Source organism: Neopsephotus bourkii, unplaced genomic scaffold (assembly GCF_033783945.1).
Source record: "Neopsephotus bourkii isolate Nb327-2 ecotype Australia unplaced genomic scaffold, CSIRO-AGI_Nbou_v1 NB_42, whole genome shotgun sequence".
In the NCBI taxonomy this organism is placed as follows: domain Eukaryota; kingdom Metazoa; phylum Chordata; class Aves; order Psittaciformes; family Psittacidae; genus Neopsephotus; species Neopsephotus bourkii.
Genome location: NW_026900559.1, coordinates 1,367,048 through 1,438,084, shown reverse-complemented (window position 1 = coordinate 1,438,084; position 71,037 = coordinate 1,367,048). Strand labels below are relative to the sequence as shown.

Genomic DNA, 71,037 nt, shown 5'->3' with positions numbered 1-71,037 from the left:
TACAATGCCTGCATTTTTGCACGATCTTTTGCTCAGATTGACAGGTCATAAACCATGGTAAGAAGGACAGGCCTAAAAATATCTTGCTGGCAAGGTGGTGGAGACATGTGAAGAAGACATGGCATGAGCACTGTCTAGATTTACTAACTACAAGCAATAACAATCCAATGGCCACGTTTCAAAGAGATTAATGAGTGGCTCAACAATGCTGTTCAACATACATCTTGGTTTGGAGTCCCAGTCAGTCATTAAACTCTAGAAAGTGGCTTGCATATTGTTGTTGCTCTTATAAACTGAAAATGGAATGGGAGATGGAGTTGTTAATTACAGGTTATTCCTGTAGATGATACAATTTGATCTGGTATGTTGGTTTGTATCATCTTGACATTCCGTTCAGTTTATAATATTTACACTAGTATCTGCCTAACTTCTTCAGTGGTGAAAATGACATAGTTCTGTTAAATAGGCTAAATGAAGTTATGTAGAAGGAATATAAGATGTCACTTCGATTTGTTTCGTATTTGCCAAGCCATATGATCATAACTCATTACATACGTTTTCAAAGTATTTGTCTTCAGAATCTATAAAAATCTTCACTCTGGTGACACTGTATTAACACAAGTGAGTATTCATTCACTGTCCTGTAGTTCAGGTCAGTTTTACAAGGAAGGTAAAAGTTCTCTAAGAGGCTTGGCAGTAGATCAGTAGAAGGAAGCCATGTAAGTGGTTTGTAGGAGAAAAACTTCTCAAAGTGCTTGTTGTTCCAGTCCTACACATAGTGTCATACAGCGACAGTAATGGCAGGAGACTGTGCTAGGAGGCTGTGGGAAGATTAGGATATGTTCAAAAGATGTAAGCTTTTCAGATCAAAAGAAGGTTTTGAATGTACAAGTTCCTAGCTTTTAGGTTCTTTTGAAATTTAAAGTTATTCTTAATAAAAAAATGATAGAAATTGTGACAGATGTAAAGACTGTCAGTCACTAAAAACAGTTACAATATAAATGCCAACCCTCCTGACTTTCAAATGGTTAGGAAGTAGAGCTTCCAGAATCTTGTAAATCTTTAAAAGGTATTCAGTCTTTTAAGTATTTGACTAGTAGGAGTAAAACAAGCTGAGAATAATCATGTTGTTCAGAATGCTGTTAGCAGTGGGCATGTTGAGTCTTGTTTTTGCTTTTGCTGGAGCTCTATCCTGATGTCCAGAGATGGAATTTAGGACTTTATCAGTACTAGTACAATTGGTGACATTAAATATGTATTTTCTAGCCTATGAATTATTACTGTTAAGGTTATTTCAAATTAGTTTAATGTAACAGTGGGTGGGTGAGTTTCCTATCATGCACAAGATTTCCAGTTTGGAGGAAATGTGCGAGATTTGACTAAAGCAAGCTGTTATTCATTCACAAAGGTTACTCAAATGCACTTGAAGGAAAAGCTTTTAAGTTTGATACCCAACCCACTTACAGGAATGTACCTTTCATTATTACTTTCTTTTTCTTTCAAGCATTTAGAAAATGGGAGCCTGCAATAAAAGCAGCAGAAGAAAATACATAGACACAAGCAGGACATAGGCACAAGCAGTGTTAAACCTTAGTGGACTTTAAAGCTGCTTTAATTGATGGATTGAAGACAGTCATGGTATAAGGATGTCCCACTGTTGCTGTGGTCATTCTGTCTGATTGGCATAATGGTTTTAATTGCCAGGTAGCATGTACTGGGAAACTTCTAAAGACTTAGAAATGCTAGTGGCAATTCTTAAACTCAGTATAATGCTGTTCTGAGTGAAAAAGGGCTAGCGTAATCTAAAATATGATGTTTTCCATCACTATTTAGCAGAAAAACTTGAGCAGTATAGTAAAAATGTAAAATTAGCCAAATTTCATAGTCTAACTTGACATTATGTGGTCAGTGGCCTGCCCTCTCTGTGCTGAGTCAGAATACACTTCTGAGGTGTTTGTGTGCCATGTAGGAAAACCTCTTAAGTAATGCAATTACTGAGTAGGTTTAACTGCACTGCTGTCATACTGTCATGATACTGTGCTGCAACTGAATAAGAAATTTTTAACAAATAGAAGAAATATGTTGGGCCTATGACTCTTTAGGACTCAAGGCTCATAATCAGAAAGTCTTCCTGTTCAGGGTTTTTTGGAAACATTCTGTCAACTTTCTGCAATATGAAATCGTTTTTTTGCACATTACTTGTGGAAGTGATGTTTTTAGTGAGGTTGAAAAAGTTTGCCTTTTTTTTTTTTATTAATCTTATTTAAGTTCCTTAAATTTAACAATTTTGTGACAGGAAGAACTAATGAATATAATCTGAAATTTATAGAAAAACCAGGTACAATAAGGATTGTCATAATGAAGAGTTAATATTTTGTACTGAATACTGTTATAGCATTGTGCAGTTACAGAAATAGTGGTGATAATCCTTAACATCCACGTTTAAGGATAATATTGTCAGTTGCTTGCCATGCATATACATAATTGCATAGCAAAGCTTGCTGGTTTTCTGATTACCTTTAATATTAGGCATAGATCTTGCTTGTAACTTTGCATAGAGCTTAGCACAACCAAACCATGTTACTTAAAACTAATCCCAAATATTTGAAATCTAAAGACCTCTAAATATACTCCCAATGGTGGGGTGTATTTACTGGAAGAACAGAATGTGGCATGAAATATTTAAATTTGTAGTTCAGTGATTTCTTCAACAATTCATGTTCTGTTACTCTTTCTTAAAAAGCAAAAGGAAAGGTGTGGTTCATGTATGTAGAGTGAGGTAAAGGCTGTAATTTCTTCTCTGTCATTTCAATTTAAAACTGCTTAAAACTTAATATAAAGCATCTTTCATTGTTTCAAATCTTCAGGTTTTGACGTAAAGTTTGGTTACGTGTATTCATGCTCTTAGTTGTGTGTATTCCCATGTGCAGGAGGAATATGGTGCCATTGAAGTTTATAAAGTTTAGTCTGCCAGAGCTGTATGACTGTCCACTAAATGACGCTCAGTGCTGATAATTCTGAAATAAGTCTGTCACCTTACTATTTATAAAAAAAAAGTATAGTTTCATGTTGATTTAGTGCAGATAACAAGCTGTCACCAAGAAAGTCAGCCCTCTTCTGCCAACTCTGTAATTGATTTAGCAGTTAAGAGAATGTGGAGACGTGACTCTTTTGGCTCATATATCAGCCTCATGGAGAGGGGAAAAAATAAATAAAATTTGACTGAATTTGATCAGCAGTTCTGTGGCCAGTCATTAAATCCACTTTGAGTTGGAGGGGGAAGAGAAACCTGCAGCTGAGGTAGAAGGACTCCTTTTAGCCACTAGATGCTTAAAAAATTTATTTCTTAATTGGCTTAGCTATGCTCTAAAACTGTATCCATAAACAGGGACAGCAAGATTCCTAGCAGAGATTAGTCTTTATATTAGTTCAAATTAAGTTCAGTTTTTCTTTATAGAAGAGAGCTAAAATGAATGTCAGTGGCCAGGAGGAAGCTCAAAATCAACATTTGTCTGATCAGATACTAATTTTCACCATTTAGTGTTTTGCTGGGGCACAAGTTTTCCTCAACTGTAGCAGTCTAAAACTTATTGCTCTTCCAGCTTACCATAAGAACAGAAATTGAGCAGGTACAAGTTAAGTCAACAGCTAAGTTGAATAAGACTGTCAGTGGACAGACCTCTGCAAAAAGTCTAAGCACTTAACCACTGTGTCCTGTTTGGCCTGTCACTCGGGCCATTCTGCTGTAAGGTTTTTGTGGCTTGTTGTGACCAGTGAAACCTTTGCTTTCCAAGTTTTGAGTTCTTTTCCGAATTTTTTTACCTGAATAATGAGACAGTGTTTTCAGTTTCAGTTTAGTCTTGTTAGTGCAGGATGTGTTTTGTATGTACAGTCTATATTCCTGATTATTTTTTGGTTGGAGGGACTGTGGTTCAGTTTGGCTTCAGCTCTTGCCACCTTGCCCAACTGGTGAAACTAAGAACAGGCATTTGAAAGCATCTGGGAACATCTACTAATAAAATTAGCTGGTGGTCTAAAATCATAATACAACTATGAATAGATAGGTTCCTTTGGGGTTTAATGAAAACCATTTGTGCTTTAGCTGTACTTTACTTTTTCAGTTGCCTCGGCAACTTCTATTACTCCATTTCATGAGAAGAGGCATTTTTGATATTCCTTTAGATACTGAGATGCCAGCCATTAGTGACAGTAGGGGACACTAATGTGATACGTAAATACTTCCTTTAGACTAGAGTTTCTGGGACAATGTGCTATATCACTTCTGCAAGTATGAACGCACCAAGGCAGCTTTCAGAGAAAAATCGGTGGTTTGCATTTCTTCTGTGACTCTCGCTGAACAAAACTTACCTTCGGAAAGCCATTTCTTGTTAGTGCTGGGTTATTCTGCTTTCCTTGTTTCCCCCAAATGACCAGTGTGTCCTGCTGTAAGGATCAAATTGGAAGCAGATCTGTGAGGTGGAACTACCTCGAGCACCCAAAGCAGGAATGTAATAGCATTAGGTTATGTGATGGTAACTTGGTACTTAATAAAGTTGAGTGTCCATTTCTAGCACTGTAACACCTGAAACAATTTTCTTGTCATAAATGTGGGGCTTTGCATCTACCTGAGCAGATGGATGACTCGTGTTTTTTGGGTGCACTTCAGATAAGTTTGTTTGATCAGACTGCCCAGATTGATCCTTACAACATAATTTTTCTGTACTCCAGGTGATGATTTTTAAAGAGTTGCTTCCTATGTGTAATTAAGGATGATGGAAGGTATTTCTGCATATTTTGAAGTAGCATAGAACAGATCACCTAACTGTTAGGAGCTGCTATTGTTTATCTGTGCTCTTAAGTATTTTCTTGCACTTTGCTGAAGAAGCAGAGGGCCAAGAGCCTAAGCTGTATTTCTGGTGGTTTTAAGCCTTTATCTCTTAGTGACCTTAATTAACCAATTTTGGTTTGTTAGCGATCTGGTTTTGCATAGTGTTCAAAATGATCAGGGAAACTTAATTCTTTGCTTAAAGTTAGTTATGTATGTATTTTCTGCACTGTGCAGTTTAACTCTTGTCAAGTCAAATTGTTCAGTACAGTCATATTGTTCAGTACCAGATATTCCAGTATGCTGAAGGGAAAAGTGTGTGTGTGCAGAACTAGGAGTTACCAATGGAAAACAATGGTTTTCTTTCCTTAAAAAAAAAAAAAAAGGGGGGGGGGGGGAAGAGATGGTGACTTACTATTGCAGTGTGAAGTAGGATTAAGAAAAAAGGCTTTTCCTATAATTTCTGATTCTGTATAAAGATTGGACAGCCAAGATCCATTTCAGTAATATGCAGAAATACCTTCTTGATGGAATATAACATGCTTTGGGTACAGAGCAAGACGGGGTGTGTTAACATAGGGATGTGGGGTTGGAGGGTAAAAAAAATTAAAATCTTACTGTCTGTTGTTCTTGTTTGAACTAATTTTTACTACCATGTAACCTGTACATCTGTGCCTTGGACTGTAGGATGATGAAAACAATAACACGTCTTCATAAGGCCATGATGTTGTTAGAATACTTTACAAGCAATTCTTGGATTTGGAATACTGAAAATATGACTATGCTAATGAACCAGCTGAGCCCTGAAGACAAAAAGGCAAGTAGCTGTGTGATCTGGGCATGGAGACTGAAAGTGAAATATAAGCTCATTTATTCAAGATTGAAAAAGGACATCTGTTGGGACTGCTGCTTTACTGTACCGTGGAGCTATCACTAGTACTAACTCAGCACTGGAGATTCCTGTTGCATTCTTTCTGTTGTGCCAAGACTGTGTTACGTGCTAGATCAGTGATGTGATCATCCTGGAGGATGTTGAGGAAGAAGGAAAACGGAGTGCAGGGTCTGAGTAAGAGGGAATGAAATATCTTGAATGAGAAAACCTTAGTCTTCCCTCTGTGTGTGGTTGATTATGATAGTCTCTGTTTTTGTACTGTATTTATCAAACACCTGTGTGGTGGGTTGACCTTAAAGCTGTAGTAGCATTCTCCCTCTTTGGCATGACAGGGGAGAGTAAATATAACAAAAAAAAAAAGTCAGACATAGCAATGTATTCACTGTGGTCTCCAAAAATCAGTTAATTTTATTTGATTTATATCTCCTGAGGAAGGTGGGGTTTTTTTGGTTGTTTTTTTTTTTAATACAGCTGTATAACTATAAGCACATCTAAAAATCCTCTTTTATCACACAATCACAGAATCCCAAGGGTTGGAAGAGACCTCAAAAGATCATCTAGTCAGTGAGCTTGGCAGAGAGCAGTCTTTATTCTATAGCATGTTAGAACTGTCTTGCTTAAAAGGAAACAAGAATAGAAATAGTTATTTCTAGAGTGGAATTCCTTACAGACAGATGAAATGGGAAAGCAGTGCATTTTGAAGTGCAGGGAAGACTATTACCACTGAGGAGGAAAAATAAGACATGAAATAATTGAAGTTTGGAAGAGAATATGTACGAATCTGGCGGTTGAGTCAGAAATGGGATCTAAATCTTGTGATTAAGTAAATGATAACTTTCTTGCTTCAAAGACAAATTTGAGTTATCTGGTAAAAGCATTTTTTCTTCTCCTTTAAACTACTATATGTAACAACTGAATTTTTAGGCAGCTAACAGTGAAAGCTGTTATTTTATGCAGGTGTTTAATTTTGATGTTCGACAACTACATTGGGCAGAATACATGGAAAATTACTGCATGGGAACGAAGAAATATGTGCTGAATGAAGAAATGTCTGGCCTCCCCGCAGCTAGGAAACATCTGAACAAGTAAGTATAAATTTATATTTTGCTGCATTTGTATTTTGTGTTTTCCAGCTCTTGTCAAGCCCTAGTTTTCCATGTTACAGCTTAATTGTTCTTTGTAACACCTGCTCAGGTCTTTTAGAATGTTTCTGTTCCACTGCAGTGGCCTGAAGCGTTTTCTGAAGCCAGATACAATCTTTCTTGTTCTATTTGCCACTCCTGAGTCGCTCTCAGTACTAACAGGTACAATATTAGTCTGGTGTTAGGGTTATAGCTCCAACTAGTGTATGCTGCAATCCAGACTTCTGATTTTACCCAAGTATGTTTTGGAAGTTACAAAGATACGCAGTAACTCAAGGTCAGAATGGCTTGTTCAGTTAGGAAGGCTTAATAGAACAATGGTTATTTCTTCTGGGAATGAGATCTTTTGGAGCAGGCAAGTAAACAGTCGTGGACTCTCCACCTCTGAGCTGAAAAATTTGATTTTGGTGCTCTAAGATGACTTCTCTTACCACTTCCTCAGTAGCTGCTAGTGTCCAGAGTTTTACTGGCACAGTTGTCCCTGGTTTATTTTTGGCTGATTTATAAAGATGGTTGTAGACATTTTATTTTTGCCTCACATCTGCTATCCTGACCGCACAAAGAGAAGCGGTCATTACTTGTGTTATTCTTCTAAAGACAACGGTTTGCAGTTGTAGATTGAATTGGCATGGTATGTTACAATCTCAAATACACTTTTGGAAGATGGTAATCTTTGGTAATGGTGGGAATAGCTGAGGAGGTGTCCCCTCCTGGTTTTGCTTTAACTTTATTCAGATGCTGTTAAAAAAAGCATGGGACTTAGTTTACATTCTCCGTACAAAGGAGTGTACCAAAAATAACATGAGAAATAGCCTTGTGTTTGAGCAGTATCTGGTTCTCCTCTGTGCTCAGTTTATAAGTGGATTATTTTTGCAAGAGGTTTAGGTTCTCACTTATATTCACTCTGAGGTATTTGGTCTCTTCTGTTAGCATCTAGCTTTTAACTCTTTAACTAATTTGAACTTGAGTCTGCTGATTCAACATTAGCCAGATGTGGTAGGCAGGGGGATTGGACTAGATGATCTTTTGAGGTCCCTTCCAATCTCTTAACATACTGTGATACTGTGTGATACTGTGATACTGTGGTAGGCTAGGGGATGCGGCTTCTCTAGGAAGCTACTGGGTGAAATTTTTTCTCAAATAGAAAAATGAGCTTTACTATTGTAATACAGAAATTTAGACTGTTTTTTTTTTTTCTTTTTTTTTTTTTTCTGCAAATAAGGTATGTAGATGAAGGTCTTGCTATAATAACAGCAAGCCTACCTGTAAAACAAGGGCAGTGAGTATTTCCTTAAATAGAGTTGTCTCTAAAGTACAAATGGTCATAATCTACTGAACCAAAGAGATTGCTCCGGTTCTAAGAAATCTGTGTAAATTCTGGTTGTGCTTTGTCTTGAAGCTTCCGCCTTTTCCCGTGAGATTATTACTAAAAGTCAGAGTTGCCATGAAAGGACACTTGGTTTTTCCTAATCTTTTAAATATAGTTCCCTGAGAAAGAATTAGTTTAAAATTGCAGGGAAGACTTTGGGCTCCGTGGCTAGAAAATCCTATGAAGTTTTTGTGTGTTGTCAACAGCAGTTGGAGTTACTTCTACATATATATCAAGTTTTACAGTCTGGAGGGGAGGAGGGGATTTCATAGTGTTAAATATTTCCTTGGTTTTGGGGTGGATGGCAGCCTACTATAGCTAAGTAACTGTGTGTGTGACCTTGTCTGTAAGAGGCTTTATCAAACGGCTTTAAAGCAGAAATACCTGTGGTTAGCTACAGGGCTGGCTCTGTTCTTGAGTTATCATGTGTTTCATTTTTCAGCAGTGAACTATGGAAAAATCTTCTCTGATGCTTCGCTTACCAGCTTACTTCGATCATTCAGTTAATACCACTCATAATATATTTTGAGATGAACAGATGTACAAATTAAATTAGCCATTAGAAGTTAATTTTTGAATATTCTTTTTTTTTTGCTGTAAGTCTTGGTATCTTGGCTTTTAATTTTATTTTATTTTTTCTCTTAGGTTGAGAAATATACGTTATGGCTTCAATACAATTCTTGTGATCCTGATCTGGCGTATCTTTATTGCAAGATCACAAATGGCAAGAAATATCTGGTACTTTGTGGTTAGTCTGTGTTACAAGTTCCTCTCGTACTTCAGAGCCTCCAGTACTATGAGATACTGAAGAAGAGAATTTAGCATTAGGACATCTATGCATATGGTGGTCTAACTGCACAAAGCCTGTAACATGTAGTCATCTCACATTTTGTAAAAGCGTAATTTCATCTTACATTGGAGTGCAAAATATACGGTATGGTATATGTAATGTTAGTTGTATATCTTCCTGGAAACAGCAAATAAAATGGTCAAGTGCCAGGATGAATTGGCATTAGGCAAACATTTAAATAACTTTAACTCCTTGACCTGGGGAAACATTTTAGACCGCTGACCAACGTAACTGTGCAATTTGGAATGTGTTTGTTTGAAATCTGCCTTAACATTATTTCTTTTTAAGTTTCACTCCACATTGAGCAAGATAAATATTGTGACTTAGTAGTTGTTAGTTGCTGTAAACCTGTTTATTTGAAATTCTTCTAAATTACAAAGGGATTTGGAAGTTGCAAAATCATATAAATGATGGTAGATCTCCTGGGGAAAAAAAATCTGAGGACTTCTGTGATTTGCCTTTTTGCCGCTTCTTCCCTTCTTATCAAAGTAGGGATGCAACAATGGTGCCTACTTTGCTTTAGAAAAAAAAAGAAGACACAAAACAGAAACAAAATAAAACAAACAAACAAAAAACAACCCCCAAAACCAAAACACTCAACCTTCCTTAATTACTGAAAGGCCTTTTGTCCAGTCTGGTTTTCAGAATACGCTTGGTGATTCAGTTCTGTGCTTGAAATTGTCTGTGTCTAACTTACATTTATGTCAGCATGAGCAGTTTGCTTCTCTGAAATCAGAATTGATCGTACCATAGAGTAGATAAAAGGAAACATAACCCCAGGGGGATGGGATACAGAAGATGTAAGGGGGGTGGGGGATAAGACCGAAGTTACTGACCATCCTTTTGGGTTTTGGTGGTTTTTTTTTGTGGGTTGGGTTTTTTTTTTTTTTTTTTTTTTAATGATTCTTATTGGCAACACAGAGCCAGCATTTAATTGTTACACTTCTGACTTCAGGAGTTACTTGAAAGGAATTTATTATGCTTAGTTGCTATTTATATTACTGGTAATAGTAGTTGGACAAACTATAGGCTTTCATTGAGTATACCTGTTTTTAAATTCTAAGCAATGTAAGTGAGTACTTCATGAATTAATAATTTTTTTAAATCTCTGACCTATGATATTTGATATATGGAAAACACCAATGCATAAGCACACTCTCTTATCCCTGCCCCAATAAAAACTCATTTCACTGGGCATGCAGAGCAAGATGCACCTTGCTTCAAAATGAAACTTTTAACTGAAACTACTAGGTTCAATTATGAAGAAACCTGGGTTTTTTTTTTCTGCATGTTACTTTGTTTCAGTAGGGAAGATAGTTAAAAAAACTAGCAAGTTGTAAGAACAGATTGAATCCTTGTTTAAGGCAATATATGACGATCCCTTTAAATTTTGATTGCACAGAATTCTGAGAATACTGTAATGTTCCTCTTAACTGATGCACTGACCGGCACCCTTGCCCAGTGCTTGTTCATTAAAATCAGTTTATACTGATGAATATATCTTGAATCTGCTTGGAAAAGCAAATAAAGACTTAATTACACAAGAGCTATGTTATACTTGCCCTTGTTAGTTTTTTGGGTTTTGGTTTTTGTTTTTTTTTTGTCCTATTTGAATTATGTAAAGAACTTATTTTGCTATTCCTGTGAAAACTCTTACTTTAAAAACAACACCTTTTGTTAAGATGTATATCTCTTTTTGAAAAGATAAATGGCTTCCTTGTTGAAGCGAAATATTCTGTAGTAAGTAGTTAAATTGTAATTCCTTTTTAAAATCACCTGTGTATATATAAAGGTAGTGTTGAAAACCCCAAGTGGTCTAGGACCACACCTTGTGTGAGAGACCTCTGACTGTGGCTGAAAATAAATTATGGCTTCTGTGATTGAAGATGTTACGCTTTCATGAATACATTAGGTGTATTACATTTTTAGTTGCCTGCCCAAATATCTTACTAGACCTGAAAGTATGCTTAAGCATTCCTGAATTGTAGACTCTTTTTCCAGAGGTGCCTACTATCCAGTGACACCCTTTGTCCTGTGTTGGCATGTGGCTGAAGTTTGCAAAAAACAAATACATCATATTCTGAAAATGATTCTGTGATGCAATTCACTTAGGGATTTTGGTTGTTTATTAAACATGATATTCTTAACGTTGATTTGTTAATAGTGAGAACTATGAAGCCAATGAACTGATTCTGGTCCAAAGCACTGCTTAGAAATCTATTCTTTTGAATAAATAACGAAGAAAAGGATTGCTTTAAACATACGGATATTTAGCCTTTACTCTTTAAACATTTGCCAATTTAAAACCCCAATATTTTCCCTCCTTAGAGACCATGGTTCTGTGCACTGTTGGTATCTTGCACAAATTCATCAGTCATCTATTCAACTAACAATAGATTCAGTGTCACATTTATACATTAGTTGTGTCACTTCCTGTGGTCAGCCTATGAAGTTCTATCTGAAACTACTGGGGTTTTTTTTCCATATCAGAACCCTGTGCTCTTGCAGTTCTTCATACCAGTGTTTGCACATAATGGATGTTGATCAAAAATGTATGGGAACTGTATTTTGATACAGTAAGCTAGACTCTGCTGACTAGCAAGTTACAGGAGATAGTCCAGTTGGTTAAATAGGGGGAAGAGCAGTCTGAAACAACAGGATCTCTTAACAGTAACTGGTATTTAAATTTGGGACCAGGAAAAAAAACACGTTTTCCTGTAATGTCTTTCTCTTCTGTAGGAACAAATGTTTGGAAACAAATGCTAAATCCGTGAGCTTTTATAAGACAAACAGAAATATTGGGTGCCTTTGTTTGTAAACCAAAAATAAACAAATCCCTTGAAAGTGGTGTTAGTGTTTTGTATTTTTATGTTTTCAATCAGATTTGTGCAAGAAATTGTGTAGTGTAAATGCCATCTCAGTATTCACAAACATTCTCTTTCCTTTGTGAAAGACTTTGAAAATCAAGTTGACTGGTGCTGCATTTTGAAAAGCAAAACAAGAAACTTCACAATCACAGAACAGAAAACAAGCCCAACAAACAAAACTGTCACAATCTTGAGGTCTGTGGAGTGATGTCAGAACACATGCTTCATCATGGTGCCTTTCTTGTATGTCAGCTAGTTTACTCCTTGCTGTCATTTCCTGTTCATTCCTAGCATTAGTTTCAAATTTACTTAAATAGCTGGTTGCTTGCTGTCATTTCCTGTTCATTCCTAGTATTAGTTTCAAATTTACTTAAATAGCCGGGTGCTTTTTTGTATGGTTTAAAAGGGTAATGTGGATTTGCAGTTGCTTTTGGAATGATTTCAAGGAATTGCAAGCAGCTTTAAAGTTATTGTTATCACCTACATTTTGTGGTGAGAGAGGAAAAGGTAACATTCAGTTAGTGCATCAACAGAAAGGCTTGGTTTTGTTGTTTGTGGGGTTTTTGCTTGTTAGTTTTTTGGGGTTTGTTTTTTTTTTTTTTTTTTTTTGTTGGTTTGGTTATTTTTGTTGGTTTTTGTTTGGCAGAAAGGTGATTCTTTTTAACCATAATTTCCTGGAATCTTCAGATTGTTTCTTTCATCAAGAGCACAGTGCTAGAGATCATGCATGATCTGTTAAGCTGTGGTTTGGGGTCTGTCAGCTTTAAAGCATAAATTGTCTTTTACTTGACTTTAAGGCTTAAACTACTAAATACAGATGTTTTGTTGGCCTCTTTAGTTGATTCAAAACCAGAAGGAACACAAAAAAGGTTTTTAAGATGTTATATCCCTTATATATCTTGTGCTGTTAAACATTTTGCACTTTCTTCATAGTACATTATTATGTTATAACCTGTTCAAAAACAAAGAACAGATTTCTAGAGGTAGCTTGGATCTGAGAAGATCCAAGAGACCTGAGAAGTATATCCACAGACCTGAGAAGTATAACTTTGTCATAGTATTTTTACATTTCACAATCTGCTGAGCAGACTTTAAAATGGAAATGATGAACAGTCAACACAGGATGGCTACTCTGGAGAAATGTGAGTTGATTGCTTTAAAATATACTCTTGCTGTTTGTCAGTCTTTTTTGTGCTGAAATATGTGCCATTTATTTTGTTTAGCCTGGTGATATACACTGTGTGAGTAAATCTCTAGAAATTGTAAAATAGCTTCAGTGAATTTGAGACAAAATATTTTCTCTTGCTTTTAATGAGCCGTACCATCATAAATTTAGAAAGCAAAAGTTGAATTGTCTTGCTTATTATCACTTTAAATTCTAGGTTTTCTTGCTCTCTTCTAGAGTGTTCTCCAGAGCTTCTTCAGACAATACTGTCCTGCTTTCTGTCTGCAGATGACTGCAAGTTAAAGGTTACATAATGAAACTGTGAGCTGCTTCTTTTCCATCTCAAACTAAATTTAACCTTGCTTCCACTTTCAGGATATTTATAAATGCTTTCCTCCTTAATGTTATCTTAGTACTTTTCTTCACTGTAGAGTTGACGTTCATTTTGGCTTTCCCTGCTCTGCAACAAATGACTCACTACTGATAATCAGCAATTATGCAACTGTTCTGGAGTACGGAACAGTGACAGCTTTGAGCGGCTTTTATTCTTATTATGAGAAGCAAGAGAAACTGTGACTAATTGGTGAAAGCAAAAATTTCCAGCACGTTAATGCACTGAATAAAATTGGAATGCTTAGAGCCACGGGCTCGAGGTAGGGTGAATGGGACTATTTTTATTCTTTATTCAGTTATATGCATTAACTACAAGTGTAGTGACTATGATCAGAAGCTTTAATTCCATTCTAATTGAATTGCTGTACCTTTTAGGATGGTAACTGTAGCCGCTATCACTTCTGAAAAATTAATATCTTGTCATGAAGAAAGAAGGTGTCTTTTGTTTCTTTATGAGCATAGGAAAAAACTAAGAATTTATGGTAAGATGCTTTGAAATAAGAGAATTAAAACCACCACTTGGCTAAATCTTCCTGGGATGTAGAATGAACATTAAATCTGAAATGACCCCTGTCTGAGGTGGTTAGAATTTCTTCTGCATCCTTTGTGTATGCCCCGTCTCTATTGTGGAAACATCAATTCTGTCTACCACAAGTGTGGAAAAGTAGTATTCATATTTTAATCAACATATATCTGATTTACTATTTAATAGTGGCTAAGTACCAAAATATTTTCACTGTTATGTCAGCCTGAATCTTGATTCTAGACAGCATCATATGGGTGAATATCTTTATGAAACAAAACAGCTCATTCTCTCTGTGGTTACTGATGGAATTATTCCAGAACTAGATGTCTAAGGACACAAATCACATTTACTGCTTTAGTCACTTCATTGGAGTTCAAGAATCTAAACTCAGGCTTGATTTCCTCTCTACAGTTTTCTCAGTATGATTCAGAATCATAAGGCAAATGCTTAAAATAAGCAGGGACTTCTCAGAAACAGTCACATTGTGGAGTGGGGAGAGAAAGACCTGTGGAAATGATAGGTAATGGTTAAAGTGTAAGAAGAGACTTCGTATTGTTAATACTTGTTTTTATCTTGGTATGTAGGCAGGATTGGGGCTGTATTGACACTGTATTGTGTCACGTGGCTCATGATCTGCATTGTATATAAAGCTTGTGGTCCATATAAATGAGACAGGAACTTTAAGTGAGCAAGTCTGTCATCCAGAGCTTCTCACTTAATGTACTCTCCTAGGGCAGTGTTTACTCAAAGATTCGGATTCAGTTTGGATCAGGACAGCAGTTGAAGAGATGCTTGAGTTGTGCTTGACAGTATATGAAAGTTCATGGAGTCCATGGAAGATGAGATTTTCTTTGCAATTTACAGGATAGAAATCTTGGGAGTTAAGTTATTTACATGATGTGAAGTGCAGCTGTGTCCCACCAACACACATTAATCATTCCCATGATTAGATTTCCATGAACAGACTTTAAAAAAATTCTTGTACTTAGAATTATAGAATCATAGAATGGTTAGGGTTGGAAAGGACCTTAAGATCATAAAGTTCCAACCCCACTGCCATGGGCAGGGACACCTCGCTCTAAACCATATCACCCAAGGCCTCGTGCTACCTGGCCTCGAACACTGCCAGGAATGGAGCATTCACAACCTCCCTGGGCAACCTATTCCAGTGCCTCACCACCCTAACAGGAAAGAATTTCCTCCTTATATCCAATCTGAACTTCCCCTGTTTAAGTTTGAACCCATTGCCCTTTGTCCTATCACTACAGTCCCTAATGAAGAGTCCATCCCCAGCATCCCTATAGGCCCCCTTCAGATACTGGAAGGCTGCTATGAGGTCTCCTCTTACTTCAAGGAGGTAACTAATTTTACACAAATTTCATAGGCTTGAAAGAGAGGGCTTGATAGAAACTGTAAGGCCTTAGGAGGAAGAATGGAAATTTCCTGGTCCACTTGCTGTGCTGTAAGATTTCTTGCTTCATGTACCTTCAAGGACTCTTTATTTGATATGCTTAGCTTTCAAGTTGTACTTACTAGTGGGATTCTCCAGTTGTATGAAGTTACTTTTACTTTTTGAGACTAGTTGGTTTTTGCTTGCTTGTATGTTTCAAGTCAATCTTACCTTTCCTATTTCATAAAGGCTGTCCCAATTTAGGTCAGATACCTGCTATTTATTGCATAAAGCAGATGGCAAATACTGTCAAAATCTTGTGCCTAGTAACTAGGGTAAGGATTGGAGTCTTACTTCAGGCCAGAGCAGCACAATTCTGAAGCTGCTGAGCTTTGACTGAATAACTGTGAATTAACAGCATAGGCTGTTGTGACTGTTAATGCAACCTTCAGGCCTGCAAATGAGAGGGCTGTCTTCCAACTACAACATTGGAGGCCGCATAAATGGATTTCCCTCTGGCATTCTGTTTGCTGGCAGAGCACTTGTCTATAATCACATACTTAACCCAATCTAATAAAGCTGCATAACAATCTCTTTCCTCTGCATCGTGTTGCAAGAGCGATGCTCCCTTTTGTATTTGGGTCTTAGGTTTAATCTCCCTTTGCTGAAGGGACTTTTTTTTCCTCCTTATTGAAGACCAGAGCTCTGGATTTAACTGTCACTATGATTTAACTATGATTCAGTAAGATCTGGTATCTTTGGAGTATTTTATGGCAGGTTAGTTTGCACTGAGCAAACAGACTCTTAAAAACTGTTGGCTCCTTTGTTTGCCTCCTCCACCTGGGTGCTACCATTGGTTCCCCTGCTCTTGCCACCCACTCAGCTCACTGTAGTTAGAGCTAAGCTTCTTGAGATGAAAAGATTGTACACTCTGGGTTGTAAGCACTTTATTAATGCCAGGTACTGCAGATACCAAGGAAACAGCAGCTTTGCTTTTTAAGAATACTATATTCTGATTCTTGGAAGCAAATGAAAGGCTTCTGATTCTTCTATAACAGTGTCCTGGGTTCAGCAGTAGCAGTCATTTTTCTCCTTCTTAGTAGCTGGTGCAGTGTTGTGGTTTTGACTTTTGGCCTGGGAACAGCACTGATAACACCGATGTTTTTAGTTATTGCTCAAATGTTTAGGCTGACCAAGGACTTTCTGAGCCTCGTGCTCTGCCAGGGAGGGGGGAAGCTGGGAGGAAGCAGAGACAGGACACCTGACCCAAACTGACCAAAGAGGTATTCCATACCACAGCACGTCATGCCCATGATGTAACTGGGAGTTACCTGGAAGGGCTAGGGACTGCAGGGCTGGACTGGGTATCGGTTGGTGCTCGGTCTGGCTGGGTGGGGTGAGTTACTGGTCAGCGGGTGGTGAGGTCTTGTGTTCTCTTGTTATTTCCTTTATCATTATTATTATTAGTGGTAGCAGGAATGATTTGTGTTATACCTTGGCTACTAAACTGTTATCTCAACCTGTGGGGGAGTTGCATTCTTCTGATTCTCCTTCCACATCCCTCTGGGAGTAGGGGGAGGGCAAAAAGGGGGTGAGTGAGAGAGCGACTGCTTGATTTATGGCTGACTTTGTTTAAACCATGACAAACAATATGTTACCAGTCTAAGTATTGCACTTGAAAGATTTCTTGGTGAGCAGAGCATGTCTTGCTATTCTTCAATCCATATGTGTGGGTTTAAGCCACAACCAATCTTTCCTTGTCTGTGACAGCTATGGTTTTCCTCTGTTAAATATTTGATCTGGAAAGAAAAACATGCAAGGTAACTTCCACTCTTTGTGACTCTAATTTAAAACCAAGTTATCTATTTTTAACAGGAATGTCTTGCACTTAGCCTGGTAAGTCACCTTCCAGATGAATTAGCTACTTCTGTGCTGGTTTCTGCATTTCATTTGGTTTCTGCGTTTCAGAGCAAATAGGTGCTTAGCACCAATATAGGATTACAAAACCCATGAAGTGTGACTTGAAATTCTACAGAACATTGGGTGGATGAAGGTATTTTAGGGACTTAGACTCCAATGGTATTCTGTGAAGGGTTTCCTTGTAGCAGTCCTCTCTGGTTAGGTGTTGGGTGACATTGTTGTTACATCAGTCTCCAGTTTTACTGTAGGGAAAGAGAAAAGTGCTGGTAGGATTTAACGAGTATTTGTTACCAGTGGTTTATGTCTGAATGAGCTAAAATATTTTTAATAGACTTGATAGAAAGAACGGTATGGGAAAAACTCAGAGCCACAGAATATAGGAGCAGTCATCATCATCATCATCATGGCTTGACTTTGCGAACAAAGATTTGGGAAAGGCTTTACCCACGCTTACTACAAGCGCGCTGATGACTAAGAAGGCCAATGTGGGATAGGCAAATTCGGCTACAAAAAGCACAACAGAAGGTCTCCTTGGGTGGTACAGGTGGGGCGTGATTCTTTCTGTGTTGTCTTTTCTCCTTGAGACTAGTTCTTCGTGAGCTCTCAAAGGAGTCAGCGGCATTATGTATGGTGTGTCTCCAAGTCTCCCGATTGGAGGCCAAGGTGGACCACTGATGGTAGTCAGTATGGCCATGGATAAGGTATTGTTTCAGGGAGTCCTTATATCTCTTCTTTGGGGCACCTCTCTTGCGGCTACCGGTGGCAAGTTCACCGTAAAACACGATCTTGGGGAGGCGGTGATCCTTCATTCTAGAGATGTGCCCTGCCCAGCGCAGCTGCAGTTTCAGCAATATGGCCTCGATGCTGGTGACCCCTGCCTGTTCGAGGACAGTGACATTAGACACATAGTCAGTCCAATGGATGTTTAGAATTGTACGGAGGCAGCGCTGATGAAAGCATGCCAGGAGTCGCAGGTGATGACGGTAGATGACCCATGATTCAGACCCATATAAAAGAGTAGACAATACAATGGCTCTGTAGACACTGACCTTTGTACTTTTCTTCAGGTGTTTATTACACCAGACTCTTTCATGGAGTTTTCCAAAGGCTCTATATGCCTTTGCTATTCTGTTGTCTATCTCTTTGTCGATCGTGGCATCCGAGGAAATGATGCTTCCCAGATGGCTGAACTGCTGAACTGTCTTACGCTCTGACTCACCAATGGTAATGTGGGGATGACAGTAATCTTCTTGTGGTGCAGGTTAGTAGAGGACTACTGTCTTCTTCAAGCTGACTTCCAGCCCAAAAACCTCAGCCGCCTCTGCAAAGCAAGATGTTAAACACTGCAGAGCTGCTTCTGTGTGGGCAACAAGGGCGGCATCATCAGCAAAGAGCAGTTCACGGACAAGATGGTTTAGGGTCTTAGTGTGTGCCTTCAGTCGCCTTAGATTGAATAGGCTACCATCGGTACGATATCGAATATAAATGCCGTCTTGTTCATCGAGGTCTGCTGTAGCCCTTTGGAGCATCATGCTGAAGAAGCTTGTGAATAAGGTCGGTGTGAGAACGCAACCTTGTTTCACACCATTGGTTATTGGGAAAGGCTCAGAGAGTGCATCGCCATACCTGACTTGGCCTTGCTGATCCTTACGTAAGAGAATGATCATTTTGAGGAACTTGGGGGGACAACCTAATTGTTCCAAGATCAGCCACAAGCCTTTCCTGCTCACAGTGTCAAAAGCTTTGGTGAGGTCAACGAAAGTTATTCTGTTCTCTACGCTTTTCTTGCAATTGTCTGAGAACAAGTACCATGTCTGTGGTACTGATATTAGCTCTGAAACCACACTGACTTTCAGGTAGAAGTTCTTCTGCGATAGCAGGTACTCGTCTGTTCAATAGTATTCTTGCAAGAATTTTACTGGCAATGAAGAGCAGAGTTATCCCACAGTAGCTTGAGCAGTCTGACTCGACACCTTTTTTCTTATACAGAGAAAAAAGGTGTCATAGGAGCAGTAAAGCTTGGGCTAATAACTGTCAAATAACCTTGCTTCTCATTAGCATTTGTTGCTTACAAAAGTTACCGTAAAGTTCTAAGATGAGAAAATAAGTGCAAAAATCAGCCAGTTCTTTTTGGCACTTCTTTTTTCTTTCTTTCTTTCAGAATTAAATGCAATCTTGTCACTTTAGTCAGTCTGTTGGAAACTCTTGAGTTTTGTGCTGCTTGTTTGTCTTCTGTTGAAATGTCATGAGTTATTACCCTGGGTGCCAGCAGTGATGAGTGTAGCTGGAGTAGAAGTTGAATAGGGAGTCTGGAAACAGATGCTCCCTTCACTCATTGTAGCTTTAGAGGTGCTTGGCATGCAGATTTAGTAATAAATAGAACTTTTAATGTCAGTCATCTTTAAAGCATGAAATCTGCTTACAGATCATCTTTTAATTCCTTTTCCCACCTATGAAACATTTGCTAGCCCCTCTTTTAAGATCCCCCTCTCAGAAACCCAGGTGGGAGATTGTAGAACAGGTAGTTGTTAACGTGTGGTGCTGCAAAAAGACACAGGTGTTGCACATAAACTGCCTGGGGCTTTGGAGTAGAAAACCAAGCTCATTTGGGCTTCCAGTGATTATGCAACCACTTAGCTTGTAAGCTTGGGAGCACCTGGTATCAGTTGTCTTGCCCAGCTTGGTTTCCAGTTCCTTTCATGGGACTTTGAGGGTTGATGCCACTGCATCTTCTGGAGCAGTCTTGAAGAAGTTTTTGCCCGTTCTCTTCAGCAGTCGCAGCTGTAGGATTCCTTAGGAAGTTGGTTGCAGATGGAGATGGATGCAAACTTCAGGTAAGGGAAAATGACAAATGAGCAGTTTCCATTAAGGAGACAACAAGGAAGGCTCAGAAGTTCCTCTAAATAGTTGCTTGTTTGAACTGACCCACAGTGAGCCTGCTGTTCTACTTATTCATCTTTTCTGCATTATCAGTGTGCCCTTCCCTGTTGGCTTGTAAACACTTCCTTTCAGAGGGACTGCTTGCGTCCTGTTTCACTGTGTTTAATTAAAGCATTTGTCCTCAACTGCCAGCCATTTGCAGCCATAGTTCATTTGATTGCACGCAGCAATTCTTCTTGTTTCTATTTGAGAATACATAGTTACCAAGTGTTCAAATAGGTTTCACAACCTCTGGGTTTTGTAGAATTTCTTGAATGTCCTACCAAATATGTAGCAAATGGGTTCCTTTGTGTAATGCTGTAGGTCTTCTCACTGCTTAAGTAGCCTTAGCCTGGATAGTTTTGGAGGCTAGTGCAAATTCTTAGAGCTCACCAGAGTAACATCAGTGTGATTTCATATGCACATAGCACTCCAACTTGCAAAGTAAAGAAGTTACTTTTATTTATTGCTGGCTGTATGAAAGAATACTGTATGGTCAGAGGAGAAGACATGAAGCTAGTCTGGATACAGCATTATTTGAGGTTCTCGGAGGCTGCTGACTGATGCTGTGTTTTAGAATTAAATGCTGTTAAGCTTGTGTCATGGTGAACTTGTAAAGGAGGCTCTTGAAGTATGCACTGATGATAGATTCTAAAGTGTAATAGATTTGACAAGTTTGTAATTTGTCAGGGGACACCAGAACTGAAGTGTATGAGAGTTGTTAACAGTGTTTCTGCACAGATGTGGGAGATGGAAAGAAACATTTCACCCTTATTGCAGAAATTGCTTCTTGAGATACATCTAAAACCTTCTGCCCTACCAGGTTTTGAAATCAAGCAGTACATGTGCATAAAAGGAATGGGAAAGTGGTGAAAAGTGTCAAATTTTGTGTAACTGGGTTAAATAAATCTTGCATAGCTTGTGGTAGTATTTGCACCTGTCTGAAAGAGAAATGGAAAGTGAGAGTTAAAACAGAAGGTGGATGATGAATCACTGCACTGAAAATCTTTGTACTGTTGCCCTTTAGGGTGGAAAGTGTAACTGCTTTTAGAGATTGTGTGTTGAAAGTAAACACTCTTACTAAGTTAATTGCGAACACTGGTTTTTTTGGTTTGTTGTGTTGTTTTTTTTTTTTTGCTTCTTCAGGTATTGGTTATAGTTTACTGGTAAAATTTCTGTAGGATGCTATCCCTTGGGCTGTTTAATTCTGTTCTGCCAAAATGAAGTATCGGAGAAAAGATAAAAGGTACAAAGGCTGTAACTGAACTACTGGTTGTAGGGCAGGTTTTGAACAGCAGATTCCTAACCACTGCCTGGGATGTCTTAGAGGTAAAGACATTAAATACATGAGATAATTGGTACGCTCTACTTAGATTTAAGTTCTGCACTAACATTTTGAACTGTGCATTAGTAAGCTTACTAGAAAAGCAATATTTACTGTTCTGAAGAAGTGACACACAATTACTCTTTCTGTACTCAGACTATGAAGTTATCATAGCAGATTTTCTGACACTACTGTTCTTTCACCTCTTTTATGTTTAGAAAAGAATGCCTGAAGATTAGTTTTTTTGTTGGAAACTAAGAAACAAAGAGCCCAGATCTTTTGCCTGAATATTAACTTCTTTAGGAAAGAGCCTTGCCTCAGGAGACTGCTTGTAAGTGGTGCATGTCTACCAATTTAGCATTTTAAAAAGTACTGAGTAAACAATCCATACAGTCAATACTTTTCGATTTAAATTTAACACAGTGCAGACAATACCTGCTATATTGTGCTACTTAGCCAGGCTATTTCAATTGTAATAGAATTAAACATTTTTAGTGCCATTGAATAGAATATCAAAAATACTAGCCCCAATTAAGTATTTCCAAATAAAAATGCTCTTAATAATCCTCTCTAAATTACCTAATTTGATTTTTTTTGTATAAGCTCTACAAGCATATGTGTGTATATACACATGTGTATACAAACTGTGGATGGCTTTTCATGCCAATCTCTAGCTAAAGCTTAAATGCTTGCAGTGCAAGGTATGAGGATTTTTATCACTTTATAGAACTAAAAGGCCTGTCATCTCCATTTCATCACTGCAATATGCGGTATTGGTGAATGCTTTAAATGCAGTATGCAGTTTGCAGCCTTAGAGTTCTGTTTCTATGAAGTGATTAGTTAATGCATATAGATAAGCTAGTGCATCTATATTGTCAAGAAATTGTGCTGCTCCAGAAGAATTGAAAAAGGGTTAATAGAGACTGAAAAGTTACAAACAGTGTCATAAGAACTGTTTTTGAGTCCATTAAGATGCATAGACTCTAGCTTGTTTACTGTTGGGTTTGAAAGCTTGACTTGTAAATGAACTTGCAGAGAGATGGTATCAGTCTTAAAAATACTCTGCACATGCTTGAGCAGGTAGCAATAAATGGAAAGGTGAAAAAAGGAGCAAGTTCAGTTGCATTCCAGGAAAGGCACTTTCTTCCTTCTAGTTAATGAAAACAACCTGGGAGCTTGTAACTGCACACATTTGGGGTGGGGTAATAATTTTACTTCTGCAGCTCTGTAGAAGCTGTGTTTTAGAATTAACTTTTAGAGCAAACTTGAATGCACAGCTAAGCAGCGGTTGAGTGAAAGAGCTGATACACCATTAGTAATGATATTGTAGATTCTGTTGCTCCAGTGAGTTTATGGACTGGCAGTTCATTTGAATAGAGAGCAAGCCAAGAGAGGAGGCTTTAAAACAGGGGTCATACAATGGACTGTTGTTGCATGCAGACAGTTAGGTAAGCAGAGATAAATAGAGTGGGTGTTGATGGCAATTACTGTGTGCTCTGTTTCTGAAAACTTAATTGTCTTCTGACAAATAGTGTTACTACTGCAGAGGCTGTTGGCCTGTTGTCTAACTTGTGTAACATAATTGTGGTTAGATGCCTTGAAACAGATACCTAATCTTTTGTTTCACAGGCCTGTTTATCTCTCTTGTTACATGGTAATACTGCATGCTGTCGGCATTGCTCTGAGTGCTCTTTGTGCAGAGATAGGAAGTATATGAAATGCTGATGGCTAGCTCTAAGCTGCTTACATTCCTGCAACATAACTTACAGCCCCTGTTCTTAGGAAGCTGTCGGTGCTTTCATAGTAAGCTCTTGGTTTGCAGCCTGAAGCCCTTCAGGGTGGAACTTGGCAAACAAGCCAGGCTGGATTTTACTGCCCTTGGTCTTGACTGCAGGAATACAAACTGAAAGAGTGAAGTGAGCCTTCTAGGGGTTTGAAATAGATACCTCATTGGGGATTCTTTGCATGGTAAAACTAATTCTTCCTGAGGGTTCCTGTGCACTGTCCTGGGTTTAGCAGTAGCAGTCAGTTTTTCTCCTTGGTAGCTGGTGCAGCATTGTGTTTTGACTTTCAGCCTGGGAACAGTGCTGATAACACCCATGGTTTTAGTTGTTGCTAAGTAATGTTTACCGTGACCAAGGACTTTGTGAGTCTCATGCTCTCCCAGGGAGGAGGGAAAGCTGGGAGGAAGTAGAGACAGGATAGCTGACCCAAGCTAGCCAAAGAGGTATTCCATACCACAGCACGTCATGCCTGGAGGGGTAGCTGTGAGTTACCCGGAAGGACACAGGATCTTCTGGGTCGGACTCGTTTTCAGCAGGTGGTATTGTATTCTCTTCCCTTGTTATTTTCTCTTATTGTTGTCATTGGTGGTAGCGGTGGTGATTTGTGTTGTACATTGGTTGCTGGACTGTTCTTGTCTCAACCTGTGGGAGTTGCATTCTTTTGATTCTCCTCCCCATCTCTCTGGGAGCAGGGAAAGGGAGGGTGGGGGAAGGAAAGAAAGAGGGGGGAGTGAAAAGGGGGGGAGTGAGTGCATGAGCTTTCTGGCTGGGTTTAAACCACAACAGCAAACAAGTCTCAACAGTATTAAAAGGCCATTCAAAACCTTCAAAACTCTCAAATTATGCTGTAAACGGTATGGGGGGGGGAGGGGACGGGGATGGGGACTGGGAGGGTAAAAGAATGTCTCCACAGGTTGACCACCCGAGAAGGAGAGAAAAGATGTGTAATTGCTAAGCACTTTCATTATATACCTCCCAAAGTATAAAGGTGGTGACTACACTGGGAACATAAGCCACATCAGTTTCATGATCAATGATTCTATTGTATTACAAGTCATTACCATAAAGTACAATGAGACAAGAACCTTAGCCCAAGCCCCACACTTGAAAAACACTAATACAGCAAATACTGGCTCAAAGTAAGGTACAATACACTGAAACTGTGAGATCAAGAGGAACAACTTTGAGAGCCAATAAATCAGCATTGTGACGAGTGACTATTAATCCAGACAGATCTGTCATTATCTCAGCCCCACGTTGGGCTCCAGAAAGAACTCGTGGTTTCAACCCAGCCAGACAGCTCATGCACTCACTCCCCCCCTTTTCCTCCCTCTTTCTTTCCTTCCCCCCCCCTTCCCCGCTCCCAGAGAGACGGGGAGGAGAATCAAAAGAATGCAACTCCCACAGGTTGAGACAAGAACAGTCCAGCAACCAATGTACAACACAAATCACCACCGCTACCACCAATGACAACAATGATAAGAGAAAATAACAAGGGAAGAGAATACGATACCAGCCACCAAAAAAGAGTCTGACCCAGAAGACCCTGTGTCCTTCCGGTAACTCACAGCTACCCCTCTGGGCATGACATGCTGTGGTACGGAATACCTCCTTGGCTAGCTTGGGTCAGGTGTCCTGTCTTTGATTCCTGTCAGCTTCCCCTCCTCCCTGGCAGAGCATGAGATTCACAAAGTCCTTTGTCAGGGTAAACATTACTTAGCAACAACTAAAAACATGGGTGTTATCAGCACTGTTCCCAGGTTGAAAGTCAAAACACAACACTGCACCAACTACCAAGAAGGAGAAAAACTGACTGCCACTGCTGAACCCAGGACATGCGAGCGCACACACACACACACACACACAAACACAATGTTTTGTTGGAGAAGATAATAGTTCTAATTAAAGAGAATTTTGCTGAAAGGGAAGAATGTTTGAACAGGCAAACTTCCCAGCTGTGCTGCAGCAGGTGATTTGATATGCAACAAACCTAATTCTAAAAGCAGCATTTCTTACTTAGAGCATTGTGAACTTTCTGTAGTGCTTTACACTGATGAAGCCTGCAGTGCTTGGTGGCAAGTTTGAGTGCCAGCAGCATTCTAGCTCTGGCCAAATGGAGCTTCCTCTAGTCTCAATTGCTCTGCCAAACAAAATCAAGATTATTGGCCTCTGCAAACCAAGTATTTCAGAGTGTGGAATGAATCATTGTAACTTAAAAGAATAAAAAGAAATAAAAATCTAAATCTTAAGTTTAAGCTGAAGCGCACCAAAATTTTGTTATCAAGGTTTTTCCACATTTATGAACTTTAGACAGTTACTTTGTGTGTAACAACTTTTAATGTGGGAAGTGGGAGAACCTTGGCTGAATGCAGATCACAAGTGATAAAGGTTGTGAAAGCACAGAAAATGGGACTGTAACCAAAAGCTTCTTGTGCTCAGTGAGTCCTGGCCCATAGGACAGGCTCTGAGGCACTGCAGTGTTAAACACTGGTTTATCTGGTATTTTAAAAATGACTTGCATTGAACACACCTATCAAGTAACCACTAGTTTCTTTCATTATTCTTTCCTGCCTGTAACAATGACAATATTGGAGACTTCTTGAATTATTAACTCCATATAGTCCTCAATCTGGCATCCTTCCTGTAAGTTGAGAGGGTCTGAAGCTGCAGAAACCTTTTGGTTTTTCTTGCCACATGGGAGCAGTTCAGGATTCTGAAGACTATGTGAGGCCCATGCAAGACCTTTAACATTGCACATAGAAAAAAGTGCAGAAAGAAAGTGGCTCTGTCTTGAAGAAAAGTATGCAAAAGATGCAGAAGCTGCTGAACTGAAGGAGTTGCCCTTTGAGTTCTTACTGAATGTCAGTGGCAGTGCTTCCATTGACTGGCTTGTGAAGTTAGTCCGCAGCCCTGTAGTATCTCTTTTTCTCAACACCATGCAGGGTTTCAGCTTCCAGAAGCTTCTTTTTTGTTTAGGTGGGTTACTCTAGAGGTTAAGATGTGTGTCACACTGAAGTTTGCTGTACTTGAGTTGTACATTTTTCTACCCTACCCCATTTCCTTTTACCCATCTGTCCATACACACATGTACCACTCAAGCTTTGTATGTTGGGTCTACTTTGAATGAAAAGGTAGCAAAACCTACAGTTTACCCCTGACCTTTGCCCCTAGAGAAGGTAGAGAGTTCTTAGATCATGAATTACTGATGCGACCCCATACGTACATTAGGACAAGAAACAGTGCAGCAAGCAATGTGTAGTAAGTCAATATAAACAAGCATTGAGTGGCACAAAACTACAACATTCTGCAGTATTTGTGAACTGCGGTGTTCTGAGGGCTTGACATGGCACTTTCCTACATAAAAAGGGTTGCATTGTGCACAAAGTTGTGAAAGAATCACTGCTATTCAATGGTTTTCAGCTGTTTTTTTTTTTTTTGTAGGGAGTTAGTATTTGCTGTCTAGTTTGTTGGGTTTTTTGCTTTTTGGTTTTGGGCTTTTTTTGGGGGGTGGGGGGAGGGTTTGTTTTGGTTTGGTTTTGTTTTTTTCAGAGCTGGCTAAAAATGTTGCATGATCAGCACAGTGCTGCTCATAACTACGTGGCCAGCCCCCATGGCAATGAGATCTTAAGCATGTATAGTATTTGTAGGTGGTTTAGTTCTATCTCCTGTTTACATCAATAAAGCTTACTCATTTTAATATAGCACTGTGACCATATTGGTTGAAATCACATGTCTTTTTGAGACACAAATAAATGTCAATCTCCTAGTGCCACATACAGTTATTTTTATGTTAATTTTGTGTTTAATGGTATTTTGATGAAAGACGTCCAACTTTAAAACTTGCTTGCTTGGCTTAAGTGGACTGTATTGTACTTGTTCTGGTTGAAACGAATTCAGTAGCTTAAGCTAATGCTCATTTGTGTGGAATATTATGCATTTGCTGATGAATGGCAAAAGCCACTTCCTGTCTTTGAGCATAATACTGTTTTTGCAGTGTTTTGTGATGTTCATTAAAGGCCTCTAATTTTTGACTGAATTGCTGCAAGAGTTCACCAGTGGCATGTTTTTCTACCTACTAGTTTTACATCAGCCCTGAAACTCCTTTAAATTCATTTTCTAAAGCTATCAAGACTCTTCCGTGATCATTTTGTTGTGATGCGCTGCTGCGAGCTTGCTCTGGCCTGTGTAGTAGATATGATAGCAGTAACCTCAACCCTCAGGCTCTGTCAGCTTTGCCGAATCTTGCTGAGCCAGTTGAAGTTAATTTCTTCCAAAGCTTTATGTCCAAGTCTCTTCTTCACAGTATGCATGATCACATTACTTAGGTACAAAAATGGGGTTGGTTGGGTTGGGTTGGGTTTGGTGGGGGTTTTTTGGGAGGTTGGTGGTTGTTTTTTTCTTAGTAGCTCCATTATTTAGCTTTTTTTGCTTTGGCTCTTTTTGCCTGTTCTCCTTGCCACAATTATTTTTAGAAAGACTTCAGTTGTGGTGGCACATTCAAAGTATTGAATATTTTGTAAGGTAAACTTCTCATGTCTTGCTCACTATTATTGCTACATCTGCCATTGCAGAAATGGGGAATCCCCTCAGCTTCAATAGAGACGTTTTCTACTTAACCTCTTTTGTCTCGCTGTAGCACAATGTATGGTAGGAAATAGCTAGTAATTTCACTGCTGGCTGATAATACCTAAGCAGTGGGTCCCCTGTGGCAGAAGATATTGCAGGTAGTTGCATTGATACAAGCTTCTTGCAAAGTCTTTGCTGCTTGGAGGCAAGAGGCTAGTAATGAAAGTGGGGAAAATAGGCATACTAATTCAACTTCAGAATTCTAAGCTAGCTAAAGCGTAAACCCAGATGATTTTGTATCAGTGCGTATACCTGTACTAGGATGAATCCTACTTAAGTCTGCTGTGGGGCAGAAAGGGTTTAAAATTACTGTCCCTTGTGCACTCAGCATTGATACAAACATGAGAAGCAAAACTGGAAAAGCCGTACAGAAATCACGCGGCAAGATCTGTGCTGTGTGCCACAGTTACTCATAATGTGGTTGCTTATTAAGAGTAGATAATGTAGCAGATTTCTTGGTTTTCTTTAAGCCTTCTCTGCAATTGTGAAAACAGTTTAAAATGTATTTCTGCAGTCTGTTAAGAGGATTATGAAGTAAACTTTCTGATGTGACTTTAGATATCTCACTGGATTTGGATGAGGTTTATTTTGTGGTACAGAGAGGAAAGAATTGTTTTTTATTTCTACAGCTATTTTTTTGCATGGCTGCATGTTTACTATACCTCGTATTAGCAGACTTTCAGATGTGGATCCGTTTACCTGCGTGACAGAAATGGTGTTGCTCTGCCATCTTATGGCAGAGCTGAAAATGAAACACACTTCCTCAGTTTCAATGGACATTACTGTATGCATATTAATGTGGGGCAGCTGTAAGAATAAAAATAAAGTTGTTTCTGCTATTGGCTGCAGTTTAATTATAAAGAAACAAAATATTCCATCATTCTTTAGTAATCCAGTTTGCATTAGCTTTCTCCATCTCTGAAATTGTGTTCTCCTTGGGCTTGGGCTGACTTTGCTATGCTTTGCTTTTGCTTTCATAGCAGTGTAAATTAGCAGACAGAATACTAGGTTCCGTTTTGAACTTGGTTGCAGTATTTCTTTCTGGCTCGCTTTCTTCTGTGTCTCCATATTGCAATCTTTCCTTCACAAATTCAAAACCCACTATCCAGATTTCAGCCTTGAAAGTACCCCAAAAGATTTTAGTTTCATCTTTCTACAGTTCTGGCGCAATATCTTTGTGGGCATGCTGCATTGTCACTGTTCTCTCCTGTTTTCTGGCTTGACCTCTCAGTCTCAACCAGTAGCTGAGGGCTGTAAACCTGCTCTTCAATTTTCCCTGTGCTGATTGTGTTTTCCCCTGAGTCCTTAATACAAGTTATTGAGCCCATGGAGACCAAGCCTGGCCAAGAGCAAACAGACTATAGTTATATGCCAGTTTTCTGTTAACAGTGGAAGCTGGTCTCTGTTGACTGATCAAAAGCAAATACATTAATTACTTTTGGACTTCCTTCTCCTGGACTTCTAAGCTAGTTTGACAAATCGTTCCTCTCTGATCACCTACCATTTGGACTCTGGTCTGTCTCTTCAGGGTACCCTCTGTGAAATAGGCTGTGCAATGATACCAGAAGTTTTGGACTTAACATGCTGACCTTAGCAGGCACCTGCAATGCTGTTCTTTCAGTTCTGTTCTTGATGTGATGTGACATACAGATGCTCTGTTGGCAGCATAGCCGTGCTAATAGAATACATTTTTATCCTACATATGCTCCTGAAAAAGCACACAAGAATTCATATCAGTACTGTTTGCCTGCCATATTTATGTATTTTAAGCATATTCTCTAAGCTTTGGCATAGTGTAAGTGGTTTTCCCCATGTTAAAATTGGACATTAAAATGTATTCACTTTGGTCTCCAAAAATCATGTAATTGATTGAATTTAGTTTTGTCCATGTGTCTTATTCATCTGTTTATTTAGAGTTGTGCAGTTGATTCAATGCAATTATTATGAATGTCTATGTGGCAGACAAATTCTTCTTTTATACCTTGCTCTGTTACTCTGTTTTGAGCCTTCTTGGAAGATGACAGTATGTGATGGGTTGACCCTGGGTGGACACCAAGGTGCCACCAAAGCTGCTCTGTCACTCCAATCCTCAGCTGGACGGGAGGAGAAAATACAACAAAAGGCTAGTGATTTGTGGTAAGGACAGGGATAGATCACTCGCCCACTGTCATCATGGGCAGATATTGTGGTTTAAACCCAGCCAGCAACCAAGTACCACGCAGCTACTTGCTTGCCTCTTCCTCCTCTAAACCCTGGGCGGGCTGGGGAGGAAAAGCGAAAGAATGTAAAACTGACAGGTTAGCTGTAAGACAGTTTAATAACTACAATATAATACCAACAATAATGATAACAAAGGGAAACAAGAGAAGAAATGAAAGCTCAGAAAACGCAAGAGATGCACAAGACAATTGCATACCACCTGCTGACAGATACCCGTGTGACCAATACAGTGATCATTTGCCCTTCAGAGTGACTCCTCTCAGTTTCTATGTTGAGCATGATGTGCTGTGGTATGGAATACCCCTTTGGCTAGTTTGGGTCAGGTGTTCTGTCTCTGCTCCCTCCTGGCCTCTTAGGCCCCTCCTCCCTGGCAGAGCATGAGAAACTGGAAGATCCTTGATCAGGGTAAGTGCTCCTGAGCAACAACTAAAACATCGGTGTGTTATCAGCATTGTTCTAAAGCCAAAACACAGCACTGCAGCAGCTACTAGGAAGATAATTAACTCCATCCCAGCTACAACCGGGACAGTAAAACTGACTTCACTTGAGGAAATTATTACTAATCAAATCAGAGTAGGGTAATGCGAAATAAAACCGAATCTTAAAATGCCTTCTCCCCACCCTTCCCTTCTTCCCAGACTTAACTTTACTGTTTCTCTTCCTCCTTCCTATCAGCAGCACAGGGGGGATGGGGAATGGGGGTTGTGGTCAATTCATCACATATTGCTTCTGCCACTCCCAAACTGCTCCAGTGTGGATCTGCCATGGGGTCACAAGTCCTGCCAGCAAACCTGCTCCAGTGTGGGGTTTTTTCCCTGCAGGGCCGCAGGTCCTGCCAGGAGCCTGCTCCAGTGTGGGCTTCCCACAGGGTCATAGCCTCCTTTTGGGCATTCCACTGCTCTGGTGTGGGGTCCTCCCTGGGCTGCGGGTGGAGATCTGCTCCAGTGTGACCCTCTATGGGCTGCAGGGGCACAGCCGGCCTCACCATGGGCTGCAGGAGAATCTCTGCTCCAGAGCCTAGAGCACCTCCTACCCATCTCCTTCACTGACCTTGGTGGCTGCAAGGCTGCTGCCTTCACATATTCTTACTTCTTTTGCCGGGTGCAATTGCTTCTGCACAGTATCTTTTTCCTCTTCTTAAATGTGTTATGTCAGAGGCACTGGTACTGCCTTGTCCGGCAGTGGGTCCATCTTGGAGTTTGCCAGTATTTGCCGTGTTGAGCGTAGGGGAAGTTTCTAGCAGGTTCTCAGAAGCAACTCCTTTATCTCTCCCTGCTTCCCAAACCTTGCCACTGAAACCTAATATAAGTTTATAGTAACAGCTTGCTGGTAAATGTATATCTGGGACAAGATTACCTGAAGTCATAAGGGAGACAGGACTGTAACCTTGCTTGTGTTTCTTACCACTGACAGGGAAGAGTTTGTATGGCCCCTTCTCCTACTTGATGTTCCTGTTGCATCTGTCACCAGTATATACCTCATTTATAGTGCCACATAAAAAAAACAATGCAATTATCAAAACGGCTATGGCAGAAGTGGTTCCTTATGTTCAGGAGTTGTGTTTCATGATGAAATGCTAAAGCCATATAAGAAATGCTTAACCAGAATGGATTTTAGTCTTTGAAAATGTGGCATGTCCAGTTACAATTTTATAGTAACAGGCCAGAAGATGAGAGAAATGGTAAGTAATGCACTTAAATGAGCTGGAGATTTATTCCTATGAGACGGTCAATACGGACATATCAGAATGATTCCTACCAGGAGGATGCTGAGGTGACAAATGATCAGTCTTAATAGGTGTGTGTATATATGTATTTTAAGTGGCTTAACTAGTTACTGGAAAGCAGTCTGTTCTTTATTGTTCGTTATGCTTGGAGAAGAAATTACATTCTTGGAAAAAAGGCTTCTGTCTCCGAATCTAGAAAGCCTACTTGATGAACATTTGTTCAGCCAGATCATGCTGGATTGCACTGGTATCATTTCAACTGTCTGTGTTGAAATGTGGTATGATATAAAAATGTGCTGGTTAACTCAAGTACTTGTCTTGCAGCAGTTAGCTATATAAGGCATTCTTAGGGCTTTTCTCTGTGCACACTATACTGGCAGTGGGAGGAATATTGAGGAAGAATGGATGGAATCTGTTTTCTGTGCACAAAGCAGTGCTGCATTTGACAGCCTGTTTCTCCAGTGCCTTACATATTGTGTGATCAAGGTGCCTGCTGAGTGAGAAGAGCCAGGACCTCACACCTTTCTGCTTATAATAATATCTCTGTGGTACAATGCCTCATAAGCTCAGGTTCATTGCATTTCTGGATTTATTATTCTGGATGTGAGAGAGTGCTAAATGTAGGATCTAGATATCTGCGGAACAAACCCAGTAATTGCTACAGTATTAGCATAAAATAGTGCAGTCACCAAAATGGATGCTTTAGTGTTCCTCTACTTTTAATGTATGCTTACATTGAGGAGCTGCCCCTGTGATAAAAACCATGATTTCATTAGCAACAAAGCATTCCTGAGGGAATGCTGTATGTTCATGAGCTAGGCAAGCAGCATGCTTCTGATTGTTGCTGATTTTCTTAAAGCATATGTCAGAATTCTCCTAGTATTGATCTTTCCTTACAAAGCAGTTTGAGATATTCAGGCCAGAAACCTGAGCTAAGCACTAAATATTCCCTTTCTCTTTTCTCATTTGCCTTTTCCCAGTTAATCGGTTATGCTGTAGATACAAAGCTAGACTCTATCCGGGGAAACTTTGGCCTGTATATTATTAACGCACTTTCACAGCCTGCAGTATTTTTGGTGTTCATCATCTTGTTTACTTTGAAAGGTAGAATTTGGGTACATGAGAAGACTTTGCTACAAAAGGAAAATGTATGCCATAACATAAATCATTCCAGATGTAAGTAATTGAGCCTGTGTCTACAACTCTCATATTGGGGAGCTCTGAAAGCAGGAAAAATGGAGGAGTTGCGAAGAGTGGGGGAAACGCCAGCAGGTGTTGTTTCTTCTAGGTCTTGGTTACTGGTTACTTTTGGCTTATATAGCAGCTATTGTGCTTTGCTTTACGTAATGAAAAAGAGCTTAGGCCTTTTCCCCTAAAGTTGTGCTTTTCTGTGCAGGAGACTCAGATCTTGATGCATATCCAAAAGCTTGAATTAAAGACCAACTGTCCTGGGAAACAGTGTTGTGGGGGGTTCTGAGAGTTCTTATTCCACCAAGTACTCTTCTAAACATTCTTGCTATTGTTTGCTTTGTTCTGTGCCCTGACCGGTCAACTGAAGAATTTAGGACGATGTGACAAGTAAAAACATTCCCAAAAGCCAACTGTTTTACTGTTCTCTCTGAGTTCCTGCTTTAGTTAATTAGAAGCAATAAAATGTAACTAAATACCTCTGTGAGGCCAGAACACTGTCCTTCTCAGTTATGTGCAGGGCTGTAACGGGAACACAGTGGTAGCGGGGGAAGAAATGCTAAAAGCACGAGGTCCCATAAAGTAAACTGCATCCAAGGGAAACGATGCGTTAGGCTGACTCAGGAGGATGTGGAGTGGATGTAAGTTGTGTTGCAGTAGTGGCAACTGTTTTAACTATGGAGTTACTAGGAGACTGTATCTTTTAACTTCTTCAATGCTGCTAAAAGTCTGTAAAGATACTTTGCCCTTTCAGGGATCTTCACACCCTAAGAAAAGGGGCTTCATAATCCCCAGAATGTGATAGTTGGTGCTTAAATACTGCAAGACATTTGGCTGAGACAAGTTTACTAACCAGAACCAAACTGGAGGTTGGAGCAAAGATTGGAAAAGAACTGAAAACTCTGGGCCTGTTGTTAGGATAATACAGTGTCTAAATCCCTGTCTGGATGAGGTTTCATGATTGCTTTAGATACTTTAAATAGGAAGTGGAGGCTGCAAGCAAAAGGAATGGACTGATCTGTCTAGTGCATGCATGCATTGATTCTTCCTCCATTGCATTTGAGCTAGCATTCAATTTTTTTATTGACATCATTAATCAAAAAACCAATCTAGCTATAAAAGCAAATCCAGCTGCATAAAAAAAGCAGAGTTTTCAGCTCTCCACACAGCCTGACCAGAACTGAGGCTAGAACAAGGGGAATAGCATCAACAGGCACTTGCATGTGAGATGGGGCACAACTGCCCTTTTGGTAGCAGCCTTAACTTGGGTTGTTATTATGAACCTACATGATAACTGTCATGAACCTACAAACACTGTGGGATCATGCATCTGTTTGCTGGATTACTTGTGAGGCATTTACCTTGTGTGCTTTCAGAAGTTTGTCGTATAATAGCAATTGTCAGCACTGTTTTATTAATAGTTGGATATTAAACAGGTTCAAAAGGGTACTGGCTTAAAACTTTCATCTCAGAACTTCCAATAAATACTATTTACTTAATTTTCAGTCAGACATTTTTCTTCCCCAAAAATGTCTCAGCAACTGAAAAACCATGGATACGAATACTTCTGGAAAATTCATGGATGGCATTGTGAGCATTAGTGCTGCAAAATTTTAGTTTGACAGTCCTTTTTGCAGCGATTACCTAAACCTAGCCTAACCAGGATTCATGCGGGAAGGTTTACGTGAAATTCGGTAGCTTCCCTTTTGCAGGAGGTCAAGCAAATTTGTCAGTGAGCTTTGCTGGTCAAAAAAGTTCAATCATACCAGTTAAAGGCATATAAAACAGCAGAATGGCATGATTCTGCTGAGATGAGACTATAGTTGTAGAGGGGGAGAGGGAAAATAACATTTGTAAGTTGAAGAGTTATTTAATGTTTTGGTGCAAGGAATTGAGAATTTCAAGGGGATAATTTCCCTCGGCTTTTCAATACAGTGATCTTAGCAATAACAGGAAAGCTTTAGATAGAACCAGTGAATGAATCTCAATATGCGTGTGGTAGTGGTGGGGTTTAAGCATATTAAAACTGAAGTGACTTTTGTGCTGCTGCTATTCAGGGTCTTTTGTATATGTCACAATGTCTTCTTTCATTTTTGGGAAATGGTAGGCAGTAGTGGGCTTATCTTGAGAACTAAACTTGAATTTCTTGTTACATCAAACTTGGATGTAATTTGATTCAAGTCACTGGTATTGCAATAGGTTAAAATTGGTGAAAAAAAATTAGTTTGTTGGAAAATGAAAATTCATTTGCAACTATCAAAGTATAAATACATATAATCCTTATTAAAACTAAATCTGCTTTCAGGTAAGACCTGGATTCATAAACATAATAGATGAATGATAGGATTTATAAACTTTTAATATTTCAAGACATCATATCTTGTTTAAAATATGAAACTGTTAATTTTATTGAGCTAATAGGTTTTCCAGCAGTTTTCCAACCAATTCACAACCAAACTTAAAAGCAACAGTCATTTAATAATTTAAATATCTTTTCTACTGATCTAACAGGTCATTAGCATTTGCATTTGCAAACCAGCATTTGCAGCTTGTTTTACCTTCTCCACCTTCTGTCTTTCAGTCCTCATTCCTTCTTTTAAACTTCACATTGTCACTAGGTGCATTAATTTTCCACCTTTCTTCTTCCTCAGTCAGGAAGAGCAATATGAAGCAACTTTTCCAGCAAGAATAGAAAGTGACAGAGCTCTGGAACAGGTTGCCCAGGGGGGTTGTGGAGTCTCCCACATTGGAGATATTCAAGGCCCGCCTGGACAAGTTCCTGTGTGATGTACTCTAGGTTACCCTGCTCTTGCAGGGGGTTGGATGAGATGATCTCTTGAGGTCCCTTCCAACCCTTGGGATTCTGTGATTCTGTGTTTTTTTTCTTATCTTGCAGTCTGGCCATCTCAGTGGTCCACTCATCACTGAAAAACCACCCACCAGCCCTCAAGCCCTCTTTAGAAACTCAGTACCAGAAGAACAGAGCAACCGTTCTGGAAGGTGCAAAAGAAGGAACAGGCCAGACTGGTTAACATTGATTAGGGCTGATATTTTGAGGCTGGCTCTACCTGCTAAAGCATGGATCCAGCCATTTTGAACAGTTAGTGATTTAATGGCTTTTGGGGTTTTTTTTCCAACCACACCGGGACAGGGCACTAACAGGATACGCGGCCAGCTCTTCATTGACATTCAGAGTAAACGCCTGGGTGGAGATCAAGTTGTAAAGTTTGACCTTTGCCAGCCTCTAAGGAATGATGCTGGCGGTGCTGCCTGCCAAAGCTGTGAGTTTTAAGAGCAATAGCAGCTATCCAGTGGGAGAAGCAGGTAAGGTCATTAGTGCCTGTCTGCACAAAGTATAAAGATAACGGCTTCAGGAGAAAGACAAAGACGTAGCAAAAAATAGAGCAAAGAATAGCAGGACAAGGAAGCCTGCTCTTCTGTTTTGCTGTCGCAAATAAAGAGCAAGTGGTACAGAACATGCCCTTCTGTGCTTTTTCTTTCTGATCTCTTTGGCTGCTGCACAGTAAGTATTGCCTCTCTGTCATAGATTTGTAATGAGCTGATTGTTTCTCCATTTGCCAGTGGGCTGGATGTTCCTATTTCTCATGGGTAATGTGACAGATTTGGTTTGCACAGCGTCACTTATAACTGTGAGGTTTTTTAATTCTTAGTTTTATATCTTCCTGTTGGATGGAATCATTCCAAAGGAGGTCATTGTGGTGGATGATCAGAGAGCTCTACTGTATATGGAACTGGTTTGGGGGATTTGGGGGTTTTGTTTGGGTCCTGCAAAATAAGAATTAATTCATAACGGAAAGCAGCTTTCCAAGTCTTTCATTAGAGAGGGGTTGATATAAATGATGCAGGTTTTGGAAGGTGCAGAATTAGGGACCTATAAAGGACCAGTAGGAAAACTGCAGACATAAAAAGTTCTGTATGTTTATAACAATATCTGCACCTTCAAGTTTCTAGGACAGAATTTATATTCAGCTGTTTGTTTTGAAACTGCATATTTAGAGTAAAAGCTGGATTTTGTTATCCTCTGACCAGCAGAGGAAAAGAAAAACAAAAACCTAGAACTGAATAAATAAAGAAGTGATTTTTGGGATGTTGACTGATGGTGGATTGGGAGGTTATTGTGAAATCCTTGGCCAAATAATAGAACGTATTTAATAGACTGGAGTTCATGAGTCAAATACAAGATTGTTTTCATCGGGAACCTGAGCAGAATTAAAAGAACATGAGTCTTGTCCAACTGTGATGGCAACCACAGAAAGAGAAACCATTTAATTATTTTTGCAGCTTATTTAAAAAGAACAGGTATTTTGCATTTACAGGTTGGAAAAAAGAATTGATCAGTTTTGATAAGTGTTCAGGACTCAAATTTGATACCATGCTGTGGTGTTTACTCTGTGTTTCTGCTTCAAAGCTTGCTGCATTTTTAGTGAAAACTGTGGGCTTTGTGGGAATATTGAAGGTGGAAATAGTGAATGATTTTTTGCAAAGACTGGAAGCTGAGGATCTCAAAAAAAAGCCCACAAACAAATGGTGTTTTTCCCTGTCTTGTGTAAATGTTTCTTTGTTCCCAGGTATAAATATTGCTTGCCCTTTCTGGTACAAGTGAGTCTTGTGGCTTCTGTTAGCCACAGTAAATCTCTTGTTTCTCTTGATGCCTCAAAGGTATTGGTGCTTATTTCAAATGAATTTAAGAGTTCGGACAGTATTTTAATTGTATTTACCACTTCGTTCAGTCGTTTCCAAGCCAGGCAATGAAACTTTCAAGTGGCAAATTTGCAGGGTAATTTAACTTATATTTTCTATCTTGTGAAATCTTTTAATTCAGCTGATGAGTTCCTTATTTAGGATTTGAATAGCTTTCTATGAGACTTGCACTTAAATTGCTATTAAAAGTGGAGTTTAGTCATCATAGTGATTTGGAACTGGTGGTGCAGCCATACTGAGAAAGCTGAGCCCTGTTCTCCCTAGCTGCCTTTCAAAATTTGGGATGCAAACACTGGGCAGCACTTTGATGCAGAGAGTTATCTTTGTCATGTACAACACTGAGCATGCTGCCAACAAAATGGTAAACTTTTGACATGCCTCTCAGATCTGTAAAGTTGGATAAAGTGCACAGAAAATCTAAAGTATTGCCCCTTCAGAAGCTATGTCAGTTGCTGTTTGTCGCTACAATTTCCATTCTGTTCATGCGTGTTCTACTTCAATGTGTACACCAGCCTGGGTAAATGTTGCTAGCAAAGCATGCAATGTTAACTTCATTTTGTCTGAAATAGTAGTTCTGAGCAGGGCTTTAGCTACTGTTTTACAGTGAAGACTTCAGTAATGGCATATAAAAGAATCATGCTCCATTAAATTTGGAAAACTTACTTGTGCAGGTAAGTGCTTTATGGATGGATTAATGAGTAACTTGTACTTCAATTAGTTGCTGTTCTCCTGCAGTGGAGTATTTGGGTTTCTTTTCCCCTATAAAACCTCTCCTTGTTTTCACTCAGTCATTTAGCCCTCCAAGATGCACATTGTCCCCAGTAAGCTGCAGTTACTCCTGATGGGGATAGTTTGTATTACTGAGTTTCATGCTGCACCATCCACTCTTCAGAAAGGTAGGATGAAAATTTCACATCTAGCTTTAACAGATTTCTAAGTACAAACAGTTTTGTTCTTGGGCAGTGACAAGCATGGGAAAGAAGTTGCACTGTTTTCACCCTCTGAAGTTTTTTAACCTAAGCGTTCATAGACCTAGATGCAAGGTAGCATTAGAATAGTTGGTTTAGGTTTCATTCTTTACTTCTATTCCAGTCCAATTCTGTGACTGAGATTTATTTTTTAATGAGCAATTCTTAGGAAACGTTTGTCAGATTCAGAATAAATAACATTAAATGTAGTTTATAATTAAATAAAATTAAATACACTTAGATTTGCAGCAAGGTAATCATGGTTTAGCATGGGCTGCAAACAGAATGGGCTGCAAACAGAATACAGCGATTCCTCTCTACCATTGTCTGATATCTTAGAATCCAAAGGGGTTTTTTTCTGGAACCGTTAATGATTGCAATTGTTCCCATTTCCTTCATGAAGATTTACTGGTATGGAGATCAGATTTGACTGTTTGCATAGCCTTTTTGCTTCTGTTTTAAATATGCAGTAGTAAAAAAGGAAATTTACAGTCTAATTTCTAAAATGCTGCAAATAAATTGTTTTCACTGTAAAAACCCTATTTTGGCTGTCAAAACAGGTGTGACATGTAAATCATCACAAAAAGTTGTCCACATAATCAATACAAAGTGTAGTATTCTATAGAACTGTATTCACTGGGTTCAGTGTCCTGCCGTTGCAGACAGATGTGGTGCAGTTTGCATAGAAATCCCTCATTGGATAACATCTGTCCTGAAGCAGTCTCTAAAGCAGTTGGGAATCTCTTTGGCTTACAAATACCAAACGGAACATTTTAGAGTTTGTCAGATTATAGATAACATGAATTTGGTATAATATTACTATAAATATTAACTTGTAACTTTTAAATAATCTTGCATACGTTATTCAATGCTGAAACCAAAAAGGAAGTTTTAGTTTCTGAATCTGATTCCCCCACCAGCACCAAACTCCTTTTGGTAAAACCTAGATCCTAGTTTTCAAAATTTTGTCTCTGTTGCGTTTTCCCCTTTTCCTCACTGTATCTTTGCACATGGGAAAAAGGTGGGTGCAGTGAGAATTAGAAAGATTGCAAAAATCAGATAAATGAACTGGAACTATTTCTATATAAAGCCCTCTTGTTTTAAAAGCCTAGGGTAAGTAGCATTGTGTCAGCATTATTGTGACTCTGGAATCACTTCCATCAGCCATGCTAATCCTGAGGATAATTGCAAAACCCTTTTTCTAGGTGTTGTAAGCTGCATTTTACAGTTTGCAGGTTTCCATGTTTTCCAGGCAGTGCATACAACTATTGGTCATCTATCCTTTGAATGCAGCCACTTACCTGAGAGAACAACAATAAAATATTCCAAGCTTACAGATGCTAAATTTTTCTCAGTTTAGCATTGAAGAGAATTTGTACTAAAATGTGTTTGAGATATGTTTGAATTCAGTGAGTTTTCATACAGGGAAAAAATAAAATACATAAAGTGTGCCCACTGTTGAGTTTGGGAAATGCGCTACACAGTATCCCTCTCGTACGATGGGCGGCTTTGCTTCTTTTTCTGACAATACTACCAAATCAGTACTTATCCGATTATCAGTACCACTGATTTTTGCTTCTGTAAATATACTTCCTACCAAACACATACACATTATCAGCTCCATTTAACCGTAGTAAATGATGATAATGATGAGTTAAGAAGAAATAAACTCGGCACAGTAATAGATGTTCTAAGAAATTAAGCCACTGTTATCGGTCATCCAGGTCTGTATGTTGTACGTTTTGACCCTGTTTGTCTAACCAAAGTATTCTAAATACAAGTGCTGGGTGTGAAGGTGTTTCTAAAAGCAGTAATGAAACTGTGATTTAGTCCCCAAATAATTTCAAAATTTGCTTTAAAGAAAAGGCTGACATTCAGAAAGTTCAAGTAAGCATGGACCTAATGAGAATATTAAAATATGTGTACACACTCACACACATTCACTCGTGGAAGGCAAAATTTTTATCTGTGGTACAGTTGATCCAAAAAGTGCTCATTTGGAGAACTTCCACAAAATAAAGTACATTGCCTTTTTCCTGCCCCAGTTTAGCCTTATTTTTTGCAGTTCGTATTAGGAACTGTAAGATGTGGCTGCTGTCATGGCAGAAAGACTGCCCTAACTTCTGTGCCAGGCCATGCCTTCCAGTTCTATGTTACCAAAAGAGCAGAAAAACTTAAACCCAGACTGAATCCTTTCTTATTTTTCCCCTCTCACTCCTCAGATCCTAAATGTGGGCAGAAATTTCAAGAGACAAAACCATGGAGTTACCTTAACCTTTTCACTCGGATTGTTGGGGGAAACCAGGTGAAACAAGGCTCGCATCCATGGCAGGTTTGCACAAGCAAATGTGTTTTTATCTTCAGAACTAAGTCCTGGCTTTTCATAGAAATTACAACAGAGGAAAACAAGAATACTTTGTTCCTACTGACACTTGTGGTGTATTGTTGGGCTCCACCCTGCTTTTATGAAAAGCAGTGAAGCAGGTGAAGAGGACATGGAACCTGCCTTGCTTCCTGACAGTTTATAATCTTTTATTCTGTTTAGCATTATTTCTGAAAGAGCAGCTGTGAGTATTTGAAAGAGGCATGGGTGAAATTATTAAAAAGTAAAGCACCTAACCAGGCACCAAGTCACAGCTGAGGGAAGAACAGCAAGAATTGGGAACTCCTTAGATTCAAGGACTGTAAGAGAATGCTGTGGAAGTGTGTTTGCTTGAAATGCAGTGTGTACTTTAGCTATGAGAATCTTCAGAGTGCCTGCATTTAGTCTCTCCTTTCTTCCTCACATGCAATCAGAGCAGATAAAAGATTTTCCTTTATTTGACATGCCTCTTTATATGATGCAGGTTTCCTTGAAACGGAGGCAGAAGCATTTCTGTGGAGGTACCATTGTTTCTGCTCAGTGGGTGGTCACGGCAGCTCATTGCGTCTTAGACAGGTATGAATGTGATATTTCAGGAGCAGGCTGCAGGAGCAGAAAAGCATAGATTTTAAGTGTGTGTGTGTAATGGGGCATCTTTTTGTGGTGATTACTTATAGGCCATACCCTTTTATTTGTAACCAATATTTTCCATGTTTTAATGGAAAGGGAGAAATAACAATACTTTTGAAAATCTCAGAAATTAAGAGTAAAATGAACTTAGAGGGGTTGGTGGAGACTGGTTTTGGGAGTGTAGGTAAAAATCTGTACCCAACTAGAATTACCAGGTGACCAAATTTTTTCTTTTAGCAGTAAAAATTGGCAGCGTATGTGCACATGCAATTAAATGGTGAATGGCTATAGTACTGATCTCTCGCATGCTGATGATTTCAGCCTTAGTGCTGATATAAAACAAACAAATAAACCCATGATGTCTGTGGATGTTGTGCCGAAGGTTTCAATTCTGATGCTGTGGTGGCTTCACTGAGGTTCTAATTCCCATATAGTTGATAATGAATCTTCATACTGATAGATCACCTGCAGTTATAAATTTGATCTGTATCTGGCATTGTGTGTGATCACATCTTGGTCAAATTACCCAAAAAGCCTGCAGAGCTTGTGTTAGCTACAGAAGGACAGGCAGTATGTAAACCAGCATAAAGCCTCCTGACCCTAAAGTGATTCAAGTCTGGGGAATAAATTTGAAGGAGAATAAAAAAATCTATAATGATTGCTTTTGTGTTATCTTGCTGCACATCTGATCTGGTACTAAAGCAGGATTCACTGTGTTTGTAAGGTGTAAACTGAAAATGCTTGAAAAGTGGTCTTATTTTTTCTGTATTTTTTTTTAATGTCCGTATCTTCTGTCCTGCAAAAAGCAGTGTGACTGAATGTTTTTAAACATTTTAAAGTAAGAGGGCCTGGTTCCTCAATGGACCACCAAAGCGCAGTCAGGAGTATAGCTACATGATTTTTCTTCTCGTTCCTTTTAGTTTGATTTCTACTGCAGGGCATACTCAGCTCTTGCTGACTGTATGTATTAAGTGTTCTCACATCTGAAGATGAAAGGTATTGGATATTAGGAATAAGATCTTCTCTGTTTAAAAACAATATTTTTCCTTTCATTTTCATGATTCTGTGGCTGAATTTTTATTTTTCTATTCTATTCTATAGGAATATCCTCCAGTATTTGGATGTCACTGCAGGAGAGCATGATTTGAGGATCAGGGAGAATAGCGAGCAGACACTCCCAGTTAAATATGTCATTAAGCATCCAAATTTTGACCCCAGAAGGCCTATGAATTATGACATTGCCCTTCTGAAGCTGGATGGAACCTTCAACTTCAGTAAGGCTGTAGTTATCTATGATCTTTTGCAGTGGGGAAATGTAAGGCCTTTGCTTCTCCCAGATGCTGTGAAAAGTCTTGAAACTCAGTTTAAACCCATTTCACAGCTGTCAGGTTATACCATTTCCACAGTAATTTGCAACAGAAGTATTTTAAAGTACCAGAGAAAAGTCAGAGAAATTGATCAGTTGAATTAAATGGTCATATTCAGACTTAATACTCCCTTGTGAGGAAAAAGGTATTGTGCTTTGCATGCAGGAGATTAAAGTTTGAATAGGTGTTTTTATTTTTTTTATGTAAGGTGTAGTTAGAGATTTCTGCCTCTGGTGAGCAGTAGAGCTAGCCAAAGCAGACCAGAGCTTGGAGCATACCACAGTACTGTCTGTACCTTACTAACGCCCACTCTGCTGTTTGCCCTTTCTCTTCCTGCAAGCTATGGAAAGGAGCATGGAATTATCTTCAGTAGTGGCAGAGTGGTCCATGTGGGGTTAAAGGGGAAGGGGAGGGGAGCGTAGCCATTGCCTCTCTGTTTCCTGTCATGTGAGCCAGCCATTTCTCAGCTGTACACTAACTTTGCCCTACGATGAGCTTTTCTGGAAAGTTATTACACACCAGTTTTACATAACATTGAGGTGCACAGAAGATTCCACCCCAAACTTTGCTCTTCCAAAGTCTCCAGATCACTTCATTAGGTTGCTCTAATAGCAGATAAGTTTAAGCTGAATGGCAAGGCCTGGGCTGAAGCTTGTGGTGCTCATAGCTTTCTTTTTCCATTCCAGAACACAGAAGTGGAGGCACAGATAAATTGTCAAATGCCATATTACTCAGATGCCAGAAAAATAATAATACTTCTAGTTAAAAAAAATTAAAGAAAAAAGGAAAAAAACCCCGATCTGAGAAAGAAAGCTTTTTTTTTTTGTTGTTGTTGTTCTTTCAAATACTTATCAGTAAAATTCATGTCCATGTGTGGCAGGTTCATCAGTTTTGCCAGCATGTCTTCCTGATCCGGGTGAAAAGTTTGAAGCAGGATATATCTGCACTGCTTGTGGCTGGGGCCGTTTAAATGAGAGTAAGTGACTCCAATTGTCCTTTGACATTTGGGCTTCTCAGTGTCTTTATTTCTGTAGCAAAGAGCTTGATCTTGTAGGTCATAGACAGACCAGAAGAAACCATCAACTGGTCATAAGAATTGTAATCTCAAAATGGAATCTCTGCTAGCTTCTATGCCTACCTGTGAATTACCTCAAAATCGATCATTACAATATATAGACCCGTATTTCAATTTTGAAACATTCTGAGATTTATTGAAGCAAAACTGCTTATGTACACGGAACTGGATGTTTATCTAAACATGCTTGTAACCATATGTCTTGGAGCAAGTTTCCAAGTAATTATTTTTGTGTATTAGCTATGACATTAGATTCACCTTTCAGCATTCCTTATTAACAATTTTTTTTTGTTTTTCAGATGGAGTACTCCCTCAGGTCTTATATGAAGTCAATCTACCAATCCTAAACAGAAAGGAGTGTTCAAGAGCACTATCAACTTTAAATAAACCTATCCAAAGTGACACTATAATGTGTGCTGGATTTCCAGATGGAGGAAAAGATGCCTGCCAGGTCAGCTGAACAGAGGGTCTTGTGTACTTACAGGTTTTTCCTCAGAAGCTGGAGGCTCTGTGTGCCTAAGTGAATATACACACTGTAAACTGTGATATTTGGAGTGTATATATTTTGATCTGTCAGTTCTTTCAGAGGTTCTATATGGGCCAGTGTGCTCAATTACATGATTCCATTTTAATTATTGTATGAAATGTTTGACAGGTTTGCTGTATTGAGATGTATCCCAGTATATGGGCACAGAAGAGACCCCAGTAAACTCTTTAAGGCTTGCTCAGTGGTATTCGCATACTTGTGGGTTGCAGACTTTTACTTGTTTTCTTACAGGGGGACTCGGGAGGCCCTCTTCTGTGTAGACGTAAGCACGGTGCCTGGACACTCGCTGGTGTGACCTCCTGGGGCATGGGATGTGCTCGTGGCTGGGCGAGTAATAGCAAGAAGAAACATTATAACAGAGGGTCTCCAGGAGTATTCACAGACCTCAGCGTGGTGCTTTCCTGGGTTCAAGAGAACATGAGTGCGGGTATTGAATCTCCACAGTAATGTGTCCCATGCTTGTGACAACTCTTCTGTCTCATAGTATTTCATTTAATTTTATGCTTTTTAAGATACAGCGCTTAGATCTTTCCTATTTCTCCTGGGAAAGCACTACAGCTTTTCACAATACCTTTAAGCATGTGGTACTAATTGGCAGTTGCCATAACCAAATTGAGAGCATTGCAAATGCTTGCTTCTCTTACACTTTGCTTCCTACTTGGACTCTGTGTGTGTATGTATAAATATATATATATATTTATTATTATTATTTTTTAACTTTAAGAATGGTCCTTTTATCCAGCTAGTGAGTTAGCTTTGTTTTTAGGTGAAAATTCACCACTGAAAGTTGAAAGTGTTGAAAATTCCATACCTGACAACATAGGGAAAAGTCATGCTCTCCTGAGTGCTTTTTGCTTACTTTGCCCAAAAGGCAACGTATATGCCCTCTGTGCAGGGGAACAGCACAAAATTATCCATCACTTCCAGAGTTACAGAGCTGGAGATATAAATGACAGTCTATCCAGAGATGAGCTTCACTGAGAGCATTAAGAAACTGAATGCTTACTTTCCTCCATTTTGGGCTGTTTTCATTAAAAGGTCTGTTGCTCAGACTGAGCAGTGGCCTGTCAATGTATGATCAGTTCTGGAAGTGGCTACTCCAGAACTGTTTATTCCAAAGTCAGCATTGCCTGAACTTGCCTGAATTGTGTTTTCATTCTAAGCCTACTTTATTGTAGCCACTGTGTCTCCAAGAAGCATTTGAATTTGCCTCAGTTCTAGCTGTATAAAATTACCATTTCACACAGATAAAAATAAAACCTACTTTGTGAATGTGGAACTGCAGTTATTTATTCTTCTTTTTTCCACCCCCTTCCCTATCCCTCCTCTGTTAGATCTGAAAATGAAAAGCTCCCCAGGTGAGTACAGTATGTTTTCAGTATCTTCTATCTGTGTTGGAGCATTAAAAGACCCCCAAAAATAGTCTGATGCATAATCTATGAAAGAAGAAATGTGAAGAAGCTTGAATCATCAAAGCACTTTTAAATGTATACTTTAAATGTCTATTTATTTCCATCCTGGTTGTGTAAAATTAACAAAAAAAAAAAGAAGACTTACGTAGAGTAGTACTTATGTACTGGTGGCTTAAAAAGGAATTCTCCTCAGCTAGCTACATACATAAAGCTGTATTTTTATTGAAATGCAAATAAAATGAATGGGAAAAATATAGGACAGAACCTCAAGCAGTGTATGAAATCTAGTTAGTGGCGTTCATTCTGCATAAAAATATAGATTTAAATAGAAAGTTTGAGGTAAATTACTAGAACTTTTGCACAGTCTATGATGAATCTATTTGTCTACTGTCTATTTCTCTGAATAAAATAAAAGAACTCCAACAAAACATGAAATCCAACGCTAAATGTAATGTATTTTAAAACCGAAGCCTTACTTTGATCCTGCCATCTTTATGTTCTTGTTGTACACTTTTCTTCTAAGTACAAGTTCACAGATACAAGATACTTGAAACAACTCTAGGGAACTAGATCTTAAAATCTTAATTTTAGTAATCTAGAGTGAGATCTCTCAGATGATGAACAAGCTTGGGTACATGGTCAGTTCGGATAGACTCGCGGTGGCCAGTGAGAATTGGGTATTTAAGTGCTGTTTGCGTCTTTGGAGTTGTTTAGTGGTCTTTCTAGGACACTTCAGGTAAGATAATTTTGTAAGTTCATGAGTTGTTAAATCATTGTCATATACACAGTTGTTGATAAATGCCTTCCTTGCCTTGCTTACCTTGCAGGGAGAAGGATGATTTTTGTATGGATAATTTTTGTAAGTGTGTTTCTAGAAATACTTGCAGTGCTTTGTCTACTTGAGTACCTCTAATACCACATTGTACTGTTGCAAAATTCTCCTGCTGTAACATGGCTGCAATGAATATGTCCTGAGGCATGCAGTTTTCCTCCCTGAAAAACATTTATGCTGAAATACTCATTTAACAAATAGTTTATTTGAGGTGAAAAGCATTTTTACCGTAACAAATGATAGTGCATTGGCGGTACTTCATTTCTGCTCCCAAATTATGGGGTTTAAAACTGGCTTATCATAATTCCAGAAAAGGAAGAGAATGAGGACCCAGCATCAGTCTGGCAGCAGAAACAGGGTACAGCTGAGCAGTCTTGAGTCATGCAGTATTCTCTAGGTGTTTGAGCTTTTTGGTGGAACAGATGCTTGGTTACGTGTCAGACCTTATCCCTTCTATTTTGTTTTAACTCTACAATGCAGCATTTTGTAGCATTCAGGATGGCAAACTCCCTGACATTGAAGGAGAATTACGTTTTCCTGGCAGTCCTGAGCAGTTCTATCAAAACCACCAGTAAGTAGACAAAACACAGTCTTTCCCCAGAAACTGTTCCCTGTACCGGTGTAGTTGGGGTTTTTGTTGCAGGTTTGTAAATGTGAAATAATTTGTTGTTCCAGATTGTGTGTATGGACTCTATTTGTGCCAGAAGGGAACTATATATTGCTTCATTTTTCCCACTTTGATATAGAGCCAGAAACGTTTTGTGACTATGATTCTTTATCAGTTTATTCAAAAGACAACAGACTTGTTGGTGAGTTGCCATCCCCTTCTTCTTTGACATATTCTGTCAGTGTAGCCTTTCATTCTAACAGCAAGTACACTCAATGAGGACATCGCGTTTGATTATGCCTTACTTCCATTTTCATGATGAATGCATTGTGACATATGACTTAAAATAGAAGAGCATGGGAGGAGAAAAGAATGGAAGATGCCTGGTAGGGAACTGTGTCAGCGCACAACCTTCTGGTGTCAAGGATTTTTAATAGTATGCATTCATTTGGGCTAATGGATTAATAGGGAATGTAGAGGAATGAGTAGGCGATTTCCTTTTCATCCCAAGATTTTTATAGCTAAGGTTTTTTTTTAGCTATATATATTTTAAGCTGTAACTAAATATGGTGCATTCAAGTTTTCTCAAGTGACTAAAGACTTGAAGCAGTTATTGTGCTCTAACACTATATTTCAGGAAAGTTCTGTGGAGGAGATCTTCCGTTACCTATTTTGGTTGGCTCCAGTAGTGTAAGGCTGAAATTCGTTTCTGACAACAAGGATTATGGAACTGGTTTTTCCATGACCTACAAAGCTATTACACCAGATATCCTTCCTGGTAAGTGTAAGTCTGGTAATACACGTGTCTGCACTCTTGGGTGGTGACCTGAAAACAATTTTCAGCAGAAGGCCTAATCAGAGGGAGCCCCTATGATATTTCCATGTGGATGATGTTATAAACAAGTGAAGCATGGTTAGGCTGCTGTGTGACATAGTGTGGAAACTGGCATGCCAGAAAGAGATACGGTAGATGCTATTGAGGGAAGCCCTCCTTTAGCTTTGCCTCTCCTCCATCCACTTTATGCAAGATCTCATTTCCTTCCCTAATACCGGAATATTTTACAGCTCAATTAAAAGATTAATCAAATTACTAATTTGCAGAATTTGCAGATGAAAGTTGCTTTGCTAGTCCCAAGCCTGCTTTCAGGAAGGAGCCCTGAGGGAGAGGGCTAATGTTAAGGCACACATCATTGCTTTCATTTTTGCTGTGCAGAGTGGTTCATCATCAGTGAGCCAAGGGCCAGCTGCTGGCTGGACGATCCAGCTACAGACACCTGATGTTCCTGTTTCTGCAGCTTTTCCAGATAGTTTCTTCCCTTTGAGGAGTGTAGGGAGGAATCTCCTCCGAGGGGCCTTGCCACTGCATAGCCCATCAGGAAGACATATCCTTTTGCTCTGTTTTATGTCTCAACTTCCCAGCCAAGGAAAGTTGGCAGATGTTCTGTCACGCCATGTCCTGTTTTTCTGTAACCCCACAGAAGGACCTGTGCCTGCAGTGTACTGCCTGTAGCCACAGGGGAATGCTATAGTTACTCTTAAATTGTTAAATTGTGAATTGGGTTAAATTATTCTTCTGCCTTATTAGAAGATTAAAATTGCAAATGTTCTTTACAGCTCTTTCAGGCACAAGGATCTGCTTGCTGCCCTTAGCCTGTTCTGTTTCTCAGCTGTGTGAAAGCACTACAGGATTTTTTTTTTTTCATTTGCTTTTTTGTGTGTGTATAAATGATTTAATAGGAAATCAGAGTGCCTCCATTTTTGTTTTCCTGGATTTCCAGATTCCGGCTGTGAGTCCTTAGCTGTCCTTTTTGAAGAAGGGGTGTTACAAAGTATGCACTATCCAGAGCACTACAGCAACATGGCAGACTGTCAATGGATTGTTTGTGCACCAGAGAGCCATGTAATCAAGGTAAAATATGAGCCTTTCTTGTGTCTATGGAATGGAAGTGAGTACCATTAAGTAAACAAGAAATTGTTTAGCTAAGGAACAGCAAGATCAAACAGCAAAAGCTTGAATAATGCTGCTGTGTGCAGTTAGAGAAATTTCTGTCCATCCCAGAAGCCAGATAGGTTTTAATTTCTCCTTTAGATTACAGTAGAATAGAATTTCCTGCTTAAAATTTTAGCACGACAGGTTCTTCTAGCAAATGTAATATGTGATGTATCACCTGTGACAGGCTGGAATACCACAGAAATCAAACCCTAAGGGAATCATTGAGAGTATTAAAGACCTTATTATAGATCTTTGGTTTGTTTTGGTGGGTTGTTTTTTCTTTTTTTCTGTGTGAATTTAACAGCAAGGTTCACTTTTTAATTGTTTTTTTTTGTTTTATTTTTTTTTAATTTTCTGCTTATTTAAAGCTGACATACCAGTCTTTTGAAGTGGAGGAGAGTGAAGATTGCTCTTATGATGCTGTAACTGTGTACGAAGATGTGGGGAAAGAAGAGCAACTTGGTGTGACTTTTGATTTTTAACATGTTTTGGGCATGACAACTTGTTTTGGTTTTTATGTCTTTCACTAGCTGTGTTTTACAGTGTAAAGTAAAGTTTGGCTCTAGAATCTCAGGTGTGATGTTTCAGGTACTAGTTTCAGTAGCTTGAAGAATGCTTTCAGATATTGCTGCATCTGTTCCACTTACAGAGACAAAAGCACATTGAATAGAACAGTTTTGCATGTGTGGGTGTGTGTTCAAACTCTATATGAAATGCACTTCTGAAATCGTGCAAATGAAGAAGAGGGCATAACACAATAATTTTTTTTATAGTAATGATCAGACACAGAAAGCACCCAAGATGTCTCCTTTCCAGAGTCCAGTTATTTAGATGAGCATTCATGTAATTCTTGCTACCTTGCTGGAGATTCCCCTGGCTTACACTGAATGAGAGGAAGACCTGTCCCAGTCAATTGATTTCAGCACTTGCTAAATACTGGTGCTTAGACTAGTGCTAGCAGGTGCTAGTGCTGAAACATTAACAAGGGGAAATCGGGTTCCCAGTGTGTTCAATACGTAAGGGCAACCTATGAGGGTGAGCACTATAATGAACTCTTGCAAAATGCAAGAGTCTCTTTGTTCTTAGGAGAATAATTAGTGAACAAGGACAGACTGTCAGGGATAATAGAGCAGTCCTTCAGCCTTAGTCCACTTATCTTTGCTCCTCTCTTGTGCACAGTTATTTTTTATCTGCTTGTGCGAACTGGAAATACTGTGTTAGAACATGTGTACCTACTCCTGAAAGAGATAAGGATGAAAAAATACACGTTAAACTGCAATGACCCTTTGCTTTCTCATCTTCAGCTAAGTCTTGTGGATTTGATCTACCAGCACCTGTTCTAAGCTCCTCTGCTGTGATGCTGGTTGTCTTTCACTCTGATCAAACAGAGACCTTTGGAGGATTCAGAGCTACAATCTCTTTTGTTCATGTAACAGGTAATAGAAGTAACTTGTGAAACTGCCTCTTTGGCACAGCACAAAAGGCTCTTTGGTGAAAATGGCTATTCAGAATTATTTTGCTCTAGGATATTCTAATCTAACAAATTGTTTCAGTGAAAAACCTGTATTGTGAACCTATTGAGGTATTAAACAAAGGGCCTATTGAGTGAGTGAAGAGGAACAATGAATCTACCTAAAACCTGAGGGTTTTATTTTGTGTAAGAGAATTCTGGTATATTTTAAATGGCATATACTATCATATGAAGATGTAATAGCACAGATCCCTACTGTAGAAATCTATTCCTTTTATAAAAATTATAATAAAGGAAATAAAAGTGATTTTGTAATCAAAATATCACACAAGGCAGCCTGGTAACACATTTTCTGTTTTCATTTGATAGATTTAGATACTTTGACTTCAACTAGTGAAGAAGAATTTCAAGATAAGGAAACAACTGAAGTTACAACAGGTAAACAACAAGTACAACAAGTTACAACAGGTAAGCCAACCTGAATTTCCCGTCCTATTCTTCATGGGAATAAGGATTACCTTCTAAACTATAATTTAAATGGTGTTTGCTCCAAGTATTTGATGGATGGAATGGTAACACTTCTATGGTCTGGCTTTAGAATAGCAGAACCGATGTTTTCTTGTTTCATTTATCTTGTTAAGTCATTTACAGTAATGCGGTGGCATTATTTCATCTTGTATGTCAGTTTACACCTACTTGCTTTGCAAAGTGTATAGAGTAGTTGAAAATAACAGTTAGCATTTTAAAACTTCCCTTTTTCCCTTCAGTACTTTACGGAGAACAGGGTGAGTCCATATTCATTGCTAAAACTTTTGCAGTTAAGCAGTTGATTTCATCTTGGTGAAGCTGTTGTTGCTAAGATTATCTCCTAATGCTATTTCTAAACATTTGGTTCCATTGTAATGAGGGAAGGTGAAAGATTTAGCAAGAAAGGGGAGGGAGGAAGCTTTAGAAGCTACAGGGGGTACCTTGTAAATAGACTATTCTTTGCTTGTCCAAATCTTAACTTTTAAAGACTTCTTGAAACATCAGAACTTTCTGTTTCAGATGATATTTGTGGAATGCCCTCAAATCAGCCCAGGTTCATCTTCAGTAGGATAATTGGAGGTGAAGAAGCTGTACCATACTCATGGCCTTGGCAGGTCAGTGTACAAATTTCAGATGAGCGTATCTGTGGAGGAGCAGTTCTTGCCAAAGAATGGGTTGTCACAGCTGCTCACTGCTTTAATTCTAAGTAAGTACTCTGGGATGAACCTTTCCCTGGAAATGTATGTAATTGCATGGGGCATCTCTGCAGCATGGTGGTTCTGCCCAGGGTGGCTGGTACGGTTTCGGTCACCACCTCTCTACAGCTCACGCTGGCACTGGATTCCTTTGCTCCACACACAAGTACTAGGATCATAGTGGCTACTAAGGAACTAAGTAGCCTAGGTTTGGTTTTCATTCAGATCTGTTTTCAGGAAAGACAACAAGATACTAATTCCATTGTGATCTACCACTTCCTCTTAGGTAACTCCTTTGTGTTTGGGTCATTTACAGATTATGTTTTCATCCAGGTAGAATCAGTCTATCAAGAAATATTAAAATTAGTGTATTTGTGTAGATTTTGGAGGACATACAGGAGGCTTTTATGCATAGTGTTAATGCCATTCCCTTATTAAGAACCTATCAGTCTGTTAAATCAAATTATATGGAAATTTTTCTGTATTTATTGAGAGGGGGTCAAGGGATAGTATATGTGACTATCAGGTTCTTTAAAATACTTTTTAAGTGGAACTTCTTTATTCATCTGTTGGGCTGGACACCACTTACTTGGAAGTTCACGTTAATCACAGTTATGTTAATTTAAAGTTCATGTACATTTGGTCATTAAAATGTGTTTTAAAAAATCCTCCAGGATTGCTGATAATTTGGTGTTCTGGCTGGTTTTCAAGTAAAGCTGCAATTACTTGAAGATGCGAATAAGCTTTCAAAAGCCCCAGATGTCAAAGATGTTCAGACATCTATATTCTCAATTTCTTTGATTCTTTTCCCCACCCTCACAAAACTGGGGACCTGAAATGCAAGTGCTGTTTTGAGTTTTGGACTTTGGCTTTTAAGTTTCTAAATATTAGTTTGAAAAATTTTATATCAGGAGCATTGTTATGCTGTCCTGAAGGTGCTGTTTTAAGAGCCATATTAAGGAGGATTTCTCTATTGCATGTTGCCATCACATCAGAATTTGTGTACATGGCTTAATGATCTATACAGCTAATTTCATCAGGGAGTCATGACAGGTTTTCAGGCAGTGAGAGGCTTTGGCTAAGAAACTAGAGTGAAATGAAATGTTTCTGTCGCATTTCTTTGTATCATTTGATAGGCAGTAATGTTTTAGAGGTCACACCTTTTTTATTAAGAAGGTAGGGACCAGCACTGTCCCTCGATGATACGGACCATGCAGGCCTTGTGTTCTCCATCAGACACCCCCAGTCCTTATAAAGTGACTTTTCTCTCAGTTCACTGTGTTCAAGAGTTCCTGCTGCCTCATCGTGGACTATTTCATGCTCCCTAGAAGTCAGTGGGAAGATTTCCATAGATTTGTATGGGAGAATGCCTCAGGAGTTGTTGGTCCCAGAATAGGTAGGGTCCTAGTATCTGTTTTGGTTGGGGGAGGTTTCAAGATGTGCAGGTTTCAGGAATGCTGTTATATCAGCCTAGGAATGTACTTATCTTTTTTTAAGGGAACCATACAGAGACTTATGGATGGTGGTAACAGGACTTCATGATCTTACAGAACAAGAATACAGACAGGTACTATAAGTTCTACTTAATAATAAAATAGAAATCAATATTGCAAAATAGTTTTTAATGTACGTGTGTCTCCCAAATTGTTCATGATCCATAATTCTAATAGCCTGCAGGCTGACATTAATCTGCATTTGCACAACAGCTTTTGTGTGACTGGCAGAGAAGTTGTATCAGTACAGGTCTGTGTCTTCCCCAGTAATGAGCTCCAACACTCAGTATCCTGGAGGATACGTGAGTGAGGAGTGTATTGTCTCTGTATTCCCTGGTGACTACTGCCAAGACAGAAATAATTGGAGCACAAGTTTCCATTTTGCTCAGACTGGACAAATGTTTTTCCAAGAGCCTCTTCCTGCACTTGCTGGATGGAGTTTCCAGCACGTTCCCAGAGCCATGTCCAAGAGGCATAATCCTGACTTGCTAATATAAGAAAGCTAGTGACTTCAGTAGGTGCTTCTAAGTGTGTACTCCTCTCAAGGTGTCTTGCATATGGCCTGAATATTTATAACATTGAGATTAGGTCATTCAGAGAATGTCTGTGTCCTTGCTTTCCTAGGAAAGGCTGGTAAAACAGTATATTATACATCCAAGCTTTAACAGGACCACTATGGACTCTGATATTGCCTTACTGCAATTGGCTGAGCCCTTAGAGTTCAACCGCTACGTGCGCCCGGTGTGCCTCCCTACCAAGGAGGAGGTGGTGCAGCCCTCCAGCATGTGTGTTGTCACAGGATGGGGTGCACATGATGAAGGTATGCAGTCTTTGCTGTTTCCAAGTTGAGAATACTGTAGCTGTGCTTTAACGACTATGTTCTGTGTTGTAACATTCATTGGGTCTATACACTAGGTTCTGGAGAACAGACCTGGTAAAGTTTTCACTTGTGTAAGCTCAGCTAGACATGCAGGGAAATGGGTTGGAGGAAAGAAATCAGATAATTTAGATGAGACCACTTGGAAACGGGAAGAGTAAAGCTTCTTTCTAGAATCACTCATTCCTGCCTCTACTGGCTTCTGAGATGTCTTTTACTTCAAGACAGAGAAAAGGGGAAAAAACTGCATCAGCTGGAACTCCCCATCCTGGTGCTTGACACATGTCAGAGCTATTATGTAAATCTTCCTAGTAAAGTGACCCAGAGGATGATCTGTGCTGGATTCCCAGTGGGAGATGGCAAGGACTCATGCACAGTAAGTTGCATGCTTCACCTCTGCTTTCTGACACCTAGAGTATGGACAGGTGGGTTCTGAAATGGGGAGTGTTAAAACCATTTTCTTGCTGTTTTGCAAACAGGCTGTAGGTGATTTACAGCAAGTGACTCCTTAATAGTAGGACTTTAATTACTCTTATTACAAAACAAGATACTTCCCTTGAACAAGAGTTATTTCTTTGCCTTTTAAGAACAGAAACCGCCAAACACATGAGCAGCTGGGACCCCTTGTAGCTGAACTGATAATTTAGAAACGTAGGGAGTGATGACAGCTTATAAGAAGATTCCTTTATCCTTGTGCAGGGTGATTCTGGTGGCCCATTAGTTTGTCCTTCCGAAGATAACTTGGGATTTTACACCCTTCATGGAATCACTAGCTGGGGCTTGGGATGTGGAAGGAAGAGCTACCCAGGAGTATACACAAATGTTGGTGTTTTTGTTGACTGGATCAAGCAGGCTGTTAATGGTAGTGGTATGTATGAAAAAACTGATTAAATGAATCTTTGCTGCTGCTAGATGCTTAACTTCAGGACTTTTCCAGGGTGCCATTTTTATATTTTGGTGTCCAGCACTTCCTGAAATCTTGGCTGATTAGGTATTCAGCTAGGGATATTTTAGAAATGAACAAAGGAAATTAAATCAGTAGTCACTTCTGAAAATCTTATTTCTTCTGGATGTGTTATTCCCCTCTCTGTTGCATTTCTTGTGCTGATGAATGTTTTTTCCTTACTGCTGCTTTGCTGCTTTGTTTCTTAGGGCTGGGAGAAAGTAGGGAGGCACGAACTGACACATGGTGGCAGCTGAGCCTGCTTTGACAAATTTACAGCCTGACTTTGATGATGATCTTAGCAGAGTTTACTCTGTTTTATTTTTCTCTGTTTAGCAGATCTCCCCATTTTCATGGTGTGACCATCAAAAACACGGTTCTGATGGACCACGTTGTAAAACATTTCCAAAGCACAAATGTCACTGAAAGCAGAACTTGGTGAGAGTGTGTTAGCTCACAGTTGCTGAATAGATTCCAAAGTAGCTGATGCTTACCCTGGTGAATTTACTGCTGATTTACATGAATTGAGACTTTGGCTTTACACATGTGTGCTTGAGGCAGACAGTTACCTGTAGGCTTCTGACACTGTTAGTCTATCTTAGAAGGAAAGAGAGGGAAAACAAGCCACTATGTATCACATGGCAAGCATATTGTAGAATAGTTTGGGTTGTAAAAGACCTTCAAAGGTCAGCTAGTCCAATGCCCTTGCAATGCCCAGAACCACATCCAGCCTGGCCTTGAATGTCTCCAGGAATGGTGCATCCACCACCTCTCTGGGCAATCTGTGCCAAGATTTTACCACCCTCATTGTAAAAAAGTCTTTTACTCATGTCCAGCCCAAACCTCCCCTCTTTTAGTTTAAAACCATCACCTCTTGTCCTAGCACAACAGGCCCTGCTAAGAAGTTTCTCCTATCTTTCTTATAGGCCCCTTTTAAGTACTGAAAGACAGCAGTAAGTTCTCCCCAGAGTCTTTTCCAGACTGATAAAGTCTCTCAGCCTTTCCTCACAGGAGAGGTGTTCCAGCCCTCTGATTGTTTCTGTGGCCTCCTCTGGACCCACTCCAACAGGTCCCTGTCTTTGCTGTATGGAGGACTACAGGGCTAAATGTAGTACTGAAGAGCACATAAACACTGCAGAAGCGAGATCAAGTAACTGCCTGTGTAAAACAATGGAATGGGCAGTCAGTCATCCTTCCATTAAGGTCAATGGGAGCGTTACCTGTGGCTCTGACAGGACATATGCAGTGGCAGTAATAGAGCATCACTGAGAAGAGGAGAATATTATGTACTCGTTAGTGATGTGAATCAATACAATTGCATAGAAAAGGATATTTTTAATACAGTTCCTGTCTTACCAAATGCGTGTTGTTTAAACAGTCGTGTTTGAAAAGACAGGCCAAGGGCCTTTGGCACCATGGAGGAGCTGACAGCTATCCTAATTAATCTGCACATGTAATTAAAGAGCTATTTTAATCCACACACTGCAAACTGAGCATATTTACTTGTAAACAGCAATTTGCTTAATACCCAAATGTCTGCTTAAACAAGAAATTGTAGTTATGGGCTCCAGTTATCTTTGCAGGCTGTTTTGTACACAGCCTCAGTGTTCAGAAAGTGGATCAGTATGATAGTACAATAGGTAACACAAGTATAATCCTTCTTTGACATAATAACTAGAAAGTAAGAGAGGTACCTCATTTTGGTTCTGTTTATATCAATGGCAAAAGTCATTAGAGAAGTGTTTTCCATACATGTGTTTGATGTCAGTAACCGTGTTTTTTTGATGACACTGGCTTAGAACTTCTGGGTTGGTTTTGTTTTGGTTGGTTGGTTGGTTTTTTTCATAAAATACAATTTTATTTGTAGTTGGGGAAAAAAATAACCCCGCTAACTTTATTTCCCAATGAATATCATAAATGTTTTTCACCAGTTTCTCCTCTTCACTGTAAAGTTTTAGGCAAAAGCCCAGAAAATAATCTGGAGCATGAGCTTTCTGTGAAAGTATGGCTATACTTTATGATGGAAGGACTATGGACAAACTGAGATGAAGTGTAAGACACAGCTGTATTACATTATTGATATCATATGCTTGTTCTGTTTTGGATAAGCTCCCTGAACTGGTCTTTGGAGAGCAATGGAAGTAAAATATCCTTTCTAATTTTTAATTTTGGAAGTCTGCTAATGTTCAGTTACGGTAGAAGTTGCTATGAGCTGACAATACCAATTTAATTGTGCTGGGAGCAAGCATGTCTCATCACTTTGTTGCTATTTTATTTTGCTTAACAGGAACAAGGTGGCTTAAAATACCTGTAAAGTTTTTATCTGCTCATTAGTTTAATACAAGGATATCAACTGGGTGTGTTCAGAGAAATAAAAAGGCGGGGGAGAACTACAGGTGGTATCAGCTGTGCCAGCCCTATTGAATGCAGGGGCTATATGCTGAGAAATTGACAGCTCTTAAAAAAAACCCCTTTTGTGTATTTGAAGTGCTGCCTTATTGTTTGTCTTTGAATTGATTGTTAGGGTACTTTCTGTTTGACTGTGTGATATGGATCTTTTGTGTTTGCCCTAGTATGGTTTTACAAATAGTTTAGTTTTGCCTTTATTTGTTGTATCTTTTTAGTCTATTGTAAGCTGTCAGTATCTTTTAGCAATATCATGAACTGGTTTGTGATGTAAATGAATTTTGATTTTTAAAAAATAAAAAAAATTACTTTCAGTAGAGTTCATGTAATGGAATTGTTTTTTAGTTTTTACAAAATTTATTAAAAGCCCACTTTAATTTTTGACAGTTATATGAGACTTTCCTGAGCCCTGCAGTCAAAAGGTAGGATTCTGGTAGCCTACCTGAGTGCTGAGGTAGGCTTGGGTTCCCTGGTGCTTAAGACCTGCATATAATCCTTCTTGTTGGCATGTAAGTAAAAATGGCTTTGTAATGTTATATGAAAGTGAGTGAAGACTCGTCACATTGTTTATTAGTACTGTGCTAAACATTTAGAATAAGTCTGTGACCAGAAATACCTTGTTCTGACCTTTGGTTAACAGGAGCATCTGTGACCATAAAGCTTCCTGGCTAGCTCTGAACTGTAGTCCTGCTGGGGGGGGCGGCACATGTGTGCTGGGAGCCCAGCTACACTGCTGGTGATGTGCCAAGGCAGTCTTTGCAGAAGTGGTTATTAGAGCATGTTTGTAACCTTTGTTGGTCTTCAGAAAACAGAAAGTATACGCCCATTGTTAAAGCTTGTCTGGCAATAGTACAGAAGAGGAAGCGATTTACTGAAACCTGGGTTCTAGCTATATAGATACAAAAGATGTTAAGAACATTACTGATCTCTGACTCTATGACATGACCCCTGTGGATTCTTGATTCATAATTCTTTTTCTTTGCCACCTCCTTTTCCAGCCCAGGGCCAGCAGAGTGACTTGCTTCATCATACTGTTCCTGGTTGCTTGTGCTCCTGTGACATCCCCATTAGACAGCCAGATGACATCCTTAGCTGTACTCTGTCTGAAGGCATGCATTTCCTGACCCTCCTTTCTTCCACAGTGGGTCTGCCCAAAAACATATGACAATCATATATTTAAGTGGTAGTGCAGAACTACATTCTCATGATCTTCCCTGTTTTCTTCTCTTTTTCCCTAGTCTTTTTTCCTTTGTGCTTTCTGAGGACAAGTGGCACAAGGGCAGGTTTTATCTCATTTAAAAATCCATTTATTGGCATGCATTGGTTGCACAAAAGGAGTTATTTCTTCGTCTGAAGTGACTAGACTTGGTTCTTTGCATTTCAAAGGAGTGAATTTAACAGTAACACTGGAGGAACTGTGGATGTTATGTCTGTGTAAGACAAGTTTATAAGAGGAAAGAATTAGGCTTGGTTTATTGAGCTCTACAGAATTGCTCTTGCTTTTGTCTCACTGAAAGCAAAAAGGCGTCTTGTTCTTGAGGAAAGATGAATGCTCCCATCAGTAGTGCAGAGAACTACTGGTAGTTGCATAGCTGTGCACTTATTAGTCATAGTAGACAAAGTCCTGTCTTGAAAATTAAAAAAGTAGGGTAAATTTACTATTTATCCATCACTTGTTCCTATTTAACCTTCAGGATAAATTCTGGCTGAGCAATATGAATGTTTCTTATCTGTTATTTTTGTTCTGCCTTATTCTGCTTGAGTTTAAAGCCTTTTGACACATGGATATACGGTAGATCACTGGAAGCAAAATACATAAGAAAACCGAGCTGTACCGTGTTGCCAGAAAATAAGAAGTTGCAGCAACCATGGGGGGAGAATTTGGCTGCTTCTTGAATCGTAAAAATGGGTCCTTCAGCCTGAAGGGCCTGGGCTCAGTTATAGTATGGTTGCAGGATGGTGGCTGTGTGTGACACTGATAAAGGAGTTAGTTAATCTGTTTCAGGAACACAGTAGTAATATGTAGCATTTTGGTAGTGGCTGCCCTGCGTTTGAACTCAGGTGTGGAAAGCTAGTATTAACAAAGAATTAAAAAAGGGTGGTGAGGTATTAGTTCTCTGGTCTTCCATAGTCAGTACTTCAGTAGCTGAATGTTTTTCTTTCAGTCTTTTTGCAAGTCATATAAATGACAAGCATTCCAAAACCTAACAAAACAGATCTATTATCTTCTCCTTGTTTAACCATCCACAGCTTGGTAGACTGTGACATGATTTCTATCATTCCTTCCTTCCCCATAGGTTTCATCAGTTTGTTTTCTTCCTCCTGAAAAAGACACATCTCTGTGACATGGGCATGCTTCTGTTTTAGAGGGACTACTTTGACCCTTGTGGCACAGGCTTGGATTTCAAAGATGTGTGTTTTCTTTTAATTGACTTTGTGTCTGTCCCAAACTCTGTCACCCTGTCCTACCTTCTGTAGAGGGTAATAACGATACTTAGTCTCTTTTGTGGTTTTTTTTTTTTTTGTTTGAAAGACATTTGAAGCCTATAGATCCTAAATACTTTGTTAGTGCTGCTTGCCACAAAGTAAGAGAAAGGCACAGTTGCAAAGCCCAGCAGGCCAGCAGGGCACCTTGCTGGGTACACTGGCACTGTAATGCAGTCTTTACCTGTAATACTGGTGCAGCCTTAATGGCCTTCTGTTAGGATTGTACCTTTTGCAGGCTTGAGGGAGGATGAAAATGAATGATGCCGTCTGTGAACCTTGTATTGTTAGATAACATTGCAGGCTATTTCTGCCTGTAGGACTTGAACTTTGCTGTTTTACAGGACACACTGCGGCAGACTGGGACAGGACTAGAATTCTTGCACCGCTATTTTATGTTACTGAACATGAAGGCAATGAGAACTGAGGTAGGGGAAGGCACAGGAGGAACAAGGACTGTAGCCACTGAGTGTCTACTCAGGGTAACAGATTGTGTGGCTGTTTTGTGCACGGTGGTCCTGGTCGCTTGTGATGGCCCATGGAGGTGTGTGCTCCCACCCTGGGAAGCAGCACATGCTGTGTAGGAGGGCCCCGCGGCCCTTCCCGTCAGCAAGGTCTGCGTGCGGGATACTCCACTGGTATCTCTAAACGTGCCCTAGCTTTACACAGCACACTTCAAACGGGAATGCTGACTGGGGAAACCCGTTCCAGCGCGGGCTGTGGCAGGAGCGCGGTTTCGATCTGGCCTTGCCAGTCCAGTGCTGAGGTCCGGGTCCCATCTCCGCCGGGGGGCGCTGTAGCTACCGGCGCTGTGGCTGAGCTCGGTGGGCAGGGCCGGGGCGGGGCAGGGCCGGGGCGGCGGGCGGAGGACGCAGGTGGCGTGGTGCCTGCTCGCCGGGAGCTGCCATGGAGGCGCTGGCGGTAAGGGGCCGGGAGGGCTGCGGCCCGGGGCCGGGCGCCGCGTTGCGCCCTTCACCGTCTGCCTTTCTCCTCACAGGGTGTCCCTGTGGCGGTCGCCGTGGCCGTGGTAGCTGCATCCGCCCTGCTGCTGCTGCTGCTCAGGAACACGCGGCGGAGGGACGGCGGCCTCGTCACCCTGCAGGACCCGCTCGTTAAATACCCTCTGCGGCTGGTGGAGAAGGAGGTGACCGGAGCGGCCGAATGCCTGAACCCCCTCCCTGGGACCCAGCTCTAGGGGGTCCTGCTGAGCCTCTTCTCTTCCCGTCGGGCGGGAGCGGGCGGAGGTCTGGGGTGCGCTCGGGGCAGTGTGAGGGGAGGTTGGTGCCTCAGCCGGAGGGCGTGCGTGAGGGGCGGTGTGTCTTGCGCTGCCCCTCTGCACCTGCACTGTTTCTGGTGGGCAGAGCAGGATCCTGGAAAGCTTTGGTGTCAACGCTACTGTGTTGCACTTGCTCCAAGAGGAAGGTAGACTCGTGTCTTTGTATATGTAAATCCTACTTTGGAGCTGTGTTTCTCCCTCAATTTCTGCCCAGCGTGAATCAGCAAGAGGTAACCCTGACAGCCGGTGCTGAGGCACGTTGTGACTTGCCTGATCTTTGGCCACAGATGATGAAATGCGCTCGTTGGCCTTGGGCGATGGAGGGTTTCCAGATTCTCTTTATGTAAAGGCTCTGTAGGGATTGCGCAGACAGGAAGACACTCCTTGTGGAGTTAGAGAGGAAAAGACCGCTTAGAAACTTCTGATCTATTTAAACTTGATTTTCCAAAGCCATTTCTGCTTCCATTCCTAGCCTTTGGCTTGCATGCCAGCCAAGAACAGGCTTAGTAAAGTGTATTGTGTTGATTAGAGTCTGAAATTCAAAGCAATGGTGATGTTGACTTCACTCTGATTTCATTTACTTTGGTTTTTTTTAGGAAATTAGTCATGATACTAAGAAATTCCGATTTGGGCTGCCTTCTCCAGATCATAAATTAGGATTACCTGTGGGTAAGTACTGAAAGCACAACATTACATATATTTATGGGGTTTAGGAGTTATAATTGTACTAGGAGTTCTGACTGGAAAATTAAGGCTCAGCAAAGCAAGGAGTTAAAAGCTGCATCTGAATGCTGCTGTGTCAGAGAGAAATGCCAGATTTCCCAAGGGGCTGTGTTTCTGATCTTTTGTGTGCTTTTTGTTCTGCTTGTGTGAAATTGTGTGGTGTAGTTTAGAACAAGAGCAGTGAAACTGAACTGGGTGTGATGGAGTTCATCACCAGTGAGGATATAAGCAAGAATGGTATCTGTCAAAGTTTTTTCTTATTTCTTATTTGCATTTTACTTCCATCTAGTACCCTCACTTTATTGGTGACTGCCCTCAGGCTTTTGGCAAATACAGTTGCACTTGTAAATGAGAATGAGAACAACTCTGCCTGGAAGCTTGTAACTATTCTGTGCAGAGCAAAGGGGAAAATACAACTACTCTACATAGAAGATGCTGAAATACTCAGAAGCTTTTCTGTTCATGCGCTTACCTTTGGTTTACATACATATATGTATAGCTTCCTCTTGCTTTCTGTAGCAAGAAGTTCATTTCAGACTAGGATTGTTGTCTTCTTTCCCGTACCCTGCCAAACTGATGGCATTGAACCTTGGACCTTGTATTCATGGTAGTCTGTGCGGGGAAAGTCTCCCTTTCTGATCTGCAGATGTAACCCTGTTTGTTTTGTGCTGTTCTCGCAGTTTCCCGTGCTGTATGGCAGGTGTCAGGGTTTGTCCATGCCATGCTGCAAGCACGGCCTTCTTTTGCATCCTGCCTGTCAAGGGCAGCAGTCTTTCTCCAGGTTCTTACCTGGCTTGTATGGGAAAGGGTAATTGAACTGTCCACACTAACTAGACAAATGATAAATGAATTGAGAAGTGCCCCCTAGCGCTTGTGTTTATCCAGGCTGTATTCTTAAAAATCCAGGAGTAAGATCCTGAAACTGTATGTGCCAGATTACTTTCTGGGAGATTCCTGCCTTCTGCTTTTTTACCAGGATCATTTTGCTACAAATCAAAGTGTTTTCTGCCAGCACTGTTCCTGCTTTTGTTTTTCCGTGCAGCTCTGTAGATCAGTGCTGTCTGCCCGAGGAGATTCCTCTTGGCAAGGAGTTTCAGTTCTTTTAATCAGCAGATTAAAAGGGTGCCTTTTAGAGTCTGCCTCTTGGAGTGTTAGGTTGGGCAAAAAGCTGTCTGTGGACAGCAGTGTCCAATGCTGTGGCAGCTGCAGCATTACAGAGGTAGGAGTTATGGAGAAGGAATATGACCCAAGGCTTTGTTCTTGATGTCTTGGTGCAGCATCTCTGGAAAGTTTGTTCTGAGAGGCAGTTGCTGTTAAACCATAATACTTACTCCTTTGTGAGCTGGTGTACCCTTACTTGCACTTCACTGATAGATGTGAGAACAGCAGAACATACAGAGCACTTGAGAATGAGCAACAAACTTTCTATATCACTATTTTATAGTAAGTTTCCTACTTTTCTTGTGGCTTATCTTTGTAACATAGCAGCAGTCCTCAGTTACCCTGTGCTCCAGAAACTTTTGCTGCAAAAAGAGACTAAATGTTTTATACAGCATTTATTTGGTACAGACTTTCTCCATCATTGCTTGTGTTTAATGGTTTACAATACCTGCTTTTCTCTCCCATCTTTTCTTCCAGGGGTGAAAAAATAAATAATAAGTTTGTAATTCTTTCTCCCCAGGCCAACATGTTTACCTTTCTGCAAGAATTGATGGGAATCTGGTGATTCGAGCCTATACCCCAGTTTCCAGTGATGAGACAAAAGGTTATGTTGATTTAATTATAAAGGTAAATTTTGATTTCCTTTAATTTAGATAAATTGCTAATTGGAATGACTTCATTTTAGGGAAGTATAGAGTTTATTTTGATTGATTGTCTTTCCAGCAGCGTGACTTCATGGCAGACAACTCATTTCACATTATCCTTGACTAGTGAGTTGTATCCTGTGTATCTGCTGTATGTCACTGAGGGACAGCAGAGGTAGGGTAGATGGAGAAGGGAGTCACTTCCTTGGCAGTTCTGAAGGAACCTCTGTAGTTACCTTTTAACTGGTAATGCATGAATAGAAATTGCTCTCCCTTGAGATGCCTATGCTGCTTCTAACTGCTAATAGCTGGAAGTAGAAAACAAATCAATAAGAACTGCAAATTTTGCTGATGCTAGAGAGATTGTAATTATATTTCTGTAAGTGTCAGAAGTTGTTGCTAATGTGTTTATTGATTAAGAATATAGGATACGGAAACAAGGGAAATCATGTAAGCTGGGGAATACAGGATGATTTGATCCCAGGACTTCTGGGTTCTCTAATCCTTTTCTATGATAGAGTCTGTCCTTAGGGAAAAATCTGGGCTATTCTGTGTGCTCTGTTCTTCAAGTATGGTGAATTGTTACTAACTACATAATACTTATTATGTGCTTTGAAACATGAAAAACCTATAATGTGGCTCAAGTCTCTGGGAAAGGCTTGAGAAGATGCAGCAATGCTGCTGTTTTCAGGAGTGATTACAAAAATGGAGTAACATGAGGCTCTTGCTGGAGCAGTAGTGAAGTGAGGGCACCAGTACGTAATCTGGCTGCCACTATTTCTGTTAGCCTGGCTGTTAGTAGAGAGCATGGGGACATCTGTCTGACAGAGCTTATTTTGGCTGCTTCCTGTTGCAAAGCACAACAGGTAACTGGGAGCAAAGAACTCAGTTTCTTTGTCAGATGCGGAATGTCAGACCTGCAATATTGTGTACTACAGTCTTGTAATACTGTGTGCATGAAAGGTAGAGGGTGATACCATGCAAATTATTGCTTTTACAGGTCTACCACAAAAATGTGCATCCCAAGTTCCCAGAAGGTGGGAAGATGTCCCAGTACCTTAATGACATGAAGATTGGAGATATTATTGATTTCAGAGGGCCAAATGGGCTCCTTGTCTATAAGGGGGCAGGTATTGTGACATGAAGGTGGGAAAGCAAACGGGAGGATTTTGTGCTGGTTATTTTTAGTTTTATAAAACTTGATAACTTTGTAGCAAATCTTCTTTTTAAAAAGTGTGAAAGAGAAAATCCACCTTTCCTGGTCTTGATCAAGAGCCCATCAGAGTTCATATGATGGAAAGGAGTACTTTGTGTTTACTTTGTGTGAGGAGTAGCTGGTCTCACTCCTGGGACCATATCATGTCAGGAAATCACTATTGCATTATACTACTGAGAAGGCTGCACTGGAAATAATACCTCAGCTATATGTATGGAGGGAGATGTTCCAGATGCTTCTTAACTAAGGGAGGCTGTGGCCTAAAATGCCCACTGAGACTCTCAGTGTTGTAACTGAATAACCTGCTGATGAGAGCCAGCTCCATCTCATGAGTAAACCTGTTGACTGTGAGGAAATGAGTTCAGAGAAGTAATCCTCTTTCACGATGCAAGTGAAAGATTTTGCACTGATGCTGGCTGAAAGGGACTGTGCACTTAACTCTTACTTCAGGGGTATGTAAGTGCTCACTACTTCTCTGGATCGTGACCTTTCATGATGAGTAATAGACTAATGAATCTGTTGCACCTCAGGAAACAAGTGATGCATGTTTTGCAAACATTCCTTTCTGCTCTGCTTTGGCTGCTAGGGAAGCTTGTTACTAGTTACTTATCTCTTAAGACTGGAATATGTATAAAACACTTTTTGTATAAAACACTTTTGATGGGCTTTTCATTTGGTTTGGTCCTTGGAGATTAATTCAATCACAATTCTGTGGTAGGAATGGTGTACCCAGGTGTAGAGGAGCAATGGCCAAGGTGGTCTCTTCACAGGATAGCAGGAGTCACCCAGCTTACTACGGGTGTCACAGGAGATCTCAGTGACTGGAAGTGAATTACAGTAATAAAATACTAATCTTTGCAGGGGTTCTTGCTTGATGCTGGTTTACTTACAACTCCATTGACAGTGTACACATGCAAATGGTGAAATCCATGGTGCAAGTGAGCATGATGAAGATGTCTTTAACCTCTGTCGTAGGGGCTGTGGTTACCTTTAGCTACCACCAACGTTCACAGATGCCAAGTTGTGTTCTAGGCATGATGTGGGACTCTTCTTCAGGGACTGTAGCAATAGGACAAGGGGTAACAGGTTTGAACTTAAACGGGGGAAGGTCAGGTTAGGTATAAGGAAGAAGTTCTTTCCTGTGAGGGTGGTTACCCACAGAGGTGGTGAATGCTCCATCCCTGGCAGTGTTCAAGGCCAGGCTGGCCAGGGCCTCGGGTGACATGGTTTAGTGTGAGGTGTCCCTGCCCATGGCGGGGGGTTTGGAACTAGATGATCTTAAGGTCCTTTCCAACCCATTCAGCATTTCCAGATCTGTCCTAATTGCTAGCATATAGCAATCCATGTTTGTTTTGGAGTTAATATACCTATAGCTTTTGAATATTTCTTCTAGGTACCTTTCTTATCAAGCCTCATAAGAAGTCTGAAGCAGAGAAGAAGTTTGCAAAACATCTTGGGATGATAGCTGGAGGAACAGGTAAAACTATTCACATCCTGTGGAATGTCTAGAGAGCAAATATCTTTATGGGTATGTGTGAGAAGTATCAAACATGGTACTTCAGCAGCACAGCACTTACACCTGTATTTCTTTTCCTAGCAACTCTGAGGCTTTCCAGTGGCTTGAGCTCATTCCTGGGAGCTAGAAACTTCAGTTTTAATCTTGATTTACAGTGTGACCTCAGAGAAGTCGCTGTCTCTCTGAGCATCATTCTCAATGACCAAAAATGTTTTAGGACCATATCTTGGAGGCACAATAGCTGTATGTGATAGAGAATTCTGAAGAGGAAAGCCCCAGATAGAAGTACTTTGGGTTTGGATTGGTTGGGTGGGTTTTTTTAGACTGTTTGTAATAGTAGAATCCCCCAAGCTCTGCATTTGTCCCTGTGCAAACTAAGCTTCCACTGAAGACTGCTGGAAGGCAGCTTTAATACTGAAACTGCAGCCACAGAAAGAAGTACCCAATTTTTAACCACTCTGGTTTTTAACAGGAATAACTCCGATGTTGCAGCTGATTCGTCGTATCACAAGTGATCCCAAGGACTCCACTAAATGTTATCTTCTTTTTGCGAATCAGGCGAGTGTACTGACTCATCTGTTTGTCCTTCTTTAATGGCCTACCTTCTCTGCTGGCCTCTGAGCTTTCTGAAGTGATGGCCATTGACCCCTGGAGAAAATTCTGCTTTGCATGTTTCATACTCTTCCAGGGTCCTTGGGTTTGTGAATTTCACCCAACCATTTATGAGAAAATTTTATCTGGGATAGGACATTTAAAAATGATCAGCATGGGGAGGAGCAGGAGATGGTTGTTATTTAAGGTCTTAATATAATGTCTTGGAGTAAAACAATTTAAAGAGAAACTGAATAAAAAAATGATCCATAAGACTTATAAATACTTGCATGGTGCTCTCACAGTTCCCATGATCATCTTCTATTTGTTTTGAAGATCACTCCTTATAGTTTCACTTGTACTCCCTAAGTCCTATATTAGGGAATAAATACTGTGAACAGATCCTGATCCCTCTACTCATTTTACTCCTTTGCTGATTCCACGGAAGATTTTGTTCGGTTAGTCTGTTTCTGCAGTCAACCATGCTGGTATACAGGGCCACATTTGCCAGGCTCAGAAACAAAGTCAGTTAATTGTGATTTTTACCCTGAATTTAAAAGTTGTTAAAATTTCCATCTTTAAGTCAGTGTTTAGGTGGCTATTACGTCTCATAGGTTGTTGTTCCTAATCTGAATTTACAGAAGCCTTTAATGATAATAGCTATTGTGCATGGGGGGTGGGGGAAAACCCACTTGTTTTTTGTTTGAATGAGTTATTACTGCCTTTGTCCTGTTGAATGCCACATGAGCTCACCTTAGAGGGTACCTTGAGGTGGGTTGGACCTAAACTGCGGTCTCATTTTGCAGACAGAGAAAGATATATTACTGAGAGCTGAGCTAGAAGACATTGCTAAGAGGCATCCTGATCAGTTCACTCTTTGGTATACACTGGACAGACCTCCACAAGGTAAGCTGCTGGTACACACTGGAAGTGTGTTTGCTGGTCACTGTTTCACTTGTGTTCAAGAGGGCATTAGTATAATACCAAATCCTCCTGTCTTGCACTTCTAAATGACAAAGATGCTCCTCAGAAAGAAGTCTTACCTTAACACCTCTTTTGAACAGTGATCTAAACCAGGTGGGTCTTAGAAAGTGAACTAAAATTAACTCCTCTCACGTCAGACAAGTTATTCCGTGGATCTTTTGATGTATTCTGCAAGGTGCCAGTTTTGGGGACTTTTCAGTAAAAGTTACAGCCCTGTTTTGAGCTATTGCTCCAATCAGGTTATGTTAGCATTTTGTAGGCATTAAATTGCTTAATACCTGTAAATAGTACAGGCACATCTTTGTTTTGCAGCAGCTCTAGATTAGATTCTGGTAAAACAAACAGAGCTGTCATGTGTATAGATAAAGGCATTAACTGTAGGCTGGTGTAGCAATGAATTGGAAATGGAAGGAGAGGTTGTATTTACTGAATCTTTTCTGACACTTGGGTAGTCATGTTTGCTGCTGTTGTAAGTGATCTGAGCTTTTATTTAACAAACATAAGAGCCAAACTGAGTCAGATTGAAGTTCTGTGCCTGATGTCAGCAACAGCCATGAGTAGGAGGCCAGAAAATGCTTTGATACTCTTCCAGTCTTTCATATTTCTCAGTTCTGAGCCAACTACAGCTGCAGTAACACTCAGTGGACTACTTCTTTAAGAACTTAGAGTGTCTCATTTGGAGCCCACCTGAGCTTTTTGGCAGTCTGTTCATTAGCGGTTCCACAGGATTAGCACTTTTGTGTGAAGAATGACATCCTCTGGTTTGCATTTGCCTCCTAATTCATGTGTTGGAAGAGGTATGAATAGGTGCCTATCGACTGTCTTCACATTACTAATTTTACAGACATCTGTCAGTCGTGCCTGCTGCCCCATCTCCTGTACTCTGACAGCTGCTGGTCTCCCCATGCAGCAGAGATTATGTACCTTTGCTCATCCTTGTTCCCACAATCTTTTCCAGCTCTACTATGTCCCTTTTTAAGCTGAGCAGCTCAGCACTGAACAGTGGCAGTCAAGATGCAAGCAAACTCAATTTTTACTTTCCCTTACCTGATACTCCATAACATTTTACATGCCTTTTGACTACTGCTGTTTTCATAACCCCAACATCTTTCTCCTGATGACGTTAAAGCATGTACTCTTTTTATGTGAAGGCAGGATTATTTTCCCTACTTGGCTACTTTGAATGGCAGATGCATTCAATAATATTACTGCTTAAAATAATTTAGCATTTCTTTCCTCTGCTTTTTTCTTAGCCCTTTACACAGCAGGACTTTTGCCATCATCAAACTTTGTCACCTCATCACTCGATCTCTTTTCTATTTTTGTATTTTTTCGTGTGTTGGATGGGCACAGGTCTCAATCTCTCTCCCTGCACAACTGTCCCAGGTGACCTCTCTCCACTGGAGAAGCTAATTTAATGTACTCTTCCTGTTTATTCAAACCTGCTGTCTAATTTCTTTTAAATCTATCATTTATTGAGAACTTCCATGTCTTATCAATGAGATCCTTGTTACACACATGCTTCTTGTTCTTGTGGAAGGGGACCACTAGGTTTGAGCTCAGTGAGAGATTTAACCCTCTTTTGGCTCGCACAGTGATAGTGGCTTAACCTCACTGATTCTACAGCTACTTTTCAAGTACAACAGAGGCAGTTTTAAAAGGCTTCAGACTGTTTAGAGATTCAAATTAACAGTTTAATCTCTCTGTTTCAGATTGGAAGTACAGTTCTGGCTTCATCACTGCAGAGATGATTCAAAGCCACCTCCCTCCCCCTGGCAGCGAGACACTCATTCTCCTGTGTGGGCCACCACCCATGATTCAGTTTGCCTGTCAGCCCAACCTGGACAAACTTGGCTATCCCAAGAGCAGTACATTTTCTTATTAACACTGATGTCATCTGATACTTTTTCCTAAGTACTGTGTGTTTTCCTACAGGAACAACTGGTATGTAACTGCAGTATTTTTTGTGTGTGTGCTTCTTAACAACTTAAAAGAATTCCTGTGGTTTATAACTTCACAATTACCTTTGCATATTTTAAGAAACAAAACAATTGAGAAACAAAACAATTAAGAGTAATTGGAGAGGTAGGACAGAGGTAAAACCACTTGTTTGTTGACATGGGTGTGGAATTTGGGAGAGGGCTGTGAAGCAGGACTGGCATTGTTTGAATGTGCTCTGCAGGTAATTAATTTAGGAAATCCTGGGGAGGACAGTACAAAGAACAGTCTATTTTCCTCCCCTTTGTTTTTTTCATGCTGCTTCACACCCTTTCCTAACAAACTGAAATACCAGAGACTATGTTATTGAAGAATGAACAGAGTTTGGGCAACATGCAAATTGCCTATTATTGTAACAAATTATCAGTAGTGTGAAATTTATTTAGGAAG

General features: G+C 39.9%; 3 protein-coding genes across 4 annotated transcripts in view; all 3 read left to right on the top strand.

The window, feature by feature from the left end:
* FAR1 (fatty acyl-CoA reductase 1) overlaps positions 1–9,622 on the top strand; it is a 19,697-nt gene extending 10,075 nt beyond the window's left edge. Inside the window, exons 9-11 of the mRNA XM_061347409.1 lie at positions 5,513–5,642; positions 6,675–6,802; positions 8,874–9,622. Of these exons, the coding sequence (XP_061203393.1) occupies positions 5,513–5,642; positions 6,675–6,802; positions 8,874–9,036 (421 nt within the window). The 3' untranslated portion in view covers positions 9,037–9,622. The remainder of the gene's footprint in view (positions 1–5,512; positions 5,643–6,674; positions 6,803–8,873) is intronic.
* A 28,610-nt stretch (positions 9,623–38,232) lies between these two features.
* Positions 38,233–56,589, top strand: OVCH2 (ovochymase 2). Its single transcript, XM_061347326.1, has 20 exons — positions 38,233–38,744; positions 41,039–41,148; positions 41,663–41,754; positions 42,910–43,082; positions 44,056–44,151; positions 44,550–44,701; positions 45,029–45,224; positions 46,132–46,155; positions 47,522–47,612; positions 47,717–47,850; positions 48,286–48,426; positions 49,427–49,557; positions 50,010–50,103; positions 50,946–51,077; positions 51,482–51,550; positions 52,160–52,346; positions 53,833–53,902; positions 54,453–54,648; positions 54,930–55,081; positions 55,405–56,589. Exons 1-20 carry the CDS (start codon positions 38,654–38,656, stop codon positions 55,594–55,596), a joined length of 2,523 nt encoding a protein of 840 aa, XP_061203310.1. The 5' UTR covers positions 38,233–38,653; the 3' UTR covers positions 55,597–56,589.
* Positions 56,590–61,384: 4,795 nt separating this feature from the next.
* LOC133209006 (NADH-cytochrome b5 reductase 2) lies at positions 61,385–70,606 on the top strand. 2 transcript variants are annotated; one of them, XM_061347305.1, is made up of 9 exons: positions 61,385–61,459; positions 61,536–61,682; positions 62,411–62,483; positions 64,219–64,325; positions 65,343–65,472; positions 66,952–67,035; positions 67,547–67,636; positions 68,476–68,571; positions 70,362–70,606. In XM_061347305.1, exons 1-9 carry the CDS (start codon positions 61,445–61,447, stop codon positions 70,532–70,534), a joined length of 915 nt encoding a protein of 304 aa, XP_061203289.1. In that variant the 5' UTR covers positions 61,385–61,444; the 3' UTR covers positions 70,535–70,606. The 2 variants fall into 2 exon arrangements, with proteins under 2 accessions (XP_061203289.1, XP_061203297.1); XM_061347313.1 differs by lacking the exons at positions 61,385–61,459; positions 61,536–61,682 and adding an exon at positions 62,027–62,325.
* Positions 70,607–71,037: the final 431 nt, after the last annotated feature.

Bases quoted from the DNA above. Each gene is read 5' to 3' on its own strand.
- OVCH2 (XM_061347326.1), top strand. From the start codon at position 38,654: ATGCACATTGTCCCCAGTAAGCTGCAGTTACTCCTGATGGGGATAGTT. The intron at 44,152-44,549 runs GTAAGTGACTCC...TTTGTTTTTCAG, and splicing joins CTGGGGCCGTTTAAATGAGA to ATGGAGTACTCCCTCAGGTC. The intron at 45,225-46,131 runs GTATTGAATCTC...CTCCTCTGTTAG, and splicing joins TCAAGAGAACATGAGTGCGG to ATCTGAAAATGAAAAGCTCC.
- LOC133209006 (XM_061347305.1), top strand. The intron at 61,683-62,410 runs GTGACCGGAGCG...GGTTTTTTTTAG, and splicing joins TGCGGCTGGTGGAGAAGGAG to GAAATTAGTCATGATACTAA. The intron at 64,326-65,342 runs GTAAATTTTGAT...TTGCTTTTACAG, and splicing joins ATGTTGATTTAATTATAAAG to GTCTACCACAAAAATGTGCA.